This window comes from Ovis aries, chromosome 13, assembly GCF_016772045.2.
Source record: "Ovis aries strain OAR_USU_Benz2616 breed Rambouillet chromosome 13, ARS-UI_Ramb_v3.0, whole genome shotgun sequence".
NCBI classification, from domain to species: domain Eukaryota; kingdom Metazoa; phylum Chordata; class Mammalia; order Artiodactyla; family Bovidae; genus Ovis; species Ovis aries.
Window position 1 is genome coordinate 72,125,279 of NC_056066.1, and position 62,519 is coordinate 72,187,797.

Genomic DNA, 62,519 nt, shown 5'->3' on the forward strand with positions numbered 1-62,519 from the left:
CTGGCACAGTGGGCAAATGAGCTGCTCCTCCCCAGATGGATCCACGATTGAGCTAATCAAAGAGGTTGGTGGTGCCCATTAGTGAGAACGGTGCAAAACAAGCACCTTCCTTGGTCGATTTCTCAGGCTCTAAGCACAAGGGACAGTGACTCTGCTAATGGAATCAGGGAAGGCTGCGTAGAAAGAGCCCGCATTTCAGCAGGGCTTCAGGTGGGGTTGGTGCGGGCAAGATTTCAGAGAATGAAATGGGACAGGGACTTAATGAATGAAATGTTAAAGGTACTTCAGAGCTCCTCCATGTTGGGCAACATCACACATTCACACAAGGTTCCGGGAGCTGGAGTCACTTGCCCAAGGTCACACAACGTGAGTTGTGCTGTACCTTTCAAAAGACGGTCCCCAGGGCAGGGCCCGGTGGAGGAGCCAGTGGGCACCGCCAGCATTGTGATTCAGGTCCAGTGGTTAATTAGTAACCGGAAAGCCCGGTAGCCAGTGCCCAGCCAGCAGGGCTGAAGGTTGAACTTCAGCTGGTTTGGGAGCCCGAGGGAGTGGGTGACAGGTCGCTCCTGCCCGGGAAGGTTGTTCGAGCAGTCAGGATTGGGTTGTGGGTCAGAGGGACCATGCAGAGAGACTGGAACGCATTGCTGGGTACGGGGCTGGAGCCCAGGACCTGAGCTGGGACCTAGTTTTTTTCAGGTGAGTGACTCCGCCGTGATCCGGACACCTCCCTGCTAATGTGTTCGTCTGCCAAAACGGGAAACTAGTTACCTAGCTAATTTCCTTCCTAACTATCGTTTTGACTTCCTTTCCCTTCTGACACCCTCCTCCCTAACTCCTTTCCTTCATTTTTCCTTCCTATCACTTCCCTCCCTTCCTTCTTCCCTTCTTTCCTTCCTTCCGTCTCAACTAATTCTCTACCTGTGCTGCCTAATTTTCTTCCTTCCTAACGAATCCATTTCATCCTTGCTTTCTTCCAACTAACTTCATTCCTTCCTTTTTTTAATTAAAAAAATTTTTTTAAATGTTTGTTTATTTTAATTTCTTGGCGGTGCCATGCAGTATGTGGGAACTTGGTTCCCCAGCCAGAGCTTGAACTTGGACCCCCTGCTTTGGAAGTGCAAAGTCTTAACCACTGGGCCACCAGGAAAGTCCCCCTTCCTTTTCTAAATTCCTAACTTCTCCCTGAAATTCCAGACCGTGGGCTTTGGCGTCAGACTGGCTGGGTTCAAATCCCCGTTATATCATTTGCTGCCTAGATGTCTGAGTCACATCACTTCACTTCTATGTGCCTGTTTCCTCCTTTTCAAAACAAGAACGAGGATAGTTCTTAACCCATGGCACTGCAGAAACAAAATAAGACCAAAGTGGTATGTAATGTCACTGGCAGGTCATTGCAAGGCACTGGCAAGCAGGCTTATAAATGAATAAATGACAGTAGAGTGGAGACAGTGTAGTGACAGAAGGGGGCAAAAGGGAGGGGGCTAGGGGTCATCAGGTTGGGGGTGGTCCGGTGAAGCTTATGGGAAAGGCTGGTGAGGACAGATGCAAAGGGTTAGCGGAGCAGACCTGATTGGTTGGTTGAGAGAGTGTTCCAAAAAGAGGGAACTGTGTGACCACCACCCCCATTCCCCCTGCATCCAACAGGTCCAGGGAGACGAGGGCAGGGACATGGAGTGATGGGGCAGAAGGGTGCACGTCTCGGCTGGGGCAAGTTAGAGGAAGAAACAGGCTTGAGGACTCTCAGAGGAACTTGGAGCACCTCCCGAGAGTTTGCAGGGGTCTCTGTAGGTCTAAAGAGCTGGGAGAAAATGCTGATGCTCATTCAACCTCTGGCCAGGAAATCAGAAGGCAATGCTGCAGGAGAGAAAGATGCTGAGAACTGCTTAGGTGTAGGCGTCACAGTCAAGGTGATGGCACAGTGTGGTGGTGGGCAATGAGCCTGTGAAAGTTCCCACCAGGACTTAGTACCTACATAGTAAATAAACAGCAACATCTTCAGAATTTTTACATAATGGTACAAAGATAAAAAGATAACTAAGATAACCTAACCCCACTGTCACCTTGGGTCATGTCCCTCCAGCCCTTTTTTGGTGGTCATGTGCATTGTGTCTTTATTTTCTTAACAAAGTCACCTACCATTGTTCACCTACCATTTGGAAACCTGCTTTTTTGCCTTGACATTGTATCACATATATGTTCCCATTGCCATTTACATAGGCCAATATGTCATTTTTTAACTGGTTAATTTTCCAAATTATAGATATACTCTAGTTTATCTTATCAATTCATTCCTTGACTTATTAGTCACATATGTACTGGGCTCCAATCCTATCCCAGACTCTGATCTGGATGACGGAGATTCAGAGTGAATAAGAGTAGTCTTTGCCCTTGCAGAGCCAATGTTCAAGTTCAAGACAAAAAATAAACAAAGCATTGTAAGATAAGGTTTCAGAGAGTGATGTGTTATAAAGTAAAATATAAAGCAAAAAAATGTGGATGGGGAACTGGTGGGACTGGTATTGCAGAGTGTTCAACCATTCTGGTTTGCCCAGGATTGTCCTGGTTGAAACACTGAAAGTCTCACATCCTGGGAAACCCCTAACCAGGACAAAGGGCCTCTGAGAGGTGATGTCTGAGCAGAGACCTCTGTGATATGAGTGGGAGGCGATCATGCGGACGTCTGGAGGAAGGGTATTCTAAGCACAGGGAAATGTAAGGGCAAGGGGCAGGAGGTCAGAGGGTGCTCCGTGTGTCTGAGGGACAGCAAAGAAGCCAGGCTGGAGCATAGTGAAAGGGAGCTCCTGGAGACCAAGGAGGAGAGGGAGGTGGGAGCCAGGTCACGTGGAATCTCGTAGACTGCGGTAAAGACTGGATTTTAATCCTAAGTTTGGTGGCAAGTACACTGGAGTTTTTGAGCAACAGAGTCACATGATCTGACTTAAAGAGTCACTCCGGTTTTTGGTGAAGAAAGATGGTAGAGGCTCAAGTTAGAAACAGGAACACATTGGGAAAGTGAGTGCGATAATCCATGCAAGTGACGATGGCGGCTCAGGGCCAGGTGGGTGCAGCAGTGGCGTCTGGATATACTTCGTTTCGTTTATTTGTTTGTTTAGCATACATTTGCTTTGCAGGGTTGTGTTAGTTTCTGCTGTGTGATGAAGTGAATCAGCCATATGCGTACATACACCCCCTCCCCCTGGACCTCCCTCCTGCTACCCCCATCCCACCCATCTGAGTCATCACAGAGCTGCAAGCTGAGCTTCCCGTGCTTTTTTATAGCCCATGCCCACTAGTTTTCTGTGTTACGCATGGTAGTGTATATATGTCATCCCAATCTTCCAGTTCCTCTCACCCTCCCCTTCCTCTACTGCGTCCACAGGTCCACTTTCTACATCTGTGTCTCTAGTCCTGCTCTGCGAATAGGCTCATCTCTATCATTTTTCTAGATCCCACATATATGTGGGATTTTGAAGGTAAAGTCTAAGGTGATGTTATGGTGTAGTGGTGGATTCAGGGGGAAGGTGCAAAGTTTCTGGGATGAATTTCTAGTTGCTGGTTCGAACCTTTGAGTAGGTGGAAGTACCGTTACGGAGATAGACGTCAATGGAGGAGCAGGCTGGGGAGAGTAGAAAGAATGAAAGTCAGGACTTCCGTTTTGGACGTGTTAAAACTGAGGTGCCTCTAGACCTCTAACTGGTGAAGTGTCAGAGAATCGAGAGTCAGGAGTGTATCAGAACTAGACAGATGAGTTTGGGAATTGTGGAGTTTAGTCGACACTTAAATCCGTTAAACTGGTTGCTGTCAACTGGGGAACAAGTATAGAGAAAGGCCGGGCCAGTGTTTCAGGGTAAAAAAGAGGGAATGCAGTAGAAAAGATTGAGAAAAAAGCAGATGGTGAAATAGGAGGAAAACCAGCAGATCCTAACGCCAAGTGGGAAAAGGGGGTCATATCCTCAGGACGCTGAATGACATGAGAACGAAGAATTCATCACTGGCTCTGGCACGTGGACGTTACTGGTCTATTCTTTCGGGGGCCTGTTGGGATAACAGCCTCTTTGGAACAGCTCCAAGAGAGGAAAGGAGGAAGGAGTAGGAACTGAGTCCAGACAACAATTCCAAGGAGTCTAACTGCAAAGGGAACATGGAAATGGGACAGTCTCTCAGGATGTAAGTCCCAGAGAGGGAACTACTACAGTCAGTGAGTATTCTGATGTGCCCTACGCTTGGACCTTGAGGTTACTATTATTTTCATTATTGTTTTCCTGTTCTAAGCAGTGCTCCTAAATGAAGGCTGCATCAGGGTCTTGTCATTGAAAAGAAATGACCTTGTTCTGGGCGTTATGTTTTGTCAACATAATATCCTGCCCATCTGTGTGTTGGTTCAACATTTCCATTTTCTTAAAAAATGAAAGGCTCTGATACTGTTCACTTGGGTTTTTCTTGGATGACTCCCCCCACCTACATCAAAGCTCACAGAAGACCCCCCCCACCCCAAGGCCATTGGGCTCAGGTCCCTTTCTGATGAGCCCCCTTGGCCCCAGCTCCACAGATCCCCACACTGTGGTGAATTACAGAGGCCTGAGTGTGGCATGTGGTAGCCACACAGAAAGTTCCAGAAGAGCAGGGGCCGTGTCAGGCCCTGTCAACTCCTTCATTCCCCAGAACACCCCATATAACCTCCTGGAGAGAGGAAGATACCCTGTGAGTGCCTGATTATTGCACCAGGCCATCATGCACCAGGGTGCCACTGGGACCCTGCTTCCTGGTGATACCGACCAGGGTTCTTGACCTTCACAATTAATAGAAATTGACCAGAGACCAGGCAAGAAATTCAGACAGGGGCCCCTGTTGCAGCAGGGGGAGCAAGAACAAACAATAGATCCTCTTGCTTGCTCACTCCCTGAGTGGGGGACAAGCTTGTTCCCTGTATGGGTGAGAGTAGGGGTGTGTCCAGGGCTTTCGTGGTAGCTCAGCTGGTAAAGAATACGCCTGCAATGCAGGAGACCCCAATTCGATTCTTGGGTTGGCCAGATCCCCTGAAGAAGGGATGGGCTACCCACTGCAGTATTCTTGGGCTTCCCTGGTGGCTCAGACAGTAAAGAATCCGCTTGCAATGCGGGAAACCTGGATTTGAACCCTGGGTTGGGAAGATCCCCTGGAGGAGGGCACGGCAACCCACTCCAGTATTCTTGCCTGGAGAATCCCCATGAACAGAGGAGCCTGGTGGGCTATTGTCCATGGAGTTGCAAAGAATCAGATGTAACAGGGCGACTAAGCACAGCACAGGGGTGTGTGCAAGGGTCGTGCTGAAAGAGTAGCTTTAGGTATCTTGCCCCCACCCTTAAGTGGTATTGAGTGAAGGAGGCATGCACAGTACCCTGCTTTTGCTCCAGGCTCCTCAAAAGTGGCAGTTGGATTTTTTGGTCTCTTTATATCGTTTGGGTTCAGAAATTTGCCCCATCTGCCCATGCACACAGTTATTTTTAGCCCCATACAGTTTCTTTGTATTTTGCTGCTAGAGGAGAGGTGTGTCCAGGTGCAAGGATTGCAGCACTGCAGAAAAGAGTGCCAGGTCCCAGTCCTGCTCTGGAGACAGCAGTCAGAACCTGGAGGGCCATGGGGAAGGACCCCTAAGTCCAAGCGTTCAACAAAGACCAAGGCCAGGCTGACTGAACCAGACACCCAGGCCCTGAAGCACCTGCAGGTTCTTGGGAGCCAAAGAGCTCCCAGGTCTCTGAACTTCATCTTCAGCCCCAGATGGTCTGCAGCGGGCCTGGGTAGGCCCCAGGGAACATGTATCCTTCCAGACAGGCCCCCTACACACACACACAGACACACACACACACACACAGACTCACCCACACATGCAGACTCACTGATAAACACCAATATGAACACAGATCCACAAAGACCACTGTCACACATATGTATTCATAGACACACACACATGCACACAACACGTTAACATGTATAGAGGTACACACTGCCGTGTCCACACACTGCACTACACAGAGACTCATTGAAGCACATCGACACACAGACCAGTCACCAATGTACAGACGCACCGACAAAATCACACAATCACACTGATGCACAAATACCTTGACATGCAGGGACACACTGATACACCAGATAGACACACATCTCTGCATGAAACGCCTGCACACACACCCGCACCCCGCACAGTCATGTGCATTCCAACAATCCCCAGCATCGCCCCGGCTCTCCTGCAGCTGTCGCTCATGCCCTTCTACCCACACCCCCCAGGGGGAGGCGATGTCCCCGAGGGAACAGAGGACTTCGGTCCCTTCTTAAGCCCTGCTGGCTCCCGCGTGACATCAACAGCTCCCTCGCCGCGCGGCCTGGAGTTCCAAGCTGGGTGCCGGGGCCGGGCCGGCGCCAGGCACAGACACTTCGGCCCTTGTTGGGAGAACAGAGAGGGCTTCTTGTCCACTGTCCACCCTCCGGCTCCCACCGCAGCTTCTCCCAGCGGCCTCTCCGCAGGCTGTGCAGGTACGTGGGGCCGGGGAGGCAAGGGCCTGGCAGAGGGGCTGTCAGGGCCTGGCCGGGAGGGGTGTGAGCTGCAGGAGCGCGGACTCGGGGCACTGGCTGAAGCCAGGCTGCGCTCCGTATTTGGCTCTGTGGCTCACCTTCTCAGGGCTCCATGCGGCTGGGCCTCCCAGAGCAGCCTAGACAGGGAAAATTCCCTCGCTTCCCCTGTGGTCACTTTCTCAGCTCCCGAGAAGACCAGGGGGTGGTTGCCCCAGGGCCCCCTTGTAAAGATGGGTGGTCTCTACGGCAGCCTGGGCCCCACTGCAGACCAAAGCTGTTATCTCAGGAGGCGCAGTACCCAGCAGTCCACAAGAGCAATCTCAGTTTCTGCTCTTGACTTTCCAGTCTAGGGTGGGGCTGTGGGGTCCTGGGCCTGCCGAGCCAGGCCCTGGACATGTAAGCGTCCTCCACCTGCTCCTGGCTGCACAGACCGCTATTCATACTCCCCATTGTTTCATCTCAAACAGACACAGCCAGGGGCTTCCCAGCTGGCATTAGTGGTAAAGAACCTGCCTGCCAATGCAGGAGATGTGAGAGATGTGAGTTCGATCCCCGGGTCAGGAAGATCCCCTGGAGGAGGGCATAGCAACCCACTCCAGTATTCTTGCCTGGAGAGTTCCATGGACAGAGGAGCCTGGAGGGCTACATACAGTCCATAGGGTCGCAGAGAGCTGGACACGACTGAAGTGTCTTAGCTCACTTGCTCGTGGGTCTGTTCATGATTCTGGCCCAAGGTCCCCAGGGCAGCTGCCCCTCCAGGGACATTAGGCGGAAGTCCTTGTGGCTGAGACATGATAGTCAACACAGCGCCCAACCCAGGGCTCTCTCTAGCTATCCAGGGTGGCAACATGCCTGTATGGGGTCCAGGGGTGCTCAGCTTGCCCCTCACAAGCTGTGGGACCCTAGGCAAGTCCCTTTCAAGGCCTCAGGCTCCCCACCTCTGAAATGGGAGGAAGAGTCCAGACTTTATGCCCTGCAGGAGTCCTTCCAGCCTTGGCCTTTCCAGACATCGGAGCTGCCCTGGCCATCCCCAGTGCTTGAAAAGATTCAGCCTGGGAAGGGCCACCCCTGACCATTCTCCCTCCTTCCCTCCTGAGATGTCTGACTGGAGAGGCTGGGCCCAGAGGACATCATTTCTTGTCCCAGGCAGGGATTGCTGGCCTAGAGCAGGTGCAGGGAGTCAGGCAGGGGAGGACAGAGCACCCTAGACAGACGACACTAATTCCCCAGCAGCACCTCCCTCGTCTTGCTCCTCCTTGCGTCCCCAGAGCGTGCCTGATCATTGCTACACCATGGACTCAAGCCCAGCTGGGACCCCCAGTCCGAAGGTAGGTGGGTCTTGGTTCTCCCAGTCACCACCAGGGGGCTCCCTTCCTCCCAAGGCCAAGGAAACCCAGGGAGGTCCTCATCAGCCAGGTGAATGGTCCCAGGACTGGGGCACCCACTGGGATAACTGTGAGCTCATGGAATCAGGCCATTTGCAGGGTAAAGAGAAAAGACACTTGGGCAAGAGCTTCAAGAAGTAAGTGAGGTGGAAAAATTATGAGATTGGCCCCGAGGTCACCTGTATTCTTGTGTCGGCGGGGCTGCCTCTAAGTCCTCCGACGGCTCTTTTCTGGGTCTCAGTTTTCTCACCTTCACATTTGGTACAACAGTCAGCGGCCTCCCACGGCTATCGTGAGAAGCAGGTGAGATGTGGATGGTTGGGTGGGTTGGTAGATGGATGGAAAGAAGGAAGGGAGAAAGGGACACAGGAAAGAAGGCAGGCAGGCTAGCAGAGATGTTGGAAAAGGGAGCAGGGCTTGGGCCAGGGGGAAGGGAGGAGGCCGAGGAATCGGGACCCTCTGATCTTAATCACCTCTTTCTTTAAATATCTTTAGCCCCCGAGGGCCAATGGGAATATCAACCTGGGGCCTTCTGCCAACCCAAAGTGAGTTCCAGTCTCTCAATCCCTTTCTTCCCTGGCTCCCCTCGCCTTGGCAATACAACCCAAGTTCTCTGATTCAGCATCAAGATCCTCTGCCATCTGAGCCCAGGACCAGTCCCCAGCTTTATCTCCCACTAATTCCCCAGCCTCTTCTCATGCTGAGCCCTGTGGCTGGAATATCCCCCCAAAGCCTGCATTATTAGCAGCCCCCCACCCTCCAGGTGCTTCTCTGTCTTTAGAGGCCAGAGTCCTTGTCTTCTATGCAGTTGTATTTGGTTTTTTCCACTTCTTGCCTGTTGTTTACTCCATTGTGAGATCCCCAGAGGCAGAGGCCAGTCTGAGAAGACCCTCTTGGCTGGAAAAACATGGCCTTCTCCAGCTTCAAAGTTAAAGAGAAGCCCTGATTTGAGCTAATGTACTCTGTTTCCCAAGCTGGCAAATGCTGACCTGTGTTCCTTCCTCTTACCCCAGTGCCCGGCCCACGGACTTTGACTTCCTCAAAGTCATTGGCAAAGGAAACTATGGAAAGGTGAGTGACCTGTGAGCATGGGAGACCTGGGTTTCCCCCCTTTCCAGCCCCTTCCACCCCCTGCTGTCACTCACGTGTGCAAAGTGGGAGCTTACAACCTGCAGAATTGTGGGCACACGGCTGGAACTAGAGGTCTGCACCACCATCAAGAAACCCAAAGCCCAGAGGAGTAGTCACCTGCGGGTTCTGCATTTGTCCTCCTGCTCAGGTCCTACTGGCCAAGCACAAGTCTGATGGGATGTTCTACGCAGTGAAGGTGCTGCAGAAAAAGTCTATCTTAAAGAAGAAAGAGGTACCAAGGCTTGGGCCCAGGCATCTCCTCTCCTGCCTCTTGACCCCCAGTCTCAGGTGGCCTCCAATGATAGGTCCAACTCTGAGCATAGAGGTGATCGAGTGCAGGGGGGCTGGGTGGGATGCTGGCCCCTCTCCAGGAAGGCAGGCTAACCGCCTCACCTGGAGGGCCTGCAGGTGGCCCCGTCCTGGCCCTCTGCCTTCCCCTGAGGATCCAGGGCTCCATGGCGAACCAGTCTTCAGCCCTGTCAGTGCCAGCCTCCCCACCTGTGCAATGGGGGGGGTGTCACACTTCAGCCTCACCAAGGGCCCTTCAGGCCACAGCCTTCCAGGAGTTCTAGATGCTTCCACTGACTTGAGTCTCTTTAACACCAACTCCATAAGAAGGACGGCAGGCCCTGAGGAAGGATGGAATGTCAAGTCAGAGGACTCAGCAGAGGGAACTAAGGTTAAAAAGGAGCTCACGGGTCAGGTCTTGCTGAGGGAGGCGGCCTTGAACATAGGCTTTTGATGATCTGAAAAGAGGGCGTCCCCGCAGGGGAACAGGAACAGAGGCCTGGATGTGCACAGCGCCTGCCTTCTTTTCTCTGAGAGCTTGTCCTTGGAACTCACCTATTCAGTCATCTTGCAGCTTTGTTGAGGCTTCCCTGGTGGCTGAGATGGTAAAGAATCTGCCTGCAACGTAGGAGCCCGGGTTCAATGCCTGGGTTGGGAAGATCCCCTGGAGAAGGGAATGGCAACCCACTCCGGTATTCTTGCCTGGAGAATTCCATGGACAGAGGCGCCCGAGGGGACTACAGTCCATGGGGTTTGGTGAAAGAATCGGACGAGACTGAGCAACTAACACTTTCACTGGGTGAGGGGGGCAGGGAATTTGGACCCAGGGCTGGAGCTGGACCCAGGGCTGGAGCTGCACCCAGCTGCACTGGCGGGGGATGAGGTGGACCACACAGAGCCCTGAATGCTAGGCAAGGCCCCCCGGGCTTGGCTCTGAGGGCAGTGAGGAGCCATGGTGGGAATTTGAGCAGGGTGGGCACGTGGGTGGTAACGCGACCCGTGTGTGTGTGCGCGCGCATGCGCATGTGTGTGTGCATGCGTGTGTGTGTGTGTTGGTAACTCCGCAGCAGAACCACATCATGGCAGAGCGCAGCGTGCTCCTGAAGAACGTGCGCCACCCCTTCCTCGTGGGCCTGCGCTACTCCTTCCAGACACCCGAGAAGCTCTACTTCGTGCTGGACTACGTCAACGGGGGAGAGGTGGGTGACCCGGAGCTCTCCATCCCATGTGCCCATGGTGCACCAGCTTCTGGAATGATCTCCCCTCATCCTTACCACAGACCCATTTTGCAGCTGAAAAGCCCGAGGCTCAGGGAGGTAACTCACTGGCTCAAGGCTACCCTGCATGCACTTGGCAGAGCCAGGATTTGAAGGCAGGTCTGTCTGACTCCCAGCCATTTTCATTTCTTGACTCCCATGCAAAGCTGTCCAGAATCCCTTCAGTGGACCTGGGAAAGGGCAAAGTCAGAGGACCTCTGTGGTCAGTAGTTCTAATTTTACCCATTTTACACCACAGACCACTGCATGGGAGTGAGCAGTCCTTGTGGTTGTGATCTGGGGCCACCTGGTGACCCAGAAGCACAGCTGGGAAATGCTGGGCTCCCTCCTCTGTCTCTCTGAGCAAGATGGCCCTTCTGAGTGACCCCAGATTTAACCTATGTGACCTCATGCTCTCTAGCCTGATGCCCAGAGGGAAGTTTTGTGTCCTCCATCCCTAAATTCCCTGGTGGAGGTGTGAAGGACTTTTCTTTGCCAGTAAAATATACCAAAGCAACTGGCCCAGGGGCAGGTCTAACCTGGGCTCAGTTTGACCATCGTAATCATTTTATCATGTGGGTTAGAGGAAAAGCACATGTCTGACCCACCCAGGTTAAAATCACAGCTCTGCCAATTATAGTCCATGACCTTGGGCAAGTCACCTGGCTGCTCTGACACTTCCAGTTTCCTTTTCCACGAAACTGGCCTCCTACTTGAAACCTGGAAGGTAGTCAGGAGGATAAAAGAAAAGTAGAGATGTATTCGGAGAAGGCGATGGCACCCCACTCCAGTACTCTTGCCTGGAAAATCCCATGGACGGAGGAGCCTGGTAGGCTGCAGTCCATGGGGTTGCGAAGAGTTGGACATGACTGAGCGACTTCACTTTCACTTTTCACTATCATGCATTGGAGAGGAAAATGGCAACCCACTCCAGTGTTCTTGCCTGGAGAATCCCAGGGACGACAGAGCCTGGTGGGCTGGCGTCTATGGGGTCTCACAGAGTCGGACACGACTGAAGCAACTTAGCTAGCAAGCAAGTGAGCAAGAGATGTATTAGGGTGCGGCTGGAGCCTGGCACAGAGTAGGGGCTCCATTCTTGTTAATTCACCTTTCCTGCTGACACTTTGCCAGCTCTGTAGGGCAGGGGCCTGCATACCCTTTCTTGTATGAGGTTGTTGCAGCTTAGAGAGGGGGTGACTTGCCCATCTGCCTCCAACCCTGCATCTGAGGAGCTGGAGCCCCCCAGGAACCTGCTCACATGCCTCCTCCCCCTCCAGCTCTTCTTCCACCTGCAGCGGGAGCGCCGGTTCCTAGAGCCCCGGGCCCGGTTCTACGCTGCCGAGGTGGCCAGCGCCATTGGCTACCTGCACTCCCTCAACATCATTTACAGGTGAGGCCTGCCTGTGGCTCAGAGCCAGGCCTGGCCCTTCCGCCCCCACAGCCGGGGGTGTGTGGATCCCTGGATCCCAGTGAAATCCCAGTGAACTTGGTCCTTCCTCTGCCCGAGGAGGAGGGCCAGCGTGGCTTCGACATCACAGCGCCCTTTCCTTTCAATGTCTGCAGGGACCTGAAACCGGAAAACATTCTCTTGGACTGCCAGGTTGGTGTGTGTGTATGTGTGTGTGTGTGTGCGTGCGTGCGCACACATAGTTGCACATGTATGCAGTGTGCCCATGAGTATATGTATATGTGCATGCATTGTGCACGCGTGCATATGGCTAGGGACGCATTCAGGTGTATGTGTGCGAGTGTATATGCATGTAAATGTTTGTTGTGTGTTCATGGGTGTACACGTACTCGTGTGTTCATGAGTGTGTGTATGAGGCCTGTGGTGGGGCAGGGGTACTGTTACACAGAGGCTCGAGGGTTTTGCAGTCCTTCCATGCTTAGACTGAGTTCCCTGGAAATAGACTCTGAACTGGAGTGTAAGGTGCAAAAGGTTATTCGGGAACCCTCTCAAGAGCTTCACATTTAAGGGGTGAGGGGCAGGTTTGGGCAGAGGAAGCAGCGCACCTGCACTGCTCTCGCCTGCTCTGCGGTTGCAAGTGAGACCTCAGCTGGTCTTCCAAGGGGGGGTGCACCCCAGCTGGGATGGCTCTCTAGAACTCTTCCAAACTGAGGCAAGGATGCGGGCGTCTGCACCACTGTCCTGGCCAGTCATCAGATGAGGACTGCCCCTTGAGAGGGGCATGACTTTGGATGAGGGCAATGGTCCAGCATGGAGGATGGGCAGGACAGCTCCTAAAGAGGGGATCTGGGCAGAGCCTGGCAGTATCCACTCACATCACGACCTCCACCAGCTACCCTCTCACCCAGCCACAAAGTGTGTTTGCTCTCTCAGTCCCCTGTCCTCTGTTAAGGGGGCTGCTGCCACCAGGCCCCTCCAGCAGGGACATTCTGGAACTGCTGGGTGTGGACGTGAGTCTGTGATGAGCTGGGGGCAGACAGTGCGATGCCATCTCCCCACCCCTATGCTGTTGTTGGCGTCGAGGTTAGAAGCACAGAGTGAGTGGAGCCTCCAGCTCGGGCTTGTGCCAGGGACACAGACCGCATGGCCATGCCCCGGGTGTGGCATCTGGGCTTTAGGGTTAGACCTGGTCATCCCTTTAGCTCAGATCACCTCCCACGCCTGCCCTCCCTCCTCCACAGGGACACGTGGTGCTGACAGACTTCGGCCTCTGCAAGGAGGGTGTGGAGCCCGAGGAGACCACATCCACGTTCTGTGGTACCCCTGAGGTAAGCTGAACCTCCTGGGAGGGCGGAGGCAGGAAGTGGGAGAGGCCACAGCGCCTGACTAGAGACCCCAGGTTACAGCAGAGGGGCTCACTCCTTCCCCCAAGCACTTCCCCTGAGCTGACTGCACACAGAGCCTTGGTTTCCTCATCTGTGTCATGGGCGGACCAGCTCTGGGGGCTTCTGGGACCTGGCTTGTGAACCCCTGCAACAGTGCTGTCTAACAGAAATAGGAACAGAAATGCAAACCATATACGCAGTTTTTAAATTTCCAGCAAGCCACACTCAAAAAGAAACAGATGAAATCAATTTTAATGATGTATTTTATTTAACCCAACATATACAAAAGAGTGGGTTTCCCAGGGGGCTTATTGGTAAAGAATCCACCTGCCAATGCAGGAGACACGGGTTCGAACCCTGGGTCCGGAAGATCCCCTGGAGGAGGAAGTGGAAACCCACTCCAGTATTCTTGCCTGGAAAATCCCATGGACAGAGGAGCCTGGTGGGCTACAGTCCGTGGGATAGCAAGAGTCAGACACGATATTGTAGAGAAATTGTCCTCCAATAATTGCATTTTGTTCTATACTTCTCAATATTGTACAATTGTAATCTTTGATTATTTTTAAAAACACCACACACACACACACACACACACACACACACACACACACACACAAACAGCATGCAAGACTTCCCTAGTGGTCCAGTGGCTGAGACTCTGGGCTCCCAAACAGTGGGCATCGGTTCGATCCCTGGTTAGGGAACTAGATCCCTTAGGGAACTAAGACCCAATGCAGCCAAAAAAAAAAAAAAAAAGCAGCACGTAAAAAAAAATGTCAGACATGACTTAGTGACTAAACAACAGCAATACAAAATAGTATCATGTCAATATACAGTCAATATAAAATTGTTGAAATACTTTGTTTTATTTTTTCTAAGTCTTTGATCCGGTGTGCGCCTTACACTTACTGTCCCTCTCAGCTTAGCTCAGCCACATTTCAAATGTTTGGTAGTCACACGTGGCTGGTAGTTACTGTGTTAGATAGCACTGCCCTGCAGGGTGAAGTCCGTGTGCAATAGGAGGCCCTGGCCTGACCTGACAGTTAAGATCAAGTGTAAAGATACCGATCTCCCTCCTTCTTCCAGCCACTAAGAGCCTGGGGGGTTAAAATTTGTGAATCTCAGCAATCATTCATACTTGTCTCTTTGTCCTGCCAAGGCCTCCCTGCAACTTTGGGGTTAAAAGCCACTCCTTAAACTTATACCAGCATTGAACCTTGGACCTTGATCCCAAAGGGGTTTCCAGCTGCTTGGACAGATGTCTGGGTCGGGGGTGGGGGTCTGAGGCTGCAGGGCTGGCGTGTCCTCTCGAGCTGGCATGGCTCAAGACTTTAACTTTTGTGTTTTTTTCCATATGCTTAAGCATCTGGGTCTCAGATTTCAGCTGAGCCTCCTCTGTTTGGTTTTAGGAGAGCCGGTGGACAGATGACCTCTCTAACCAGGAGTAGTTTTCTGTGTTTGGGTCTGGGAGGGTGTTCGCTGGACAGAGCTGGCCTCCCAAAGCCCTGCCAGCCCAACCATCCCTTCCTTGGCTACTGCCAGGAGCAGATGGATCATGTAGGAGACATGTGGCTCTAACAGGTCATCTCTTCCATGACTCAGGCACTGCCATGGTGCCAGGGAGCATAGACAAGAGATACCACAGTTGCTCAGTTGTTCACAGTTGTTTAAGGGCCAACACGTATATTAGCAGGTGTCTTTTTTATGTGTGTGTGGCTGCGCTGGTTCTTTGTTGCAGCATATGGGCTTTGTCTAGTTGCAGTGAGGGGGCTTCTCTTGCGGCAGTGTGCAGGCTCAGTTGCCCTGCAGCATGTAGGATCTTAGTTCCCCCACCAGGGATCGAACCCATGTCCTCTGCATTGGAAGGAGAACTCTTAGCCACTGGACCATCAAGAAAGTTCCTCGCCTGTGTCCTTAACACAGCCCTTAGGGAGAGATTCTGCAGTTCCATTATGTGGGATAAGGACACCAAAATTCTTGGAGGTTCAACGACCTTCTTGGGATCACATTCAGTGGGACTCAGTTCAGTTGAGTTCAATTCAGTCGCTCAGTCATGTCCGACTCTGCAGCCCCATGAACTGCAGCATGCCAGGCCTCCCTGTCCATCACCAACTCCCGGAGTCCACCCAAACTCATGTCCATCGAGTCAGTGATGCCATCCAACCATCTCACCCTCTGTCATCCCCTTCTCCTTCTGCCCTCAATCTTTCCCAGTATCAGGGTCTTTTCAAATGAGTCAGCTCTTCGTGTCAGGTGGCCAAAGTACTGGAGTTTCACCTTCAACAGTCCTTCCAATGAATACCCAGGACTGATCTCCTTTAGGATGGACTGGTTGGATCTCCTTGCAGTCCAAGGGACTCTCAAGAGTCTTCTTCAACACCACAGTTCAAATTCTTCGGCGCTCAGCTTTCTTTATAGTCCAACTCTCGCATCCATACATGACCACTGGAAAAACCATAGCCTTGACTAGACGGACCTTTGTTGGCAAAGTGATGTCTCTGCTTTTTAATATGGTGTCTAGGTTAGTCATGATTTTCCTTCAAAGGAGTAAGCGTCTTTTAATTTCATGGGACTAGGTCTGGGTAACTCCCTGTCCCTCTCCACACCCATGGAGTCTCTCAGCGTGGCTTGCTCTGTTGCTGAGGCCTCTTTCCTTGGTGGTAGAGACCCCAGCCTAAGAGGTTCCCAAGCCCTTGGGTCTGCAGGAAGCACAATTCTACCTAAGGTTCTCTACTTGTGTGAGGTGCAGATACATAGCATGTATTCAGCTGTCAGTAGGAGCTCAAATGCCACCTCCTCTTTCCTGACTCCTTTCCATCCCTCCATTACTAAGGTTACCTGTGCAAATATGGGCCACACCGACTTATACTTCATCGGTGAGTCTTCCAACTGCCCTGTGAGTATCCCCAGGGCTTTCCTAGTTCCAAGACATCACTTGGATGCTTTTGACCAAATTAAAGGCACTCCCTTTGGGCAGACTAATTAGAAAACGTTTCCCGTTTATTTATTTTGTATTTTATTTTATTTGTGGTTGCTGCTCATCACTGCGCATGGGCTTTCTCTAGTTGCAGCAAGCAGGGGCTACTCTTCGTCGTGGTGCTTGGGCTTCTCATTGGGGTGACTTCTCTTGTTGCAGAGCCCTGGCCCTAGGGCACATGGGCTCAGTAGTTGTGGCATACAGTCTTAGTTGCCCTGTAGCATGTAGGATCTTAGTTCCTGGACCAGGGATTGAACCTGTGTCCTCTGCACTGGCAGGTGAATTCTTAATCACTGGATCACCAGGGAAGCCCCAAGTTTTCCCTTTAAACATATGTGAGTTTCTGGATGGGGATTCCTAAGTGCAGCTAGTGGTAAAGAACCTGCCTGCCAATGCAGGAGACATAAGAGATGTGGTTTGATCCCTCGGTCAGGAAGATCTCCTGGAGGAGGGCATGGTAACACACTCCAGTATTCTTGCCTGGAGAATCCCATGAACAGAGGAGCCTGGAGGGCTACAGTCCATAGGGTCGCAAAGAGTCAGATATGACTGAATCAACTTAGCACACATGCACACAAGTTGCCAGATACAGTCTTGTACTAGGGTTGCGGTTTGGTGAGTTGGTCACAGTCAGGCTTGCAACCCCCTTTACCCCTTTGGCTGGTGCTTTTGTGTGGCGCACAACATATACGTTTGTACAGGGCAGTCCAACCAGATTTCCTCCACGTCCTCAGCACACTGGCAAAGGGTCCTGCACAAAGCAGGTCTTTGGTGAACTGACGCTGAATGAACACATGCACAGCTAAGTAAATATCACAGAAGAATCAGCTTCTGGTGATCTTTTCCTCCAAGTGCCTTGCTTACAAATGGGGAGATGGAAGCTGAGTGTCTTTCAAATAAGTGTGTTTTCTCTCAACAGTACTTGGCTCCAGAAGTGCTCCGTAAGGAGCCTTACGATCGGGCAGTGGATTGGTGGTGCTTGGGAGCGGTGCTCTACGAGATGCTACATGGCCTGGTGAGTCGGGTAGAGCTGATTCTGGAAGAGATGGGGGGTGGATCTCTCCCTTGTGTGGCCTCCTCAGGCTCCTCAAGGAGTTGAATGAGCCACCTCTTCTCTACAAGCTCAAAAAGGGTGATGCAAACATGGATACAAGGATAAAGTATATTTTTTTCAATAAAGTCAGTTCCACACTTTATAATATACTATCTCATGTATTACTCCTTTCGTGCCTCAAAACAGCCTTTGGACGCGGGCACTGCAGGAAATGGGGTTGTTCTTATTTTGTGTGTGTTAGTCGCTCAGTCGTGCCCAACTCTTTGCGACCCCATGGACTGCAATCCACCAGTTTCCTCTGTCCATGAGATTTTCCAGGCAAGGATACTGGAGTGGGTTGCCATTTCCTTCTCCAGGGGATCTTCCCAACCCAGGGATTGAACCCGGGTCTCCTGCACTGCAGGCAGATGCTTTACCGACTGAGCTACAAGGGAAGCCCCTGAGAGGGAAACTGAGGCTCAAAGAGGTCACAGTCCTGGGAGGTGGTAGAACTAGCCCCTGGATCCAATCCTAGACTGCCTGTGCTTCTCGTCTGAAGAATGACAACATGTCTCATAACCATCATATGAGGCTGGAATAAAACGATGATGAGAAACTGTTAACTTTGGAAAGTGCGAAGTCGGTGCACAAGCTTGATTAAGAGCCGTGGGATAGAGGGGGCACCGGGAGAGGTCCACAAGCCTCACGCTGGAGGGGAGAGACTTCTCGGCCTTCCCAGCAGCCTCTCCGCTGTGCTGGATGCCCAGAGGCCTCTGTCTCTCTCCACTCTGCCACGTGAGCCATGGCACAAGACACAAGTCTGGCCGAATCCTTCCAGCTGCACCCCCGCTTTGCTCCAAGTGTCTCTGAGAACTGTGCCCACTTCAGCATGGATGACCTTCCCATCCCTCTGCCTCTCTCTCACCAGCCGCCCTTCTACAGCCGAGACGTATCCCAGATGTACGAGAACATTCTGCACCAGCCGCTACGGATTCCCGGGGGCCGGACGGTGGCCGCCTGCGACCTCCTGCAAGCCCTGCTCCACAAAGACCAGAGGCAGCGGCTGGGCTCCAAAACAGACTTTGTAGGTGACCTGCCAGCAGAGCGCTGGGCTCTCAGCCTCCTGCTGAGGCAGCCCAGAAGCAGTGTCTCGCATCCAGCAGTTCCCTAGAGCCAGGCACTGCCAATTCACCTGTTCAGAGATTCACAGCTGGTGCTGTTTATTTCCTTCAATCTAACACTTCTAGTCAACCAATATTTATGGAGCACCTATTATGTGCTGGGCTGTGAGCTAAATGCTAGGGATTTGTTAGACTAGGTCTCTGCCCTTAAGTTTATGAGGTAAAGACAGACACACAAACATAAATTATTACAGTGTGACTATGCTAAGAGGCCAGACAAGAATTCAGGCAAGGCTTTACTGGGACTTGTGCGGTAGGATGAGGGAGCAGAAATAAGTAATACATGCCCCTGTTGGCTCTCCAAGGAGGGCGGACTGATTCATTATATGGGGTGAGGGTAAGGGCAGATCTGGGGGTCAGGCAGGAGAAATGGCTTAGGTAATCTGCCCACCCCCTTGGTGGTGTTGCACGCAGGGTTTATGCACGGTACCCTGCCTTTTCTCCCAGCACCCGAGAAGGGGCAGTTGGTTTTTGGCTTTTTTGTATCTTACAACTCCTAATTTGTCTCAACTGCACGTGTGCAGTTCTTTTTCATCCCTTATAGCTTCTTTGTATTCTGTTGCTGGATGAGACGTTTCTCTGGGTGTTTGTCTAAGTGCAAGTACAAACACTCTGGTAAAGGATCCCAGGTTCCAGCCTGTTCCAGAAAGACATGAACAATGAGCAGAGATAGACAATAATGGGGGAAATTCACACTGGCGTGGTCAGGGAGGACCTCTATGAGGAGGTGATAATTGAGCTGAGATTTGAAGGACGGGAAAGAACTGGGAGGAGGCAACCCAGACACAGGGCACAGCGTGTGCAAAAGTCCTGCAGGAGGAGCAAGGCAGGGAGAGATAATTAGATGATTGATTAATCAGTATATGCTGAGCAGGAGAGTGGAGGCCCCAGGTTAAGTTTTGACAAATTCCTCTGGCTTCTGTACAGAGAGCAAACTAAATTGCTTTTCACAAATATCTGAGCACTTCCTCCTTGCCAGGACCCAGGCTGGACATCTGAATAGAGAGATGAAGAATTCACAGTCTGTTCTCCAAATAAGTTCATGGCTTTAAAAAAAAAAAATAGAGCAAAATTTTAAAAATAATCGTACATTCTCTACTCAACAAAAGGTCGTTTGGATTTATAAGAAGATCACAGTGCTTTTCTCCATAGAAGTTTGTTCTTCTAGCATAGTAGTTGCGATTTCATGAACTGTGAGACAGACTGCCTGGATTCAGATCCTTTCTCCACCAAGCACTCAGTTCTGTTCAGTTCAGTTCAGTCGCTCAGTCGTGTTGGACTCTGCGACCCCATGAATCGCAGCACGCCAGGCCTCCCTGTCCATCACCAACTCCCGGAGTTCACTCAGACTCACGTCCATCGAGTCAGTGATGCCATCCAGCCATCTCATCCTCTGTCGTCCCCTTCTCCTCCTGCCCCCAATCCCTCCCAGCATCAGTCTTTTCCAATGAGTCAACTATTCTCATGAGGTGGCCAAAGGACTGGAGTTTCAGCTTTAGCATCATTCCTTCCAAAGAAATCCCAGGGCTGATCTCCTTCAGAATGGACTGGTAGGTGCAGGATAAATGGCTTAACTTCTCTTTGCTGTTGTTTAGTTGATAAGTCACATTCAAGTCTTCTGCAACCCCAGAGAACGTAGCCTGCCAGGCTTCCTCTGTCTTGGAATTTACCAAGCAAGAATACTGGAGTGGGTTGCCATTCCCTTCTCCAGAGGATCTCTCACGTCTCCTCTGTCTTGGAATTTACCAAGCAAGAATACTGGAGTGGGTTGCCATTCCCTTCTCCAGAGGATCTCTCACGTCTCCTCTGTCTTGGAATTTACCAAGCAAGAATACTGGAGTGGGTTGCCATTCCCTTCTCCAGAGGATCTCTCACGTCTCCTTCTTGGCAGGCAGATTCTTTACTGTTTGAGCCCCCTGGGAAGCCCCTGCCTTCTTCTTCCCATCTATAACAACAACACGGAGTCTGTAGCTCTTATGAAGGTCAAATAACATAAGCAAACACTTAGGCTAATACCTGCCATGTAGAAAGTGCTTTTTAAGCATACAAACTATCCTATATGCCAGATACCATGAAGTTTAACATTTAAGGCTTTTGCCTACCCATCCCTGGACATTTTAAAGAAAAGGCTTTCATGAAGACAGGTCCCTCCTTCCCAGAGGAAATTTGCATCTTTAAAAAATGTGACTTTTAAAATAAGATATACTTTCCCATAGATCAAGATTCAAAGGATATTCAGAAAAAGTCCCTTCAGCTGCCTAGTTTTTAAAATTTTGAGGCAACAAGTGTTACCAGTTTTGTGGGTATTCTTCTAAAAATAGTTTGGATCTGGCTTGTTAACAATTCCCCAGGGGATTTAGATACACAGAGTTAGAGAATCATTCTTTGAGAGACATAGAGAGAGGGAGGGCTCTGCTGGAAAAGGCGAAGTTTTTGTCAACATTAGTTTGGATTAGGAAAGAAGCGATGAATCATGCCCAAGGCTGAATCCTTAATTCTGGATCTTTACGAAACTGCAGCTTTTCTTGGGGCTTTACTTCTCAAATCTTCCTTGAGTGAGTTGATTTGGTCTATTTCTCTGTCTAGAATTCTGGAAGAGGAATCTCCCTGGTGGCCCAATGGTTGGGACTTCCTCTTCCAATGCAGGGAATGTGAGCTCAGTCTCTGGCTGGGGAGCTGACATCCCACATGCCTTGCAGCCAAAAAAACCAAAACATAAAACAGAAGTAATATTGTAATAAATTCAATAGAGACTTTTTTTTAAAAGAGTGTATTAAAAAAAAAAAATTCTGGAAGAGTCAGGATGCACTGAGAGAGTGGAGTAAGATTCCCCAGGACCCTCCAACAGCAGTTTCTGATGTCTTGTTCACTGACAAACCTCTACAGCCTAGTATGGTACAGGGTAGGTGCTCAATAAATAGCTGTGGAATAAACAGATGCTACATGGAAAAGATCTGGGCTTGAGATAACGGCTAAGGGGCGAGGTCTTATTGCAGACACTCCTTCGTTCCAGGAAACCAGCCATAATGGCAAGTTACCTTCCTAGTAAAGATTTTAGGGCTGGAAAACCGGTTGCCAATAGAGTTGGATCTGAGGCATGTGGGGTGGGGTGGGAGTGCCAATGGAGAGGACTGCTACTGATCACCTTCTTCCCACAGCTTGAGATAAAGAGCCATGTATTCTTCAGCCCCATAAACTGGGATGACTTGTACCACAAGAGGCTGACTCCACCCTTCAACCCAAATGTGGTAAGAGGCCATCACGTTCTGGCTTCTGGGTTCCCAGGATTGGTGGAAGCTTGAAGGCTACCTGGGGAGGATATCCTGGCCTGGGCTCTTCCTATAGATGGGAGAACTGAGAGTCCAAGAAGCTCAGTGATTTGTTCAAGCCTACCCTGTAAGCCAGAGGCAGAATTGGGTCCGGAACCTGGAAGTCCTGACTGCCAGTTCAGCTCTGTATGAGGAGCCAGGTTGCCTCCCTTTACTTTCAATACCAATAACCCTCATCACAAAGCACTTTACAGCTTTTAAAGTGTTCTGTGTCACGGAGCACACCCAGACAGAGCCGAGTCCTGTGACGATTTTTTTCCTTATGTTTAGCTTTCTTCCCAGTAATAAAAATGACATTTATTTACTGTAGAAAGTGTGTAAAACAGAGACATTTAAATCGTCATGGAGAGGGACTTCCTTGGCAGTCCACTGGTTAAGACTTTGAGCTTCCACTGCAGCAGGCACAGGTCTGATCCCTGGTCAGGGAACTTAAGATCCTGCGTGCTGCACAGCACGACCAAGAAATAAAATAAATTTAAAGCATTAAGGAGAAAAAGCGTATTATCTCACCACCCAAGAGAAAGCACGCATCACTGGCATGTTTCTTTCAGATCTTTCTGTTTTTTATGTAGGTCATAGTTCATACACAGATACAGATATCATCTCCCCCAACATAGATCATAATTCATGTATAGATAGATCTCGTCTCCTCCTTGTTTTTGCTAAAACTATGTCATTATTTTCCTAAGTCACATGAGACTATGATTTTAAGTGGCTGTATATTTCAACCCTATGTGGGTAACGTAATTTATTCTACCATGTTCCTAATGGTGAACTTTAGGTGATTACCACTTTTTCTTTATCATAATGGATTAATGAATATCTTTAAGTTCATGTCTTTGTCCAGTTATTTTTTAATTAAATTTTTAATTGGAGTATAGTTGATTTACAATGTTAGGCTAGTTTCTGCTGTAAAGTGAAACAGTCATACATATACATAGATCCACTCTCTTCTAGACTCCACTCCCATATAGGTTATTGCAGAGCACTGAATAAAGTCCCTTGGGCTATACAGTAGATTCTTATTAGTGGACTTCTCAGACAGTAAAGTGTCTGTCTACAATGCGGGAGACCTGGGTTCGATCCCTGGGTCTCGAAGAATCCCTGGAGAAGGAAATGGCAACCCACTCTAGTACTGTTGCCTAGAAAATCCCACGGACGAAGGAGCCTGGTGTCCATGGGGTCGCAAAGAGTCGGACACGACTGAGCAACTTCACTTTCACTTTCTTATTAGTTATTTTTCATATAATAGTATGTATATGTCCCAGTCTCCTAATTTATCCCTCCCCGTTCCCCCTGGTAACCAGAAGTTTGTTTTCTATGTCTGTGAGTCGATTTCTGTTTTGTAAATAAGTTCATTTCTATCTTATTTTAGATTCCACATATAAGTGGTATCACATATTTGTCTGTCTGACTTCACTCAGTATGACAATCTCTAGGTCCATCCATGTTGCTGCAAATTGTCCAGAGTTCTGAGTATTTCAAGATGGATTCCAGATGGGGAATTACCAAGTCAAAGAATGTGAATATATTTTCTTTTTTATTGTTGAGGTATAGCTAGTTGGGGCTTCCCTCATAGCTTGGTCGGTAAAGAATCTGCCTGCAATGCAGGAATCCTAGGTTCGATCCCTGGGTTGGGAAGATCCTCTGGAGAAGGAAATGGCAACCCACTCCAGTATTCTTGTCTGGAGAATCCCATGGACAGACGAGCCTGGCGGGCTACAGTCCATGGGGTCACAAGAGTTGGACACAACTTGGCGACTAAACCACCACCACAACCACAGTTAGTCGACTTACAGTATTATTTTCAGGTGTACAGCATAGTAACTCGATATCTGTACATATGATACTCCATACAGAGTTACTATAAACTATTCACCATGTTCCCTGTGCTGTCCATTACATCCTTGTAACTTGATACCTAGTGGTTTGTACGTCTTAACCCCCTTCACCTGTTTTGCCCTTCCTCCCCGCCCCCGTAACCACTCATTTGTTCTCTGAATCTGTTGTGCACATTTTTGGGTTCTTGATTCATACTCTCTTCATGTCACAATCTACCAGCAGCGTATGGAGGGTTGATGTAGAGCAGGCAGGGGACCAGGCAGGTAGGGGAATTGGTAAATGGTTAATGGACCTTGTGGAATATGATGACTGGTGTAAAGACATGAAAAAAATGACAGTTAAAGAAGGATGACCCTGGGGCACTCAGAGGGGAGATCTAACAGCTCTCTCAGGGCTCTGGGCTCCTTTGGCAGCTCTGACCCAGTGTTCCGTCCTCATCATTGGCTTATATTCACAGGCAGGACCTGCTGACTTGAAACACTTTGACCCAGAGTTCACTCAGGAAGCTGTGTCAAAGTCCATTGGCTGCACTCCTGACACCATGGCGAGCAGCTCTGGGGCCTCGAGTGCCTTCCTGGGATTCTCCTATGCGCCGGAGGATGATGCCATCTTGGATTGCTAGAAGAGAAGCTCCCGTGAAACCATCAAAGCCAGCTTGAAATCTGTAAGGAATTACCTTCAGCTGTTAGTCACAGAAGCCCAAAGTTACAATGGCTTAAATAAGATTTCCGCCCTCCCCGCCCAGCACATAAATGAAGGATGGTGTTAGGTGATCCAGGGCTGGTACGACAGGTCATCAGAGGCTTTCTGTATTTCCGCTGTCATTCTTGGAAAGTGGCTTCTACTATTAGGATTATTATATTATCCTAAGATGGTACTGGAGCTCTAGCCACTGTTTCTGGGTCCTGGGCAGGAAAAAAAAGGAGGAAAGAGCAAAAGGGCACCTTTACAGAGTTTTCCAAGAAGCCCCACCCAGTGACTTCTGCTTGCATCTCACTAGCCAGCCACCTTACCTGCATTGGAGGATGGGATATATGTCCAGTTAACTGGGCACATGACTCCCCACAATAACGCAGGGGTTCTGACACTAAGGGAGAAGGGAAAATGTTGGGTAGGCAACCAGCGCCTCTTAACCAGGGGATCTCTTGGTGTTTGGATTTTGATCTCAATGTGTAAAATGACCAAGGTGTAACAAGCCTATAAGGTGTCACCCAACATCCACTTTTTTTCCTATGTCAATGATGTCTTTCTTTGGGTGGGTGGTATCGCACATTTATTAGATTTGTCTGCCTGGCATCTTAACCCCGGCCTATAGTCAGGGAATCTCCTATTTTATGAGCCATGACGGGAGGCAATTCACTTCCTCCAGTTATCTGTAGCTGAAAATGCTAGACACTAACTTTCCCAGCCTCCCCTGGAGCTCGGGCCAGGCATGTGGCCTCAGGATGCACCTGTTATCAAATTTTTGGCTCAAGGAAGGAACTGGGAGCTCTCTTTCATGTGGTTGCTGTGATAACAAAACCCACAAAACTGAGTTCCTGGTGTAGAAGTGGCAACGATGCTCTTATTGGCAGCAACGGTTTCCCTATCACATCCGTGCTGCAGTGTCATCCCTGGGGATCCTGGGTTCTCCCTCTCTAGTTTTCCCAATGATTTTGAGAGCTTCTGATACTGTTAATCACTCCTTTTTTTGCTTAACCCATTTTTGACCAGAGACGTGTTGGTATATCTTTTGTCACCTGCGTGTTATTAACAGGAGATGTATCAGTATCAGTTACAAAACAAATCGCCAGCCACAGGTGTTAGTTTCTGCAAAAATCCTGTGGTCAATAGAGTTAACTGGTCAAAGTCAGCTTCAGAACACCTGCCTACTCTGATCCAGTTTCTGTGCTAGACTTTTTCATGTCTGTTACCAGTTTTCATCCAAACAACCCTAAGGTAGGAATCTCCTTTTTACCCATGAAGAAACAAGAGAAGCTGTACCTTTCCTAGAGGTCACAAAGCTAACAAGGGCCAGAGTTGGGACTTGGAGCCATATAAACTGACTCTGGGGCTCTCACATGTAACCTTTGTGCTGGTCTGCCTCTCACTCTGGCTGTAGGTCCAAGCAGCTGCTGCTGCTGCTAAGTCGCTCCAGTCGTGTCCAACTCTGCAACCCCATAGACGGCAGCCCACCAGGCTCCCTCGTCCCTGGGATTCTCCAGGCAAGAACACTGGAGTGGGCAGCCATTTCCTTCTCCAATGCATGAAAGTGAGAAGTGAAAGTGAAGTTGCTCAGTTGTGTCCGACTCTTTGCGACCCCATGGACTGCAGCCTACGAGGCTCCTCCGTCCGTATGAATTTCCAGGCAAGAGTACTGGAGTGGGTTGCCATTGCCTTCTCTGAGGTGCAAACAGAGTAACTGTCAAAATCTCTAAGCAGAGCCAAGCCAGGAACTGGCTGGAAGAAGCCAGGCAATGGGAAACGGGGTCTTCCAAGAGGAGGCATTCAGTTGGATGCTCACGGTCTGAGCCTGGATGCCAAGTTAATTCTCTGTTCCCTTTTCTGTCTCAGATGGAAAAGAATCCGCCTGCAATGCAGATCTGGGTTTGATCCCTGGTTTGGCAAGATCCCCTGGAGAAGGGAACGGCTACCCACTCCAGTATTCTTGCCTGGAGAATTCCATGGACAGAGGAGCCTAGCGGGTACAGTCCATGGGGTTGCAGAGAGTCAGGCAGGACGGAGCACCTAACACTTTTTACACAACTCTGCCTCATATATCTCTGTATGCTTGTCAAGTCTAGGGCCATAGGGAGCCCAGGCAGGGTCTGTACAGACCTAGTGATTAGCCATTTCTAAAAGCAATTCTGACCGGACAAAATGTGAGCATGTAACACACATGAGTCCAGGACACCCCACACTTGTTTGATGGATTTTATACTGCCTTATTTTCGTGAAGAAATCTTTTCACCATAGTTCATCACCTGCTTCAGGGTGGTCTTATTAGCCGGGGAAAAGAGGAGACTTTTCATTCTTTTCAACATCAGTGTGTGCTAGTGATTTTATTGGCTTTTCCTTTTAACTCAGTCCCACTCTTTGCCTTACATTTTTGTTTACCCAGCGCCCTGCCCCAGGAATTATGGAGGATGAAGCTGGAAGACCATGGAAAACATCGATGACACCACAATGACCTACTGGGGATCAAATCTGGGTCAAGGAGAGCTAGTTACCCTTTGACATGTGCTGAGAATTCTGAAAGAAACATTCTGATTTGATTTCCATCTTAATAGTGTCTGCTAAGAGACAAGTGTGGAACGTGATGAGAGAGAGGGCAAAATTCCCCCAACTTCCCAGAGCAAAAAGCGAGAGCGCTAATCATCAGAAATGGAAATAGTACTGTCAAAGTACACAACTTGCTATGAGTTGTGAAACACACAAAGGTTCTATCTGTTCTAAGACTGTAAAATCACAAAATGTTCACAGGAGAGAAAATAAAAATGAAAAATTATGAATATTCATTAAAAATGAATATCTGTTTAATATCAGATTTGTTCACACCTGTTTATTGCGCACATTCAGAGCTTCATATGCATTATCTACCATATGCATTACATCAGCATTTAGAAATTATTGATCTCACTTTACAGATAAACACTCACTCAGAGATCGTAAGCGACTTGCCCAAGGTCACCTAGCTGTACAAGGGACAGCCAGGAACTGAACTTGGTAGCAGCTGATTCTCAGGCCCTTGCTCTCTCTACAGTCTCCAGTAGTGGGTGCAGTTCTTTGGGCAGGTATTTTTTTGGTTTTCTAGCAAACACTGACTGCAAACAGGATTTACACAGTTTTGTACCAAAAGACAGCATCCTCAGGAAGAGAAATCTCAAGCACCCTCTTCTCTACTCTTTGCAGGGACAGTAGCTGTGAAAAGGCAACAAGAGAGTGTGTGTGTGTTTTAAAACCCTAAAACTCTGTACCTGCTGAAGACTGTAACAAAAGTCTGCATTCATCAGTTTGAGCCAGCGAGACAGGTGCATTACACACGCTTCCATGCTCCCTCAAGGCAGCCACGAAGTGCTCCCCTGGGGAGAAGCCTGGCCCGTCCGTGGTTACCGCCCTCTAGTTTCTCATTTTCGCGACGGCTCTTTCCAAACGCAATTCTTTCTACTCAAAAGCTCTTCTCCAGCCCTGGCCTTAATGATCTATTCTTTTTTCTCTTCTCTGCTCAACGAGGATGCCTGTCTACCCAGCTTCAGCCCCTCACAGCTCCCTCAAAAAGGTCTATATTTTTTATTTTTACAGTTGTTCTGGCTGCAGAGGGTCTTAGTTTCCGCCAATGGGGATCTTTAATTACGGCTTGCAGGCTCAGTTGCTGCCTGGCATGTGCGAACTTAGCTCCCCTATCAGGGATCAAACCTGCCTCCCCTCCTTTGCAAGGAGGATTCTTAACTAATGGATCACTAGAGAAGCCCTATATTTTTATTTTTTTGGTTGGATTGACAAGGTCCAACGTCCCTAAAGGATCACCGCCCCATCCTGAGCCTGGCACTGTGGCGCTCATAGATGCGGGGCTTATCAAACAGAAAGAACTAAGTCGTATTCCCGTTCTCACCATTAAACCTGCCCGCCCTGCACCTGGATGTCCTCTCCAGTCTCCCAGGAGGCCGAAACTCTCCTATAAAACAGCGCCGACCCTCCAGTCCCGCGTTCCCAGTACCGCGACCCTTACTGAAGATCGCTAGAACAAACCTCCGCCCTCCGGCCGGCCGCCGCTCTGCGCCTGCGCCCTTGGGATCAGGGCTAGGCTTTCCGCACTCCCCGCCGGAAGACTCCACTAGACTCGTCCCTCCGGGTGGAGCGAAGTTTCGGCCCTTGGTGAGAGGGCGGGGGTCTCTTCATTTTTCAGTTCAGTTCGGTCGCTCAGTCGTGTCCGACTCTTTGCAACCCCAGGGACTGCAGCATGCCAGGCCTCCCTGTCCATTACCAACTCCCGAAGTTTACTCAAATTCGTGTCCATTGAGTCGGTGATGCCATCCAACCATCTCATCCTCTGTCGTCCCCTTTCGATCTTTCCCAGCATCAGGGTCTTTTCAAACGAGTCAGTTCTTTGCATCAGGTGGCCAGCATATTGGAGTTTCAGCTTCAGCATCAGTCCTTCCAGTGAACATTCAGGACGGCTTTCCTTTAGGATGGACTGGTTGGATCTCCTTGCAGTCCAAGGGACTCTCAAAGAGTCTTCTTCACCACCACAGTTCAAAAGCATCAATTCTTCGGCGCTCAGCTTCCTTTATGGTCTAACTTTCAGTCACAGCCATACGTGACTACTGGAAAAACCATAGCTTTGACTAGACGGACCTTTGTTGGCAAAGTGATGTCTCTGCTTTTTAATATGCTGTCTAGGTTGGTCATAATTTTCCTTCCAAGGAGCAAGCGTCTTTTAATTTCATGGCTGCAGTCACCATCTGCAGTGATTTTGGAGCCCCCACAAATAAAGTCTGTGATTGTTTCTACTGTTTCCCCATCTATTTGCCATGAAGTGATGGAACCAGATGCCATTATCTAAGTCATTTTATAAGCCCTTATTGAAATTAGATATTAACGGAGAAAATCCAATGAGTTTGTCTTTGGCCTAAAGTTAATCCACATTCTGTCTGGATTTACCCGCTATCCAAAATAATGGTACAGTCCCACAGAAGCCCCACCCCTGCCCAGCCGCACTCTGCCTCCTAGAAGAGTTAGTCGCAGCGGCGTCTTCCGCCAGGTTGTTGGCACGTCGCTCCGGAGCTGGGGCCACGCCTTCCCAGCGGGCAGTTTCCCAACCGCCGTTGCTAAGCGGCCGTTACCTGGCCGCGCGGTGCTGGGTGGCGGCGGTTGCAGACGGTGGTCACCGGGCCTCAGGTAAGGCGGATTCCTGCTGCGGTGGGCCGGCCAGGGCGCTGAGGCGGCCTGGGAGTTGGCGAGTACTCTTGCCTGGAAAATCCCATGGGCGGAGGAGCCTGGTAGGCTGCAGTCCATGGGGTCGCGAAGAGTGGGACACGACTGAACGACTTCACTTTCACTTTTCACTTTCATGCATTGGAGAAGAAAATGGCAACCCACTCCAGTGTTCTTGCCTGGAGAATTCCAGGGACAGGGGAGCCTGGTGGGCTGCCGTCTATGGGGTCGCACAGAGTCGGGCACGGCTGAAGCGACTTAGCAGCAGCAGCAAGGTAAAATAAACAAGGAGCGCAGATAGAGGCCCGGATCCCAGACCTCAGACGGGGCTCAAATCTGACTCGCCTCCTGCTGGAAGGTTTTTGGTCATCCTACTAAGTGGGAAGGAGCATTGACATGAAACCGTAACATCCTAGTCCCATCCCCTTTTCCCAGGAATCCTTCTCTTAGGAATTTGTCCTAGGACAAAAATAGTGACAGAAGCAGAAATATGTAAATTGCACTAGGCCAGAAATAGATGCTTATGAATATTGAGTATGCAACCACTAAGGTAATCAGAAGGCAGGATATAATGTTTGTACACACTGAAAATAAGCATGGGCGTGGATAAATAGAACATGAAAAGATCATGGGGGGATTGTTTTTTTAACCTGTCAAAATTAAAGTTCAGCTTGAAGAATGAAGATGTGGGACTAGCCAGGAAAATTCTAAAAATTCTGAGTAATAGAGGGACTAGCTTTTATCAGCCGCACCAAATATTACAACATACCTATTATAAAACTATAGTGATTAAAATAGATGAGACTGAGCAGGAACTTACAGGCAGATAAATTATATAGAATATATAATGAAATTCAATTTTTAGGGATTTATTATATAGGCAAGGTGGTATTTTAAATCAGCATTGAAAAGATAGTGTCAGGCAGCTTTTTAGTAATTAAAACAATAACAAAAGTAATTTTAAACACAAAAATAAATTCCAAATGGACTAAAGTTTAAATCTTAAAAATTATAACATCATAAAAGTACTAGAAGAAAGCATTGTGAGATGTATTTATAACCTTAGCATGGCAAAAACTCTTCTAAATACACCGTGCAATTCAGAAGCCAAAAAGGAAAATGTTAATACTTTTGATTCTATTAAATTTAAAACTGTCCCTATAGCCTGCAAAATTCATCCAAGCGAAACCAAAAAAACTACCAGTAACTAAGTCTAAAAACAAACTTCTGAAAATATTTGTTTCATGATCAACTAAAAAGTATTAAACCTAATAGAAAAATGATCCACGTATGTGAACAAGAAAATCAGAAGAAATACAAGTGGCTAATACACACAGTGAAAGATGGTCTTCTTACTAATTTCAGAGTCCAGAATAAAACAATAAGTTGTTTTTTTTTTTTTGCCTGTCTTATTTGCAAAGATGAAAAAGTTAAAAAGAGTGGTGTGGAAACAGAAATGTATTAGTGTTAGTGAAAGTAAAAATTAGTAGTTTTTTGTAGGGTAATTTAGAAATAATTTACGTAGCCATTCAACAGGAATTTATTCTGAAGATATGCAAAGTGCGCCAAAATGTCCTGTTCAATGATGTTCTTAGTACTGTTTTACTAGCAAAAAATTGGGGAAAAAAACAGATGTCCATTGGTATATGACTGATGCCATACATTTTGGTACATCCATAAAATGGAATACTGTGCAGCCCTTAAAAAAAAAAAAGTGGTATATAGTGACATGGAAAGATGTGAAAGATACAGGTTAGATGAAAGAAGTGTGTTGCAGAATACTGCATATGGTTCTATTTTGTAAATAAAACTGTAAGTAACTGTATGTGTAAAAAGAATTTAGAAAACTATACCCCACGTTTAACAGTAGTTAAGGGTGAGGAATCAGGTTGGAAACATGGTTCCCCATGTGGCAAGGTGATGGCCGGGCAGGGCCATGAGAGAGAGCTGGTAGGAAACCCAGGGTTTTTGCCTTGGGTTTCTGCAGCCATGATTATTTGTTTCACTTTCAGCCTTTGGGAACTGTAGGTAAGCTGCAGCTGTACTCCTTTTCTTAATGAATTATAGGAAATAGACATTTATTCCTTTAGGATCTTTCTTTTTGAATATTGTTTATTGTTTCCCTTTTTCTGTCCCTTCTTTTTCCCATAAGGAGGTGACCATGGAAAAAGAGCTTCGGAGCACCATTCTTTTCAACGCGTACAAAAAGGAAGTCTTCACCACCAGCAACGGCTATAAATCTATGCAGAAAAGACTTCGCAGTCATTGGAAAATTCAGAGGTGACCAAGTATATTGTTTTCCCTTCTAAGCAGTAAAAGCAGCTTGCTGGTAATACTGGGAAGTATCCATCTTATATAAGAATGGCTTTTGAGGTGGGAGGGGTTCCACTAAACATTGTTCAGAATTATTAAACCATCTCTCTTGAAAATTGGCAATTAGCATATTATTAAGTTGTCCCCCCAAATTACAAGTCAAAACCTTATTCTAATTACACATATATGCGTTTTTCAGAGGTTAAACGCTTTCTCCATATTTTAACTCAGGTCAGTACTTCAGTTTAGGGAAAGGAAAAACCAAAAATATCTCTGAGTGTGTATGTATGGTTTTTCTTAATGGGTAAGGATATGTAGTCATGTGAGCTAATGGTCGAGCTGATTGAATTAGTAGTTGGGGGACTTCTTTATGCTCTAGTGTGGTCTAATCTAATCTAATATACCTATAATCTTGGCTTATAGGTATATTTGAACAGAGGCTGATGACTTTGGGGCAGGCCTATTAGAGAGGAGTCTCACTTTTGAGAGAGAAGCTAGACTAGGTACCTCTAAATCCTTCATCTCTGGGCCTCTGTAGCCTCTGATTCCATACAGTTTAGATGCTAAAATAACTCATAAATTGGTGTAAATCATGGATCTGACACTTGCTTTTGAAATCATATTTCTAGTTTAAAAGATGAAATCACACCTGAGAAGCTCATTGGGGTGAAACTATGGATTACAGCTGGGCCGAGGGAAAAATTTACTGCAGCTGAGGTAAGAAATATTTGTAAAGAAGACTGGTAGTGAGATAGCTAGGAGAATGGGCTCTGAAATCTTGAACCTAAATTCCTCTTCACCACTTACCTGTGAGGCCTCAAGGTGGTCACTTCATTTCTCTCTTCATCGTGGAGTTGTTGCGATGATTCATGCACCACAACAGCTATGGTATGGTGTGGCTGTGGTGTGGCTGAGTTTTTGCATGAAAAGTGCCAGACACACAGTGCAGGGGAGTTCAGTATCAGCCATACCTCTTTGCCATATTTTTGCTTTAAAAATAGGAAATTCCATTTAAAATTAAACTATTTCTTTAAGCTATTTTAAAACTCTGTTTCATGGCTAGACAAAGAATGAGAAATGTGAAACCCAAACATAAATGACAAGTGAAGATGTAAAGAAATTGGACCCCTTGTATACCATTGGTGGAGAGGTGAAGTGGTGCAGCCACTATGGAAAACGGGATGGTGGTTCCTAAAAAAATGACAAACAGAATTCTGTGATTCAGCAATCCTGCTTCTGGGATACATGCAGAGAATTGAAAGCAGGATCTCAAAGAGGTGTTTGTACGCCCACGTTCATCGAGAGCACTGTTCCCGGCAGCCAAAAGGCAGAAGCAACCCAGGTGTCCGCCAACAGTTGAATGGATTAACAATATGGGATCTATATGACAGTGACTTGTGATCTGCCTTTAGCTAGTAGTTTTCTACTTTTGCTGTCCAGATAGTCAGCTGTGAAAATGTCGTTTCAGTTTGAGTATTTTGGAGCTTTATGCTAATGACAAATATGGAAATCCTATTGATACATAGATAGTAAGTTTTATGTTTTCTTAATATAAACTTTAAGTGCCTTTGCAGATTGGAAGTGTTTCTTTTTCAGCTAGTTAAGATCTTAGTGTTTTTGACAAAGGTCTTTGGCATAAATTTATAGATTGTTTTTTTTTTTTTTCTTTGTGTAGTTTGAAATCCTAAAGAAATACCTTGATGGTGGTGGAGACATCCTTGTGATGCTAGGAGAGGGTGGGGAATCCAGATTTGAAACCAACATTAACTTTCTCCTAGAAGAATATGGAATCATGGTTAATAATGGTAATTATTATTACTACTTTATTAGAGGCAGTAACTTCCTATTTATTATTTATATCGTAGTCCTCTGGGCCTAATAGTACAATGGAGAAAGCCCTTGACTGTGAGGGTGCATGGCCTTGCATTCTGACCTCCTCAGCAGTCTCACTTTTTTGGTGCTTAGCTTCTTCCATGTATGAAATGAGAGTGATTGGAATACAGTTCCAGGATTCCTTTCAGGTCAAAATTTGTACGTGTCTGTAATATCAAACTTACTTCTAAGATGCACCACCTTCTCTTTTCTCCCTAAAGATGCTGTGGTTAGAAATGTGTATTATAAGTATTTCCATCCTAAAGAAGCTCTAGTTTCCAATGGAGTCTTGAATAGGTAAGCATATCAAAAGTGGAAATGACTTTGCCAATGATTCTCCTCTTTCCTCTGTGACTCTTCCCTTACATCTTCTCACACATTGTTTTCTCCAGCCCTTTTCCTTTCTTGCCTTTTTGTTTTATTTTATTAAATGATAGTTTATTGTATTATATCACTTCTCACCCATCAAATGATATTACTCCCATCTTTTGAAACCTGACTTCACATCACCTTTTGACAGAATATATTCAATTTCAAGTAACAGAAAACTCTGTTCAAATGGGATTAAACAACAGGAAGATTTTATTGATTCATTTAATTGAAAAGCTGAGAAGTTGGGGCAGGCTTTGGATATGGACCGCGAGAAAGACTCATGACGTCATCAGGACTCCAGCCCCATCTCTCGGCAGTTCTCTTGGCTCTGCTCTCCTGTGTGTGTGGACTGAATCCTTCTAACAGTTCCCATATTGGCATCTTTATGCTACATGAGCTAGGGCAAGAGTGCAGGCCTTGGTTCCAACCTGCTTAGCAAGAGTAGACCTGAGGTGTGGTCTCTTTGAGCTGACCTATGCCGCGGGCTCATCACGAACGGGTCACTGTGGCAGAGGGCATCGAAGGCCCTGGGTCATATTCACCCCTGGAACCAAAGATGAAACTCGTTTTTTTCTCATCCATTGAATCCTAAACCGTAAGAGCTTTGAGAAAGCAGGAACTGAGTGCATGAGGGGCAACATCAAGGACCCTCTGGTCCCCATATCCGGAACAATGCTACACTTCAACTTGCCAGGTACGTAGGGTCTGAAGATCCAGAGTCTAGAATACAAGGCAAGAATGTGGGTCTAACACATATTTGAGCCCTTTCCTCAGGACTCAAAAAAGAGCAACTAACTCTTACATTTTCATACTAACTTTTGCAAGCTTCTCAGAAGGTATGGAAGTGTATAGGAGTACCTTTAATTTTTTTAAGGATTGCATTTTGACTGCACAGTTCTTGTAACCAAGTTATATTAATGAATGGAGTGTGAAATCCCTAAATTTTGTTCTTGTTGTTTACTAGATTTTAATTCGTTTTTCTTCAAGGGAGATTAGCCGAGCTGCAGGGAAGGCCGTGCCTGGGATTCTTGATGAGGAGAGCAGTGGAAACAACGCCCAGTGAGTGTGTTCCCTGAGGCCACCTGAAGAGGGCAGAGTTGTCACTTGAAGAGTTTCCTTTTTCAAAATGAAAACGTTTTCGTTCTTGATTACAAAAGTAGTTCCATCAAAAAACCAGTTTGATCAGTTCAAAAGGAAGAAAATAGAAGTCCTCCACTCTAAATCCATGACCTTCTCCCCAAAGATAATGCTTCTAAACAACATTTAGATTAAAAAAAATTTTTTTATATATAAAAATAGGGATAGGTACTTTATCCTTTTAATAATGACTAGATTAAGTTGGATGTATCCTAATCTAACAAGTCTCCTCTTACTGGACATTTAAGTAATTTTATAATATTTTGCATTAAAAATGCCACCTAACATTTAATGAGCACTTACTATGTCGTAGGCCTGGCATGTATTATTACTTCAGTTAATCTTCACAGCAGCCTCTAAGGTTATTGATGAGTTAACAGACGGTGTAGGTGCCCAGGCTCACTTGACTAGTGTCGGAACTGAGTTTCGGTGCTAGGCAGTCTGCTCCGAGGCAGACTCTTAACTTCTTTTCCTTATTTTTATTATACACAGTTTGATGATGATGTTCAGCCGCCAAGTCGTGTCCAACCTTTTGTGACCCCATGGACTGCAGCATGCCAGGCTTCCCTGTCCTCCACCATTATATTAATTGTCATAAATAACAAAGCACAAAGTGAACATCTTTGTAGGTACAGTTTTTGAGCACTTATGCTAGTATCTTAGTAGGCCAGATTCTTGGCGTTTAAATTTCAGGGTCACAGATCTTCCAGCTGATGCATTGCCAAATGTGGTGCATTGCCAAGTCACCCTCCAGGCACGTGTAGCGTTTACGGTCCCTACGAACATGCCCCTTTCCTCTCTTGCCAGCACAGAATATTCTACTGAGAAATGATACCACTTTATTTTCAGTTGTAGTTCTTTGATTATGAATGGAATGGCTTTTAAAGTTTATTGACTGGTTGTGTTTATCCTGTGAATTTCCTATTCACTGCTTTTGGTCTGTTTTTATGTTGATGTTCATTTACAAGACCTCCATGTGTTGTAAGTATTTTTCCCAGTTTATTATGTTACTTTGAGATATTTTGCCCCATAAAAGTTGAATGTTTTTATATCATTAATGCATATTACAAACCTCTAGTAGTTAAAATACTATGATACTAATTCCAAACTAGTGAAAAATAAAAAATTAGACCCAAAATATATGGAAGATAAGGGTTATTTTATAGTAAAAGTGACATTTCAGATTATTGGGGAATGAATGTATAATTTTAGCTAAAATGTTTTTCACTTGAAAAAGCATTTCTGTTTTCATGCTACATCTCAAAATGTATTTCAGATGGGTTTAATTTTTAAATATTAAACATCAGACCACAGCAGTACTGAAAGAAACTGGAAGTGAATGTTTTATAATCTTAGAGGAAAAAAAAAAAACCCTTTCTTAGTATGAAACCACAGTAAAGTCATAAAGGGTAAAAATAAGTAGCAACATATAAGTTAACATTTTTGGACATTTAAGAATCACAATCTGATTCTTGGTAAAGAAGTGAAAGAACTGTGGACTTGGATTTAGAAGGATTTAGAAGTTTCCAATTTCATGCCTTCCTTGCAGGGTGGCCCAGGGCAAAGTAACTCTTAGCGTTAGTTGCTATATTTGCGTAATGGGGACGATATGAATCTGAGAGAGCTGTTGGGAAACCCCAGCGAGGCCTACCTGCGGGCGTGCTTGTGAGGTGTGAGGCTTGCACCTTCACTGCTGTCCCAGTCTCACTTTGTCAGTCGTCGTAGTGAAGGGCAGATGGCAGGTTGTTCCTGGGTTACCTCGGAAGCAGAGCTGTGTCTTGAGAGGCTCTGAGGTGTGGATAAGTAGCCCTGCTTCGTGCTTTGAAATCTCGTAGCTGTTGGAGTCTCAGGCTGTCCTTTAGCCCTGTGTATTTTATCCCTTGTCGTTTTCCTTCTCTTACTCTGCTCTAGTCACGCTGACTTTGCTTGAATTCCTTAAGTATGCTGAGCTCTCTCTCACCTTAGGACCTTTACATATCTGCTTCCTCTTCCAGGAATACACTTTCCCAGTTAATCTTACTCATTCACACATGTTAGGAGAAGTCCTGTATTAGTTTTGGGGGTTGGTGTTTAGTTTTAACACTTAAAGTCTCATCAAAATGTCAGTCTGATTGATTTCTTAGTAATAATAAAAGAAATAGAGGCATATAAATAGCTTGACAGTTTTCATCTTATAACCGACCATTCTCTTTGCTTTCTTAAGAATTATCTCCCTCGAGTGCACTTGGGAAACTGGGGAAGGATGGACCCTGATGTACGCACAGCTGTTTCTCCCTTTTCTTCCTCCTTGGCAACCGCTTACTTCCTTCCGCTCCTGCTCTGGAACTCCTGGGCTGCAGCCCCCTTACTGGGATACTGCTAGGGTAGGGGTAGAAGGAAGAGAATGGACAGCGTGGGGCAGGCACCTCTTCTCAACCTCGATGAGACACAGAACTCATAGCTGTATATGAGACTTTACTGAAGGAACAGGGAAAAGTGACACAAGACGGAAATAACTGAAAAGCTAAAAAGAATGGTCTAAAGGAAAGAAAAGTTAGAATCTTCATAGGCAGCTCTTCCTGGGTATTCCCTCTGCCCGTTTCTCCCACCTCCTGCCCCAGTTTCTAATTATATGCTTTGCTTTTAAGATTCCCGTTTCTCTCCATTCTGAGAACGCTTCTTTCAAACAAATACTTTGAGAGCTCCTTTTTCTTTTGTGGCTGTGAAGCTCCTTTTGTTTTCTTGGCCACATAGCATGCAAGATCCTAGTTCCCCAACCAGAGATGGAACCCGCACCCTGAATTGGAAGCGCAGAATTTTAACCTCTGGACCACCAGGGAGATCCCTCCATTTTTCTTTCACTGAAGCCCTAGCTCCTCCTTCAGGGCCTGGCCTCACCCAGGTGTGCACCACACCCTTAGCCCCTCAGTCCCACACCTTTGCCAGGAGTGCATTGCCCAACTACTGATTCACTCTGGGTACTCATAGTCTTTGCTAGAACAGTGTAGAGTAGAGGGGGTACTCCGAGACTGGTCTGTGTAGAAGTGTCCAACGTGGGATAAATATACGCCTGTATTCGTATAAGCCCTCAGCCCCTCCACACCCCTCCAGTGGCAGACATCCGTACCTGGCGATAACACCAGTCAGGTTTCTGAGTGGGGAGAAAACTGTGTCTGAGACATGGTTCCCCAGAGCAGGCTCATGTGCAGTTCTGGTTCACTTCTTAGGTGAAGCCTCCTCTTCTTCCACTTCTTCCATAGGGACTACTTTATTTCTTTCTGTTATAATCATTTACACATACTGGGAAGATTCCATGGAGAAGGAAATGGCAACCCACTCCAGTACTCTTGCCTAGAAAATCCCATGGATGGAGGAGCCTGGCGTCCATGGGGTCGCAAAGAGTCAGACACGACTGAGCGACTTCACTTTCACACATATGATTGTACATTTTTAATTTATATTCACATTTCTTAAAATGTTTCATTAAACTTAGAGCTAGAGTTATACTGATTTTGAGTTAACAAACCAAAGCTTATAGAAAAATTTGGTCATAACTTTCTCAAGAAACACTGAGATTATCTTGAAAAACTTTTTTACTAAATACCTTGAACGTTTCTTTCTTTCAGGGCTCTCACCTTTGTCTATCCTTTTGGTGCCACGTTGAGTGTCACGAAACCCGCCGTGGCTGTTCTGTCCACAGGCTCTGTCTGTTTCCCGCTTAACAGACCCATCCTGGCTTTCTATCACTCGAAGGTACAGCCTTTCTTAGATATGGGTGCATATGTAATTTTTGTTACTGAAATTGTGAACACTACTTTACTGCTTCTATAGGGGTTTCATATATTGTCTGTCTCTTTTTAGGGGCGTGGCGGGGGGGGGAGCGCTGCACCACTATGCGGGATCTGAGCTCCCCAACCAGGGATTGAACCCATGCCTCTGCAGTAGAGTCCTAACTCTGGTCCACCAGGAAATGCCTATATTTTCTCACTGCTCTTCACAATAGTCCTGTGAAGGAGAATTTCACTGAATTACATTTTACTTATGGGGAAACAGTGGTCAGTGATGGAGCCAAGACCTAAGCCTAGCTCTTACTGTGAGTCCAGAGCTCTTCCAGTGCAGCATGAGACCGCCTGTAGCACAGCTGCCTCTGACTGCCAGCTCTCACCCTCAGTGCAGGAGAATCCACTTAGAGGAAGGCTGATTTCGCAGACTACACCAAAGCATTGTGCTGCTTGCATTTTAGTGCATCCCAGGAAAACATTCCGGGAGACTAGTTGTTCCGTTCTCATCCTAGGGTTCCTGCAAGTTACGGGTTCAGGTGGCTCGAGAGGGCATCATCGTCGTCCTCATCACCCCATGTGTCCACTGCCTTTTAATTCATGTCTGTTGAACCCACCTTCATCTGTCTACCAAGACATGGAATTCACCAGTGACCTCCCAGTTTTTGTCCAGAGACCCACATGTCTGTAGTGTAGCAGGATCCTATTTTTCTTTATGGGACCTAGGTATTACTTTTCCTTCTCATACTTCAAATTTGTGACATCATTTTATTAGGAAGTAAATAAATGTCTATGCTGTGCTTGAAAGATGATATTTAGACAAAATTGGTATAGCTGTCATGGCAGTCTCTCCTAAGCAGAGGGAAATATTGTTTTAGAATTAAAGTGTTATTAAATGTTTCAAGATGCGGAAATGACCAGTTTACATGAAATGTCTATTCAGAGACACAAAAGTCATGAGACACCATCTTAAGGAGCCCCTGGTATTATATGTAATACCAGAGCTTTGATTTTTTTTAACCAGGCACAGAGATGTTACCTGGCTTAATCAGTGGACTTGTATGGAGTATCTGGTGTGTATACTGTTCTGTGCCAAGTGTGGCGTTTCCTCTGGAACTCATGAGATTCTCATCTGTTCATTGCCTAGCTATTTAAAGCCCATTTTCTCCTCCTAATAGGCTTTCAGTCCTGCCTTGTAAACACAGTCTTTCAGAGAGGTTGCTGCCTGTCACTCTTGTTGGTGAGATGAGGCAGTGATCCTAGGGAGGAGCTCCACCTGGACCCATGAGCAGGGTCAGGCCAGTACTGGAGGGTTCTGCCTCCTTGCCCAGGGCCGTTGCCTTCACTGGGCTCATCACAAGACTTTCTAGGTCTTCAGTTTACTGGGACAGACTCATTAACACTGAGGGAGCAAATGGTCCTTGAGTAAACATATGCCTGTTTAATTGGAACAAGTTATAGACAGATGCTGGAAAAGGCCACTGAAGACAATGGTATAATCTGTCAGGACAGAATAAAAGCATTAAAGAACAATCTACAGTCTATTTGAAATAAATGAAGTAGGAAAAAGAAAATACAGTGGACCCATGAACAGTGTGGGGGTTAGAGGCGCCGATCGTCTGCACGGTGGAAAGTTTGTGTGATAGAGCCAGGCCTCCATCTGTGCAGTCTGCTGTGAATTCAGTCGACCATGGGCTGCGTTGTACAGTAGTATTTACTGTTGAAAAAGTTCACTTGTAAGTGAAACCATGCAGTTGAAACCCATGTTCATTCAAAGGTCAACTGTATATAAGGAAAAGATAAATCTGTGAATGGAGGTTTATGTATTTACTTAGCCTGTGGGGATTCAAATCACAAGCCAGTTCATCCAGTCATTTCCCCATTCTTTCTGTAGAATTCCACCCAATTAATTTCCTATTCTCAGTAACCGATCTGTTTGCAGTGGTTATGGTGTAGAAATCATTTTTCCTATGAAGCATTTGCTTTTCATGTGGGACTTTTTAGAGTTTGTTTTGCAATTTTTGTTTTATTTAAAGAATTTGTGTATTTGTCTCCCAACAGCTGTGGCTTAGCTGCCATTCTTTTTCAGTACCATCACAACTGTGGCTTCCCTGTATGTGACTTTGCTAGCAAGTCTGATTTCATTTTATATTTTTAATTCTGTACTCTTTTTCTTATGACAAAATAATATATACTCGGTATTTTAAAATACAGCTATGGAAGGATTTTCCTGGTGGTTCAGTGGTTAAGAATCTGCCCTCCAGTGCAAGGGATGTGGGTTTGATCCCTGGTGAGGGAACTAATATCCCACATGCTATGGGGCAGTGAAGCCCGCCTGATCCAGAGCTCATGCGCCACACGGAAGGCCGAGCGCAGCCACAAGATACACACAGAGATGGAGGGAAACATGCTGCCTCTCGCGCTGTTCGGAGGCGGGCCAGGTGGGCGTCGTGGTCGTTTTCTCCCACTTCGGCTGGTGCTGCATTTTTGTTTGCCTCACAGGCTTTAAACTCTCTACAACTGATGGTGTACTGTTTTTTTCTAACCTAATGTTATGGCAGAAGCATTTTCCCAAGTTAGTGAAAATGCTTGCTAATATATAACTTAACAACTGGGAGGTTCCATTGTTCTTAACCGTATTTCTGGGTGAATGTTTGGATTTATTTCTAGTCTTCTGTGGTTATTAGTGTAAAGGTGTGCAGAGCGTCTGGTGTATTTATGCTGCTTTTGTTGGCAGTTTCAGCACCATGTCAGAGACTCACTGAAACCTGGCCAATGGCTTAGAGTCACTTTTTCTCACTTATTAATCTTATCAGGAAAAACACTTTGTTTTTTTAAAATTACTAATCTTAAAGTTTTTTATTATTAGCTAGTCATTTCTTTTGTGAATTTTTCATGCTTGTGGGTTAGTTTTCTGTCTCTTAAACACTTTTTTTGGTATTCATAAAATGTCTAAATCTTTACAGATTGTTTTTCAATTTGTCTTTTTTATTTCCCTTTAAGATTATGATTTTCGGGGACTTCCCTGGTGGTCTAGTGGTTAAGACTGTAGGCCCAATGCAGAGGGCCAAGGTTCAGTCCTTGCTCAGGGAACTAGATCCCATATGCTGCAGTTAAGACCCAGTGCAGCCAAATAAATAATTTAAAAAAAAAAAAGATTATGATTTTCATTTATAATTTCACTAACAGTGGGAAAATACTATTGAACAAATTTACATTACTTTCTGTTAAAGTCAGATAGAAGGGTACAGAAGTGGTGTCTAAATTGAGAGGCAGGTTGGAATATAGTTGTTGTCATAATTGACATTTCTAGACCACTAAAATACCCATGTAAATTGACACATGTTAGTGTAGAAGACATTTGCTCGCATGTTGTGATGATAAGTGTTTGGTGACTAGGATGCACGTGGTCCATTTGGGGATCTGAATCGCTGACCCTGCTTTGTCATCAACAGAACCAAGGTGGGAAACTGGCAGTGCTTGGCTCATGTCACATGTTCAGTGACCAATATTTGGATAAAGAAGAAAACAGCAAAATCATGGTAAGCTCTTTTCTTTTGTCATACTAATGAATATTGTATATGATTTTCATGTCATTTAAAAAATGTACTGCTGAGTTCATCTATTCTTTTAAAACCAGCTCTTCAGAGCCCATTATATTCCAGGCACTAAGGACACAAAGGTGAGTCAGGCAGTCTCTGCTCTGCAGAAGTGTACAGGACATTGAGAGAGACGGTGACAGATGAGAGAGGTCAGTGCAGAGGGATGTGGTGCGTGTCTCTAAACTTGCCGCCCGGGCTGGGAGCCTCCCTGGGGAAGCAGGGAGGAGCAAGCCCAGCCAGGGCCTTGTGCATAGAGCCTTGGAACTCAAACTCTCTTGAAAAGCCACAGCGAGCCCTTGTAGAGTGTCCAGCAGCTTTGGGCATAGTCAGGTCTTTGGGTGTGGAAGAGGGACAGGAGAGGGACACATATGGGCAAGGAGGGACAAGGACCTGAATGAAGGCAGGGAAGGGGTGAGTGGGGGAGGGACTGGAAGCACAAGGAGACTGTGATGGGGCTGGCTGCTGACCGAGGTGGGAAATGAGGGAAAGGCATGGCAGGTATGAAGGGAACGCGTCCTGGGAGGCATGGCAGGGTGCTGGTCAGAGCTGGACTTTGGCGTGATGCTGGTGACTCACTCACCAGAGGGAGAAGGTCCCTCTGAACTTTCTCATTAATGAAAGATGTTCCTTCAGCCTTAAGGATTGTTGTTGTGTTGAGAGATTGATGGAAGATCTTGTTTCTGTGGAATCCACGTGAAGTTCCACTGTCTTTAGTCACATTCTGGGGGCATCTTTGCTGTATTCTACTTTTTAAGTCCAGACGTCATCAGCACATTATACAGGGATTGTTTCAGAATTGTGAACACGTTTTAATAGATTTGGGCTTGTGGTTAAAGGCTTGAGTGCCCTAAGATAAATGGTAAGTTTCTAAGAATAAAAATGGCACTAGAGTGAGAAAGACTTAAGTTTTTATATGATTTCACCAAGACAGGGGTGACTGCCCTTTTTCAAGTCACTGCTGTATAGTCTCTTTCCCGTCATCATTTTCCTTGATTGTTAAATTCTCTAGTCCTGCCTACAGCTTTCTCAGATACACAGTGTGTAATTCTGTGTTTATTTTTTAAAATTTAGGATGTTGTTTTCCGGTGGCTAACAACAGAAGACATCCACCTAAACCAGATTGATGCCGAGGACCCAGAGGTAGGAGGTTGTAGATTACTTAAAAACTTTGAAATGAAAAATGGCTCCAGCTTCTCAGCACCACTTCTAACAGTTCCAAAAACATATCTATCTCTTACCTTATCTGTAAGACAGATAGCAAGAAATGATGCTTTTTGGCAAGACGAAGCCTATGCTGTTAAAAAAAAAAATCAGTAAATTATTAGTCATAGAATTCAGTGGGGTGGGAGCCTCTGTCTGTATATGTAGTAACTGGAACTTAACATACGCTCTCTGGCTGAAACTTTCAGAAACAGTATCTGTAGAGAAATATGTCTTCACAACTATGAAGGATATAAAAGTACTTTTTCATAAAGAAACAAAGATCATCAGAATTTAAGTTTTAAACTCCAATTTGGTTGCCTTTAGGAAGAACAATCCTAAAGGCATTATGATAATACTTGATCAGACATGGGAGAGTGGAAAGACCAGCACTGGAGGGACTTCCCTAGTAGTCTGGTGGCTAAGACTCTGTGCTCGCATCGCAGGGGGCCTGGATTCAGCCCACGGTCGGGGAACTAGACCCCACATGCCGCAAATGAAGTTTCCTCGTGTGGAACTAAGACCCAGTGGAGCCATTTGAATATTAAAAAAATATATAAAAGGCCAGCACTGGACTGGGAGCCAGTAGCTACATTCTCGGTCCCGCTCCACCATGAGCCTCGAAACCTTAAGCAGGCCATTTCTGACCTTTTATCATCTTCATTTTCTCATTATTTTTGGGGCTGCTAGTACCTTTCTCACAGGGTAATTATGAGAATCATAATAATAAGTGAATCAATGTAAATTTACTTGTTAAACTAAAGTGTATAAAAGGGCTATACATCTATCAAGACTTTTTAAAAAAACCTCTTGTATTTGTTATAGATTAATACCAGGCCCTATATATCATATACTTCCACATAAATCATTCTGTTTAAACCGCACTACAGCTCTGGAGAGTAGATGGTCTTATTCTCTTTTTATCAATGAAACTGAAATTCTGCAAGACTGCAGTATGCCCAAAGAACCAGCAGTTACAGAGCCGGAAACCAAACCCAGGGCTCCTGACTCAGAAGTCTGCTCCTTCGTTTACCTCTGTGTTAACTGCTGACCTGTCAGGAGAATGATTTTTTGGCTATAGGTAGCACAAGGTAGCCGGAGAAGGTAATGGCACCCCACTCCAGTACTCTTGCCTGGAAAATCCCATGGACGGGGGAGCCTGGTGGGGTGCAGTCCATGGGGTCACTGGGAGTTGGACACGACTGAGCGACTTCACTTTCACTTTTCTCTTTCATGTATCGGAGAAGGAAGTGGCAACCCATTCCAGTGTTCTTGCCTGGAGAGTCCCAGGGGCTGGGGAGCCTGGTGGGCTGCTGTCTATGGGGTCACACAGGGTCGGACACGACTGAAGCGACTTGGCAGGCAGCACAAGGTAGCCAGAGACCATCACCGACGGCCTGTGCCCTCGGCTGAGGACTGACTTGGCTGGGGAACCTCGGACTGACTCAGGTTTGGAAACATGAGAGCCTCCCGTGTAAAATATCCCTTCACATGGGAACATGAAGTGTGGGGCTGTTGTGCTTAAATTTCTCCCGAAAAGTGATGTAAGCCCCCAAACCAAAGAATTGGGGTACAACCAGGAATGGGCTTTTTGGGTTTCAGAGGACCCAGCTCTGAGTGGATGATGTGTCTGGCAGCCGCCAGCTCTAGTTAGAGTGCTGTGTGCCGAGGCAAGTGGTGCTAAGAGGTGCTGTGTCTGCTCCAGTTCTGCGTGGCCACCTTGCTCTTGCTCAGTTTCTGTCATTACTGTTTTCTAACCGAGGAAACGGAAGTAAGTAAATTCTTCAAGGTTCCCACTTAGATTAATCCCTGGCCGAGCCATTGTTCCTGGGTTGGGAAGGTCCCCTGGAGAAGGGAATGGCTACCCATTCCAGTATTCTTGCCTGGAGAATCCCATGGACAGAGGAGCCTGGAGGGCTACAGTCCATGGAGTCACAGAGTCAGACACGACTGAGCGACTAACACTTGGTTAAGCCACGGTTAGTGCCCCCTTCAGGCTAATTCCAGAGCCTGTGCCTTTGCTGCTGCTCTGTTCTCTCCCTATCGTGTGAGACACTGGGCTGGTTCCAAAGCAAAGTGTCAGAGGTTACAAAGCCAGAGGAGGGGAGTGTTGTTAAGGCCTTCCCGGCACTAAAACGGTGCAGTTTCACATACCTTCCAGGTGGGAGACCTGGTGGAAAGTGTCCTTTGTTTTGTAAGGCTTTGAAAAGCAAGACGCTGAATGCAGTAACGTGACACAGTGAGAAATACTGAAAATCTTCCAGGTGGCGGTAGTGGTAAAGAACTCGCGGGCCATAAGAAACACGGGCTCAATCCCTGGGAAGATCCCCTGGAAGAGGGCACAGCACCTCACTCCAGTATTCTTGCCTGAGAATCCCATGGCCAGAGGAGCCTGGCGGGCTGCGGTCCGTGGGGCTGCAGAGTGGGGCACCACTGAACGACCTTTGGGGCGGCTTGGCCTGCACTCCTCCCCGCCCCGGGCGCTCGTACGTGTCCTGCTCTCACCATCTCTCCCCTGGTAGAGGGTTGAAGCCTCTGCATCAGCCAGATCAGGCCAGGAAGGGTGTTTATTTATTGATGCTTCTCCCTTGTTTCTGATCTAAAAAGTTGTTTATGATGCTTGGGATATAGAAAAAAGTGCTCCTGTTTGACTTAGAGTCTCACTGTCATCAAATCAAGCTCAAGACACATCTCCCCAAGCCCTGGCAGTGGAGAATGTGTAGCCATTTGTTGTGAGTGAGTTCAGAGATCAGTTTTTCAAACTGTTACCAAGTTAGCCTTGTTAGAAGTCCAGGTTAAACGCAGTTCAAAGGGAAATTAGAACACACAAACTTCTGGTTGCCAGCATGCATTCATTTAAACTTAAATTTATTGCCTGGCTAGGTAATGTCTTCCCATCATTTCGAATTCAAGAGCAGGCACACTGAAGCCTCTCCCTTCTGCCTTTGCCCAGCCACCTGGTTCTCCTCCCCAGTGACAACAATCTTAGCAGTTGCTCATATGTTATTCCAGAGATAGTTTATACAGAGATAAGCAAATGTGTGTGTGTGTGTACTCTCCTTCCCCCTTGTTTTACCCAGATGGTGCTATATGTATGGTATGTATATATACTGCCTAGCACCTCACTTTTTAAATATTATTTCTGGGAGATCTTTCCATATTGTTCCTAAGAAGCTTTCTTTGGATTGTTTTTTGGAGGCTGTATTGTCCATTGTTTGTGCTGCGGTGTACTGACTGTGTTGCACCTATTGAGGGACATAGGTTTTCCTGGTCTTCTGCTGTAACCAAGGTGTCATCATTCAAGGTTCTCAGCAGGGCTGCAGGCATGTCCGCAGCTAGGTGAGAAGAATTAGGGTCTAGTGTCCAGGGAGGGGTTGTCTGTGCCGGGGTCACACGTGGTTCACACATAGTACAGGAGGGAAAGCAGAGGATATGGCCCAGATGCTGGTGGCTGGAGAGAGGATAGACTTTGAAATGGGAGCTTGTGGATTTTCTTTTATGGTTGCTTCTGATTTCTCACTGAACTAGAAAATAAGGTCACCAACTAAAATTAAGGAAGGGAAAATCATTTTAGTTGGTTAAAGTGGCAGACAGAACTGCCTAGGAGAATGGGAACAGGGAATGAACTTGAGCTTTGGGTTGATGACTGAGCCCTCCAGATCACAGAAAGGAGGAGAGCCACCAGCAGGGTCACGCGTTTCTCCAGCCGTGGCCAGCTGTGTGTGCGCCAGCCTGCACCATGAATTTCTCCAGCGCTGGGGTTACCCGGGTGACCTTGGCCCTTCTTTCCACAGAGATGGGCGTGTTTAAGGGTTGGCTGTCAGCAAGCGCAATCAGCAAGCTGTCTTAGCAAGAGAAGAGAAATATTGCAGATTCAGACCAGAGGCGCTGGAGACCAGACAGTAAATCCTAGCCCCTGCTCTGCTGAAAGGAACCGTCTTGTCACTTGCAGATTTCCGACTACATGATGCTGCCCGACACAGCCGCCCTGTCCGAGCGGCTGCGAGTGTGTCTCCAGGAGGGCGATGAGAACCCGCGGGACTTCACCAGCCTCTTCGACCTGTCCCTTTACCAGCTGGATACTACCTCCCTCCCGAAGGTCATCAAGTCAGTACTGCGGCTCTCCACTGCTGTGCACTCCGTTCTGAGTATTCAGTCTGCAAACACGAGCCTGGGGACAGGAGATAGGGTCACAATAAGTGTGGTGTACAAAACGTGTTCTCAGACCTGTGATGAGGTCAGCCTGGACAGCCGGGGGATTGGGGCGGGACTTGATGCAGGGGAAACTGCCCTCAGTTATTAGCCTCTGCTGTGTTCCAGGCTCTGTATCAGGCATTTAGAGGAACCAGCTTGGCCTGGTTTGCCCGAGACTTTCCTGCGCAGAGAGCCCCATGTCCCAGGGACCCGCTCAGTGAATCAAGATGGTTAGTCACCCTGTAAGCACGCTGCGTTGTGCCTTCTTTTAATGCTTTCGGTGGTCCTCTGAGTTACCTGCCTCATTTTTGGTCGAGGAGTCAGAGGTTTCTTGGGGAAGGATGCTCCCACGCGGGGAGCAGGGATTTCAAGCCAGGCCTGAGTGACCTTCAGGCCAGTGCTGGACCCCAAATCATTACCTGCTCTATTGTTGCTTTTTGCCTTCTTTGTTGGATCCCTAAGGACAGAGGCAGGGACTAACATTTTTGCGCATCTTGGGCCTGGCACAGGATCTATCAATACATTCTCTAATAATAAACCAAAGGCTGAAGGCATAGCTACAGATGCCTGTCTAATGTCCTGTCCCCTGTACTTATGTACAAGGTCACCAAGTACTCCTAAAGCTCTGACTGTGCTGAGCATTGTACCTAAAGTGTAGGGTTTTATGGAGGAGACGGACAGAAGCTGTGATGCAAGGTTATCAATCTAAGGCAAAGTATGAAATGTAAGACTAGAGGCTGTGGTGCAATGAGGAAAGAGAATTCCATTGTGACTGGGGTTGCCAGGAAGGCTTTAAGAAAGAGGGGCTCTTTGAGCCAGCCGTTGATGATTTCCAAAAACATTTCTTGGTGACCTGGGTCTGCTTGGCCCTCTGCTGGATGCTGCATTTTACGGGGTGAGAGGATTTCAGGAGAGGGTTGGGGGAGCTGGAAGAGAGCCTTCTGCAGGGAGGTCACTATGAGCAAAGGCAGGGTGTGTTCAGGCAAGCAAGCTTATCCTTAGTTGCTGTTTGAACTGCATTTAGCCTTGACTTCTAACAAGTATCATGTTAAGTTTCCTGTGTACATTCCTTTATCACGTAAAATCAGAATATGGTTCATTCTCCTTGTTGTACACTGTGAGGACACTGAGGCACAGAGAAGTTAAGAGGTTTGCCTAAGGTCACACAGCTAGTTTTCAGTGGGGCCTGAATTTGAATCCAGCCAATCTTAACACTGAACCCAGGAAGAAATTATCTGGGGATTTGTTAGCATAGGAGATTAGATTGTTTCTCAAAAAGCAGAACAGTCATCCAGTGCTTAAGACTGCACTTCCACTGCAGAGGGCATGGGTTCAATCCCTGGTCGGGAACTAAGATCCCACACGCCATGCAGTGCGACCAAAACTAAACCAAACAGCAGCACCAACACCCAGCACCAGCGTCCCCAGAGATGCCCGGGCCTCTCTGGCACCCCTCGCCCCCCGCAGCTGACGGCCAGCCCGGACATCTGGCTGCACATCTGGCTCTTCACTGGCTTGGTTTTGAGCTCCAGCGTTTGCTCTCCCACTCAGGGCTTCTCTCTGAAGAAGTTTGTCAGCCTGCTTCACTAGCTGCTTGCAGTCCAGCCAGCTTCTGCAGGTTTGACCTGCTTTTTTCCCGATGCGGAGAGGACTGGGCCATTATAACCACTCTTCAGTGTGGCGTGAGGGGTTCACTGGAACCATCTGCAGTTTTCGTGTCTGCAGGGTCAGGTGGTGGGTGTTTCAGAGGCCTGGAAGGCTCTTTTCACTGTTTGTCTGTCATACCACAGCAGAGGGCAGGCGTTCCTGGTTTACGGTTTCTCTGTGGAGTACATGCATTATTTTCATTTGCACATAACAACTTTTGAATGCAGCTTCTCTTTTTGAGTAACAGTTCTATTAGTTGTTAAATATTTAAGTCAACTGTAGGTATTGCTCTGAGGTGACTTCATTTGTCCTTCTGGTCTTTGTTTTAGATTATTCCTTTTTTAAAAAAATTTTTTAATTGAAGGATACAGAATTTTGTGGTTTTCTGTCATACATCGACAAGAATCAGCTATAGGTACACCCAGGTCCCCTCCCTCCCACCTCCCTCCCCATCCCACACTTCAGCCTGTCACAGAGCCCCTGTTTGAGTTCCCTGAGTCATACAGCAAACTCCCATTGGCTATCTCTTTTCCATATGGGGATATAAATGTCTGTGTTACTCTGTCCATACATCTCCCCTTCTCCCTCCTCTCCCACCATGTCCATAGGTCTGTTCTCTTGTCTGTTTCTCCATTGCTGCCCTGAAAATAAATTCAACAGTGCTGTCTCTTTAGATTCCATATATGTGTGTCAGTATACAATATTTATATTTCTCTTTCTGACTTACTTCACTCTATATAATAGGCTCTAGTTTCACCCACCTCATTAGAATGGATTCACATGCATTCCTTTTTGTAGCTGAGTAGTATTCCATTGTATATATGTACCACAGCTTCTTTATCCATTCATCTCTCTATGTCCTTCTGGTCTTTATTGATGCCTGTGGGGTGTGAGGTGAGAGATAAGGGCCTGCCTAAGAGATAAGGGCCTAAATGAGGTAAGGGCCTGCCTGCCCTCACTGTTCATGGTGGGGTGGGGAGTGAGACGAGGGTGGTGAAAATGCAAAGGTCAGACCAGAGTATTCTGGAATATGGAGCAGCCCCTTTCCGCAGATTTGTGTATAGTAGTGGCATATATTCTTCCCCTTTTCCCACACTGATCATCTTTCTCTTTTTAAAAAAATGTTTTTGGTGGTACCAGGTCTTAGTTGTGGCACACAAGATCTTTAGTTGCAGGCCTGTGGGGTCTGGAACCTGGGCCCCCTGCATGAGGAGCTTGGAGTCTCAGACACTGGACCACTAGGGAAGTCCTGATCATCTTTCTGAACTAGGTTTTGCTTGGTTTTAAGATGAGCTTCTCTACCAGTCACAGCCGCCCCCCCACCCCACCCCGACCAGTACATGTTGGTTCATCTTAGGAGGAAGATTTGGGCAGGTGGTGAGCTTAGTGGAGAAAGGGAAGACTTAGTGGAACTTGTTTTATTAGTAATACAGGGCTTCAGTAGTCAGCTCTGTCTGGGGACAGAAAACAGAATATCATGGCTAGGATGACCATGTACATTTCAGATCATCAGCAGTAATGTAGCAGATAGGTGAATTTCTGTTTTAGAGAGGATTGCCAGGTATTATACTCTCACAGGTTCTTAGGAAATTTTGTGGAACGTTTAAGAGTTACTGAAATTCATTTATGGAATATTTTCATGGAGAAGGAAATGGCAACCCACTCCAATGTTCTTGCCTGGAGAATCCCAGGGACGGGGGAGCCTGGTGGGCTGCCGTCTATGGGGTCGCAGAGTTGGACACGACTGAAGTGACTTAGCTTAGCTTATGACCAAGGCGAGGACTGGTAGCAGGGTTCTTTGTGTGTGGATAGTAGGACTTTTATCTTAGAGCTGCCTTTCATGTTGCCTTCTGGGTAGACAGTCATGGAGCTTCTGATTAGCAGGGTTCTGATTAGCCAGATCTGAGTTCTAATCTTGCCTCTGAGGCTTCTTAATCTTGTGACCTTGGGAAGCTACTTCTTCTCTGTACCTCTGTTTCCTCTTCCTATGAGATTACACCCACTGCCCAGGATTGAGGATTCAGGGAAATCAGTGCCTCACCCAGGGTCAGGCACAGTACATGGTATGCGGTAGATGCTCGAGAATCCTTATTTGTCTTCTCTCTGTGGGGCTCTTCTGCTCACTGCTAGGAAAGAGGCTCCCCGAACACCCAGGACTAGTAGAGGAGGTGACAGCAGTAAGCTCAGCTAAGCTCCTTTCTGCAGTCACAGATCGGTGTCCTTTCAGCAAGCACCCGTGCAGAGAAACAGGCATGAACTTTGTCCGCACTTGTTGGCGTTTGCTTGTTCAGATGAATTTTGAAAGGCCACACACGAGCATACAGTTTCAGTTGGTTGAGTATATTTTAATTTGCCTCATTTCCAGAGGAGGTCAGCCAGTTGGCAGCCTATACATGATGCAAAAGGTCAACTGAATGTTCGAGAGAAGGGAGGGAAAGGGGAAGTGCGGTAAAAAAAAATGATCTCGGGGCAGGGGTGGGGGGAAGGTCAGCACGCGACTCCATAAACCCCTTCCTCCCGCTCCTTGCACTGCAGCCTCGCTGGCTGCCCTGCGGTTCTCTGAAAGTGTCTCGCCCCCTTCCCCCTTCCCCTTCCTGACCTCTGCTCGGGGCACCGCTGAGGGCGGCTGCACGCCCAGGCCCTGCCTCCACTCAGGCGGCTCTGACCAGCTGCACTCCCACCCCTGCCCTGTCTCTGTCCCTCTCTCCTGACCTGCTTTTCTTCCTAATGCTTATTAATCCCCGGCATCATAGCTTTTGTTTATTGGGTGTCTCTCTTCCGCTAGAATGTCAGTCCCATGAGGGCCTGCCTTGGTCTCTTTTTTCCCCCTGCTGCTGGACTCCTGGCGGATAAAACTCTCTGGCACACAGAAGGTGTTCAGTAAATGTTTATGGAGTGAATGAACACGCAGAAGCGCATATCCTGCGGCTCTGTTGAGACTTCCTTCCGGTTTGACTCCTGTCTCTTAACGGTGAAAACAACTAAGCAAACACAATGAGTTGCAGAGTTCACAGTGTCCGGTGGGTAAAAATTAGAAGCCTATTCAGGAGAAGCCTGATAGGAAACGACAGAACTTTCCCTCTCAATTCTCAATAAAGTTGCACTGTCTACTACAATGGAGGAGATGTCTGAAAGGCTCGTTCCATTGCATGTAACAGCGCGTTTTGTGTGATTTTAATTTCTTTTGCCAAGATGCTACGCGGCCTGATTCTGTGGAAAAGAGCACCGTGTGATTAATTAGACGTGCTCTGCCTTGGTGTCTCATCCTGATTCCTACGTTTTTATCTTCTTCTCTACCCAGGGCTTATGAACAGCTCAACGTGAAACATGAACCTCTCCAGCTCATCCAGCCTCAGTTTGAGACGCCACTGCCAGCTCTTCAGCCAGCAGTGAGTAGGTGGGCGTGAAGCATCTGGCTGCAGAGCCTGGATGTCTGCCCTTCCCTTGCCAGCGGGCCTCTTGCAAAACAGGCCTCCTCATGGGGTCACGTGTCTCTGGCTCTAAATATGCATAGAGACCAAGCCTGTTAGTATTCTACAGGGACTTCCACTTGATGTGGTTCTCAGCTGAGAAATCAAGGGCGTGGACCTCCCTGGCTATTAAACATTTCCCATCCTGTTGGGTTGGAGGGCATATATGAGAACTGCTGGGTGAAGAGGAGGAAGAGCTTTGTGCTAGAAAGCTTTGAGCTTTCCAGGCAGCAGGCACTGAGATTCACAGCACAGTTCTCATAGCCCAGGGGCCAACCCCATGGTATTTTTCAACATTCTAGTTCAACAGGAGCTCCACTTGCCTTTGGAACTGTCTTATGCTGGACTTTTCCCTGGTGGTCTAGTGGCTAAGACTCCATGCTCCCAATGCAGGGGGCCCAGGTTTGATTCCTGGTCAGGGAACTAGATCTCACATGCTGCAAATAAAGATCCCACAACCAACACCCAGTGCAGCTAAATAAATAAATAAATGAATATTTTAAAAATTTGTCTTAGCCTCCTACATTCTGGAATGTTACAAGGCAGTTAACTGGCTACGGCTTGGTAGCTTGAAAATCGGCCATGGTGGAGGTGCTTATAGAGCAGAAAATGACAGACTCTGCAGATCAGGCCTCTTGTTCTAAGTGATAGCTCAGCATTTAGCAGCACACTACTGGTTCACCTGTGAACTCTGGCTCTAAGTTCAGCTCTTCGTATATTAATCTACATCTGTTCCCCCAATCTCTGTCACGATTAGATGAGAAACAGTCAAAAGGTCAACACAAAAGCCTGAGAAGCGCCAAGCTTTGTGTCCTTGAACAAGTTAATGGGTGCTGGGAATCCCAGCATCATCAGTTCAGTGGTGTGGTTGGAGCTGGTTCTGCTGGGGTGCTTCCAGTGGGCCGCCGTCTTGCTTGCTACGGCCTCGTGGGTTAGGGTGGAGGGGTGACAGGTGCTGGGCGTTTCATCCTCTTGTTTTCCTTCTGTCTCATTCCTGTTAGTTGCAGCTCTGGATACACTCTTTCATAAAAGACCTCATTGCCTTTTAGGTTTTCCCTCCTAGTTTCAGGGAATTACCACCTCCTCCGCTGGAGCTGTTTGACTTAGATGAGACGTTCTCCTCTGAGAAGGCCCGGCTTGCTCAGATTACCAATAAGTGTGAGTTTAGTCAAATTTTTTTTTTTTCTTTTGTGAGTTTTACTAAATTGTGAATTTGTGAGATTTGCCATGAGAGAAGTTTACAGTTTGTTTAGGGAGAAGAAAATAGGAATGGGAGTTTATAAAATGACAGTGTTGGTTATCTCATGTAAATGATGTTGACTGTAAGAGCCAGTTAGCTCAGTGAGTTAGAGGGCGGTGCCAAGAGGAGGCCAGACTCTCAGCTTTAATTCCTGTGCATCTTTATCTCTGACCTGTTGAGTGACCCCAGGATGAATCCTGACCTTGGCTGCCACATAGCAAATCGTGGCCAGTGGTCATAGGAGCACTTGACTAAGAAGATTCAGTTAGGGTCAAGAGAATTACAGAGACTTCAGACTGGAAGGGATGCTAGAGTCCAGTGTGCCCACCCTGACCCATGGGTGAGGAAAGGCCCTGGGCTACACAGCTGCTCAGTGAGTGGTGCTCCTGACTCTCAGCCCAGGGCTCCTCCTGACGTGCCCTGCCTCCTGCACAGCACGTGGGCCTGCACACGTGTGCTCAGAGACATAAAAGTAACCGTCCATTTTGAGGCAGTGACCCCACTCCTGGGAATCTAACCTAGGGAGACAAATGAAGGCATACAGATGAGACTACTACATTGTTTATTTAATAAATAAAATACAGTTGGGAATAGCCTTAGTTTTCAGTCATAGGGGAATGGTAATAAACGGTGCCATATTCAGTCAGTGGGATAAAACATAGTCATTATAAAAGAGCTTTACAAAGCCCGGGGGGTGACACTGAGTGAATTGGAGATTCCTAAATGAAGAGAGCAAAATATAAAACTGCACTTGTGGTAGGATCTCAACTATGCAAACATCTATATATGCTCAGAGACCAGAAAGGAGGATGCAAAAATGAACATAGTTCAATGTCAGACATTGCATTTCTGTTCGTTCCAGATGTTGTGGTAGGTGCTGGGCAATCAGATATTAGTAAGACCCAGTAAGTACCCTGTAGGAATAACAGACCTGTGAAGGATTAGATGCTTTGACCCAGCATTTCTGATTCTAGCAGTCTATCTTCAGAATTTCTTGTAGAAATGAATAACAAAAAAGGTATAGCTATAGAGCTATTAATTGTATCATTCAAAAATTTGACAAGTCTAACAGCCTATCAATAGGAAGACTTGTTAAAAAAAAAGATAAAGACAGTTTACAGAACTATTGTAGTCTGATCCTTACACTTGGAGGGAGTTTTTTACACATGTAGATATGCAGGCACACATAGCAGTATTTATCCTAGATAGTATTGGTGGGGGTTAGAGTGAGATATCATTTCTACCATAGCTTTAAAAATGCAAGTCAGAGGGGAAAAAGAAAGAAGTTACAGTCCAGTGTAAGAAGGGCAGTAATGACTGTCCATTCTTGATATACAGCCGGAAATCGTTTCAGAGAATTATGGGTGATTTTTTTCTTTCATTCCTTTTCTATAAGATTGCTATAATAAATGTTCTTTAAAATACCCATATATCCTTCTCATAATGGTCCCTGCAGCATTCAGAGAATGGTAATTTCATTTCCTGCTGGGTGCTCCTCCTCTTTGTAATGTAGGAATGCTGGATCTGGGCATAGTGAGCCAGAACCAGTGCAGCTTTATTCCGTCTAGGAGGGTCACACTTCTGGCCTACTAATTTACAAAAACAGCACATCAGAGATCTGTACAGTCTATCACTGTTTGAGTCCTTTGGTCACATTACTCAAGGGAGAGGTGAGTGATCTTGAGAGATATAGGAACCCTACAGGGATACCCAGACCACAGTAAGTCTGTACTTGGGGCAGGGCAGAATCAAGGATGAATCTAACCACCCCAACTGTGCTCAGGTACTGAAGAAGACCTGGAATTCTATGTCAGGAAGTGTGGCGACATCCTTGGAGTCACCAATAAACTCCCAAAGGACCGGCAAGATGCCAAACATATCCTTGAGCACATCTTCTTCCAAGTGGTGGAGTTCAAGAAGTTGAACCAGGTACAGAGCCCAGAAGGCCCACTCAAGTGGTCAAGTGGGGATATCGTCCATAAACTGGACTTCTCATGTTCTATGCCATTCATTCATTCTGTCGGTATTCCACTGTCTACTAGGTGGACAAAACAGATGACGATTCCTGCGCTTATGGAATGTATATTCTAGCTGGAGGAGACAGACAGTAAACAAACAATGTAGTATCTTAAGTATTAAATCTCAGAGGATGCCAGGAGATGAAACGTGGTATAAAAACAGAGCAGGGTCATCAGTGTACTGAAGGTGGCAAGATTCAGGGGTGGGCAGGGTGGGCCACATACACTCTAGAGCTGGCATGGGAGCCAGGACTTGAAGGTGTTCAGGGGCTGGCCATGGAGATAGCTGGGAGATGAGTGTCCCGGGGACTCTGCTTGGCTCGTTTGAGGAACAGCAGTGATGCTTATGTGGCAGACGGGAACTCAGCCGAGGACAGAGCAGCAAGATGTGAGGACAGAAATCATCTTGCCCTGGACTAAGGACTTAAAATGTATTATGCCAGGCCTTTATCTTATCTGTCCCTGGACAGGATTTCTAAAATTAAATGCCCAACCACTGCTGGTAAATGGATATTCATTTATATACTACTGATTGGAGAATAAGCTGGTTCCATTTTTATGGAGATATTTTTAAAGATATTCAGAAGCCCTGAAATACATGGATACCTCTGACCCAGCAATTTTAATCCTCAGAATTTGTCTCAATAATACAATCCTGGGACTTCCCTGGCAGTTCAGTGGTTAAGACGCCACATTTCCAGTGCAGGGGGCACACGTTCAATCCCTGGTCGGGAACTAACATCCCAAGTACCACACCACACAGCCAAAAAATAAAAATAAAAAAATAATATAATTCTGAATATGTGTAGATTTACCAGTCAGAATGCTCAGCGAAGCATTGTTTTCATAGAAGAAAACCATCAGTAGGGAACTAGTTAAGTACCTGGGTACATGCATAAGGGTAAGAATGTTTAGTAGGATGTTCAAGCACTTGGGAAGACATTCATGATACAGCAGTGGGATGGGGGAAAGGCCTATAAACCAGTATGAAGAGTCCATTTTCCACACACACACAGATTCTAGATGCTGAATAGAAAGACTGATTGGGATCTGAGCCACTGCTGGTGGGCACTGGCCTGCTGAGTATTCATACTGGAGGCCTCATGTGTGCTAGCATGGTGCTGGATGTCAGGGTTATGGCGGGGAATGCAGTCCTTGCTGTCTGAGCTCCATGCAGTGGGCAAGGCAGGAATATACGGGCATTTACAGTGCTCTTCAGATAAGTGCCAGGAAGGCACCTCAGAGGCAAGGTGTTGATAACCTGCTCAGCACTGACAACGTGGGGCGGGGTAGGGGGAGCAAGTAAATTCCCAGCAATACTTAACCCCCAGGGCCAAGGTAAGAAGTCTGGTGTGGTGTTTCCATCAGTACCTTCAACTGTATTTGCTCCCCACTCATGGTGGGTGGTGGGTTGTGGTCAGAGCCCTATCTGGTCATGAAAACTTGATCCTTGGCTTGGATGTAGCGTTAAAGCCAGAGATTACCTGTGTCCCAATCAGAATCGCTCATCAAAGTCCAAAACAACCAAGAGTTCACAGTTTAGGTTTTGAACTGAAATACTAGCTTTCTGCCTTATTCCCTCCTCCAGGAACATGACATTGACACACGGCATTCCAGAACAGCCTCTGCGGACCAAGCCTCTTGAAGCATTTTCTGCCTCCCGATTCTTCATAAACTTTTTGAATTATCCCTCAGTTTTTTATGAAAACTGTCTATACAGTCTTTCCTCTCTGACCTGTGGGAAGGTCTGTGCATCTTCTGTAGTGCTCAGAGAGGGACATTTCTTATGTAAGATATGTTCCATTTTTTAAATTAAATGTTTGAATCTGTACTTTGATAATTGATGCATCAGTCTTTCATTGAAATCTTTCCAGTTCTAGATGTGATTTTATCAAAAGCATAAATAATTCTCAAACTTATGAGTACTCTACAGCTTTTCTAGTTTAAAAGGATAGAAAATAAACTTAACCCACCGTCTGTTTGTCCCACTATACCTATGAATAGGCCTCCCAGGTGGCACTAGTGGAAGGTAAAATAGTTGGTAGGTATCTTCCTTGCATAGATCACTCACTCCTTCACCTCCCAGCTGCCCACAGGCTCAACCATTTGGAAGCGGTTGTCTTAGCCCACAGTTTGTCCCCCTCCTCTGAGCTCCTGAACCACTCAGTTTCATCATTTTAGGTTAGAATGTAGGACAAAAGGTGATCATCTGTCCCAAGGACAATGGGAGAGATTGTACTTGCTTGAGCATGACAGTCAATATGGAAATGCACAATGTACTAGATAAACTAGGAACCAACTTTAGGGAAAGCCTGAAAGACAAAGATTGCAGATCCACCCACCACCATGTTTATAAGGGATGTGGTTCAATGGGAGTAGCTTAGCTGGTGGGTTCTGTAAAGGTAGGAAGCGTGGAAGGAAGCCCCTTAGGGGGCGTCGTATAACTCCAAGAGGAAATAACAAGGGCAGGGATTTAGGATGCTGTTGTAGGGACTTCCCCGGCAGTCCAGTGATTAAGACTCGGCACTTCGAATGCAGGAGGCACAGGTTTGATCCCTGGTCAGTAAGCTAAGATCCCACAGGCCTTTGTGGTACAGCCAAAAAAAAGATTCCTAAGATGATGATGTAAGAAAGCTGGCATTCTGAAATAGATTTGGTCTGGGTGTTGAAGGTCAGGTTGGCAACATCTTGAGCCTCATTGCCTGGAACAGTGGTGAAGCTAATGGAAGATGGGGATTCTAAAGGGTGAGCTTGTTTGGACTCTTAAGAACCAGCTGAGACAATGGCAATTCATGGAAGTGGTAAATAACCAGTCAATCGCTAGAAGTCCCTAAATGAGGCTTGGAAAAGATGTCCAGTCTCAACACCTTAGTTTTTCACATGGAGTTGATCACTGAAGCCAGAATATGCTGTCAAGGAATGAACTTTTTTTAATTTAAAACCTTGGGATGAAAGACTCAAGTCACATCCTGAATTTCAAAAGACTTATTTATTCATGTTAAAGCTGTGTTTGTGGGCTTCCGTTCTCTCACACACTCAAGCCCTTGTGTAGGGCTTCCTTGAGTGACCCAGCCAGAGCACTGTGTTGGGGACGGGGGAGACCACTTTGATGAAAGGGCAGAATCTGGGGGCCTCCTGGGGACAAGCAGCTTTGGAACAGCATAGAGTGTTGTGGAAATATATTTGGAATTCCAAAAATGTGCTCAAAAATTACCTCCCAACCCATGTGCTCTTACACTCTGGGTCTGGTGCTCCTGCCACTGAGAGGTGAGGTCTGTGATCCATGCCTCTGAATCTGGCACTATGGAAGTGACACTGTGACTTCTGAGGCTAGGTCATAAAAGGCTATACAGCTTCTGCCTGGTTCTCTTGGGACACTCATCTTTAGAGCCACAAGCCTCCATGCAAGAAGCATGAGGTTACCTGGATGGCTATGTGGATAGGCCACGAATAGATGTTCTGGCCAACAGCCAGCCTGTATGAGCATCGCCTGCTAAACTCGTGAGTGAAGAGGCCTCCAAATGCTTCCTGCCCCCGACATGAAGTCACCAGAGCCTTCTAGTTGTCCTAGCTGAAGTCCCAGACGCTATGGAGCAAACTGTCCCTGCTCTGACCTTTCTGAATTCCTGACCCATACAATCTATAAACGTAACAAAATAGTGGTTTAAGCCACTGATTTGGAGTGATTTGTTATGCAGCAACAGATAACTCCAATTTCATTTTTTGAGGTGACCTTGGTGTGTAAGTTTTGTGTGTGCATTTCTACTTCTGTATTTCCTACAGCGTTTCCCCCGCTGCCCCTGGGCCCTCTCTCTCTGGTAACCACTGCTTTGTACCTATATGCTCATATCTACAGTTTCAGAAGGAACTTTTTGGATCTAATCCAAGTTCACTTTCCAGCGGAGACATGGGGGCCTTGTAGACCGAGGGGCAGAGGAGACTACCTGCCTGCCTGCTAACCTGGAGCTTTTCCCATCACACTCCTGACTCAAGAAGTTTCCTTGGAAGAGGCAAGGCCTGTCTTGCCATGAGCTGGCTTTTCCCCTTAATCTGTGGATGACTTGTGGCAATAATTTTTGCTTTTCCCCAACTTCTTAAGAAAAATGTGAAACAGAAAAGTGCAAAGAGAAGTACAATAAACCTACTTTCCTAAAGTTAACACATTGCCATATATACTAAATGTATGTGTGTATAATTTTTCTTACTGAACATCTGAAATTAAATTTCAATCTAACACTTTACCCCTTAATATACATGACTGTGTAACTACAGTATACCATTATCATATCTAGTATTTAATACTTAAGAAGATCCAACCAGTCCATCCTAAAGGAAATCAGTCCTGAATATTCATTGGAAGGACTGATGCTGAAGCTGAAACCAATACTTTGGCTACCTAAAATGAACAACTGACTCATTTGGAAAGACCCTGATGCTGGGAAAGATTGAAGGCAGGAGAAAAAGGGACGACAGAGGATAAGATGGCTAGATGGCATCACTGACTCAATGGACGTGAGTTTGAGTAAACTCTGGGAGTTGGTGATGGACAGAGAGGCCTGGCGTGCTGCAGTCCATGGGGTCACAAGGATTTGGACACGACTGAGCGACTGAACTGAACTGACTGAACTGAGTATTTAATACTTATTCAAATGTTCCCCATTAGTCCCCCAAATGTGTTTTATATCTTTTCAAGCTAGGATCCAGTCAAATTTCACATATTGGATTTTATTGTCTCTAGTCTCTCAAAATCTCTCCCTACCTCTTTGTGTTCCTTTTTCTTTCCCTTTTTTCTTTAAGTGACATTGATTTTTTGGGGGGGGGGGGCACGCCTAACAGCGTATGGAACTTCCCCAACCAACAGAAGTGGTCAGTGTTGCCCCCACATTGAATTTTTGAAGAGACTAAACTAGATGTCACACATTCTAGAATTCTGATGGTTTCATCATGGTGTCTATTGTCCCTTAATCTTCTTTATTTCCTGCAAGCTGGAAGTTAGGCACAGAGGTTAGCTTTGAACGAAACTTTTTTGGTGAGACTATTTCACAGGTGATGCTAGGTATAATGTCAGGTCCCCTATTAGTGAAATTAAGTTTAATCAACTGGTTAAGAGAATGAGTATGAGTAGGAGTTTTAAAACTGAAACATGAGCTCTTAAACACATGAAAAGAGTTAGAGAAAAGGCAAATCAAAGCTACAAATGAGGTTATCATCTTAACAGCAGTTAGAATGGCCGCCATCAAAAAACTCTACAAATGCTGGAAAGGATGTGGAGAAAAGGGAGCTCCCTTGCACTGTTGGTGTGAATGCAAATTGTTATAGCCACTGTGGAAAACAGTATGGAGATACATTTAAAAATTAGGAATAAAACTACCGTCAGTTCAGTTCAGTTCAGTCTCTCACTCATGTCCAACTCTTTGCGGCCCCATGAATTGCAGCATGCCAGGCCTCCTTGTCCATCACCAACTCCCGGAGTTCACTCAAACTCATGTCCATCGAGTCGGTGATGCCATCCAGCCATCTCATCCTCTGTCGTCCCCTTCTCCTCCTGCCCCCAATCCCTCCCAGCATCAGGGTCTTTTCCAATGAGTCAACTCCTTGCATCAGGTGGCCAAAGTATTGGAGTTTCAGCTTCAACATCAGTCCTTCCAATGAACACTCAGGACTGATCTCCTTTAGCATGGACTGGTTGGATCTCCTTGCAGTCCAAGGGACTCTCAAGAGTCTTCTCCAACACCACAGTTCAAAAGCATCAATTCTTCGGTGCTCAGCTTTCTTCACAGTCCAAGTCTCACATCCATACATGACCACTGGAAAAACCATAGCCTTGACTAGATGGACCTTTATTGGCAAAGTAATCTCTCTGCTTTTGAATATGCTGTCTAGGTTGGTCATAACTTTTCTTCCAAGGAGTAAGTGTTTTTTAATTTCATGGCTGCAATCACCATCCGCAGTGATTTTGGAGCCCCCAAAAATAAAGTCTGACACTGTTTCCACTGTTTCCCCATCTATTTCCCAT

General features: G+C 46.7%; 2 protein-coding genes across 9 annotated transcripts; both read left to right on the top strand.

Moving 5' to 3' along the window:
* The first annotated feature begins 518 nt into the window (after positions 1-518).
* SGK2 (serum/glucocorticoid regulated kinase 2) lies at positions 519-27,291 on the top strand. Of its 6 annotated transcripts, XR_009596124.1 has the most exons (15): positions 6,402-6,513; positions 7,821-7,880; positions 8,433-8,482; positions 8,951-9,008; positions 9,217-9,300; positions 10,424-10,555; positions 11,890-12,002; positions 12,176-12,212; positions 13,262-13,348; positions 17,302-17,397; positions 18,344-18,499; positions 21,755-21,844; positions 23,365-23,447; positions 24,225-24,431; positions 26,868-27,291. XR_009596124.1 is itself a non-coding variant. In XM_060397803.1 (14 exons), exons 5-13 carry the CDS (start codon positions 9,247-9,249, stop codon positions 24,387-24,389), a joined length of 930 nt encoding a protein of 309 aa, XP_060253786.1. In that variant the 5' UTR covers positions 519-696; positions 6,268-6,513; positions 7,821-7,880; positions 8,951-9,008; positions 9,217-9,246; the 3' UTR covers positions 24,390-24,431; positions 26,868-27,291. The 6 variants fall into 6 exon arrangements, 5 of the variants coding, with proteins under 5 accessions (XP_060253786.1, XP_027833009.1, XP_004014626.1 ...); XM_060397803.1 differs by lacking the exons at positions 8,433-8,482; positions 23,365-23,447 and adding an exon at positions 519-696 and having other exon boundaries at positions 6,268-6,513; XM_027977208.2 differs by lacking the exon at positions 23,365-23,447 and having other exon boundaries at positions 7,786-7,880.
* Positions 27,292-29,483: 2,192 nt separating this feature from the next.
* Positions 29,484-58,343, top strand: IFT52 (intraflagellar transport 52). Of its 3 annotated transcripts, XM_027977215.3 has the most exons (14): positions 29,484-29,644; positions 31,833-31,960; positions 32,623-32,710; positions 33,669-33,798; positions 34,087-34,162; positions 35,225-35,296; positions 38,980-39,106; positions 42,588-42,674; positions 43,806-43,874; positions 47,887-48,041; positions 53,077-53,164; positions 54,295-54,403; positions 56,269-56,414; positions 58,092-58,343. In XM_027977215.3, the coding sequence occupies exons 2-14, from the start codon at positions 31,842-31,844 to the stop codon at positions 58,146-58,148; spliced, it is 1,323 nt and encodes a 440-aa protein (XP_027833016.1). In that variant the 5' UTR covers positions 29,484-29,644; positions 31,833-31,841; the 3' UTR covers positions 58,149-58,343. The 3 variants fall into 3 exon arrangements, 2 of the variants coding, with proteins under 2 accessions (XP_027833016.1, XP_060253785.1); XR_003591284.3 differs by lacking the exon at positions 58,092-58,343 and having other exon boundaries at positions 53,077-53,172; positions 56,269-56,383; XM_060397802.1 differs by having other exon boundaries at positions 56,269-58,343.
* Positions 58,344-62,519: the final 4,176 nt, after the last annotated feature.

What these genes read in the sequence shown, in the direction of transcription:
- IFT52 (XM_060397802.1), top strand. Translation starts at nt 31,842, where the DNA reads ATGGAAAAAGAGCTTCGGAGCACCATTCTTTTCAACGCGTACAAAAAG. An exon ending in AAGAAAACAGCAAAATCATG is followed by an intron (nt 42,675 to 43,805) that starts GTAAGCTCTTTT and finishes TTTAAAATTTAG; the next exon opens with GATGTTGTTTTCCGGTGGCT. An exon ending in TGCCAGCTCTTCAGCCAGCA is followed by an intron (nt 53,165 to 54,294) that starts GTGAGTAGGTGG and finishes ATTGCCTTTTAG; the next exon opens with GTTTTCCCTCCTAGTTTCAG.
- SGK2 (XM_027977208.2), top strand. Translation starts at nt 7,845, where the DNA reads ATGGACTCAAGCCCAGCTGGGACCCCCAGTCCGAAG. An exon ending in CTGGGACCCCCAGTCCGAAG is followed by an intron (nt 7,881 to 8,432) that starts GTAGGTGGGTCT and finishes AAATATCTTTAG; the next exon opens with CCCCCGAGGGCCAATGGGAA. An exon ending in CACCCTTCAACCCAAATGTG is followed by an intron (nt 21,845 to 24,224) that starts GTAAGAGGCCAT and finishes TTATATTCACAG; the next exon opens with GCAGGACCTGCTGACTTGAA.